Source organism: Lissotriton vulgaris, chromosome 12, assembly GCF_964263255.1.
Source record: "Lissotriton vulgaris chromosome 12, aLisVul1.2, whole genome shotgun sequence".
NCBI lineage: Eukaryota > Metazoa > Chordata > Amphibia > Caudata > Salamandridae > Lissotriton > Lissotriton vulgaris.
Window position 1 is genome coordinate 59,800,604 of NC_141700.1, and position 72,089 is coordinate 59,872,692.

The 72,089-nt window shown below is 46.7% G+C and overlaps 1 protein-coding gene and 2 non-coding genes across 3 annotated transcripts; all 3 read left to right on the forward strand.

The window, feature by feature from the left end:
• The first annotated feature begins 22,641 nt into the window (after window positions 1–22,641).
• On the forward strand, window positions 22,642–41,237 carry EEF2 (eukaryotic translation elongation factor 2). The gene is made up of 15 exons (XM_086947093.1): window positions 22,642–22,740; window positions 23,818–24,032; window positions 24,523–24,704; window positions 24,787–24,998; window positions 26,438–26,616; window positions 27,284–27,389; window positions 27,614–27,727; window positions 27,805–27,943; window positions 28,036–28,231; window positions 28,729–28,987; window positions 29,129–29,236; window positions 29,320–29,673; window positions 30,188–30,370; window positions 30,458–30,590; window positions 40,512–41,237. Exons 1-15 carry the CDS (start codon window positions 22,738–22,740, stop codon window positions 40,703–40,705), a joined length of 2,577 nt encoding a protein of 858 aa, XP_086803219.1. The 5' UTR covers window positions 22,642–22,737; the 3' UTR covers window positions 40,706–41,237.
• Window positions 27,462–27,528, forward strand: LOC147673282 (small nucleolar RNA SNORD37). The gene has a single exon (XR_015303001.1). It is a non-coding gene; the product is annotated as a small nucleolar RNA SNORD37 (small nucleolar RNA).
• LOC147673283 (small nucleolar RNA SNORA79) lies at window positions 28,325–28,466 on the forward strand. Its single transcript, XR_015303003.1, has one exon. It is a non-coding gene; the product is annotated as a small nucleolar RNA SNORA79 (small nucleolar RNA).
• Window positions 41,238–72,089: the final 30,852 nt, after the last annotated feature.

A 72,089-nucleotide genomic window follows, 5' to 3' on the forward strand; every position in this document is an offset into this window, starting at 1 on the left:
ACAAGGTTCAGGTGTCCTCTAATAGGAAGTTCAGAAAATACTACGTCAGCATTTGAATAATAGTACTGTAAAGTGCTCCTATAAAACAAGCTAGCCAAAATACTGCAGGAAATTCCATAGGTTAAAGGTAGGTGGTGGTATGTCACGCCTTCAGCCACTGAGGTAGGTAGCTTCATGCAGACATAACAGTCTTCTATTTCCATAGCTTCTACGTAATGCACCAACAAGTTAGCAAAAACATTCAAATGTGTCCTGTTTCTCATTTTGTGAAAGTGTAGTCCATCCTCATCTGATGCTTCTAAATTAGGTCGTGTGTGTGTCAAGCCTACTTGTTTGTCGCGTCTTTCTAAATTTCGTGGTGTTTCTACAGTCTGTACAACCCCTACGTCTACTGCTTCTGGTTCAGTAGGGGACAAATTTGGATTTTTGCTTATCATAAAAGGTAGAAAAACTGTTAGTGCTATCCACATTATTATTAGCATAGCTATACTACACAAGCATATTTTACAGCAGGTTTTAAGACACCCACATCTGGACCTTCCAGAGACACTCGGATCAGACATTTTTAGCTTACAGGTGGCTTTTGCTACCCCTCTTCGTTTCTTGGCACCAAAGGCTCACTTCGGGATTCTCTCAAGGAGGGTCTTCGTCAGAACTCCGATCAGCGATGGACTCTTCGTCACTGTTGCCACTGTGGTGTGGTTCGTCTATTTCCTCCAACACAAAGTAAGTCCACTCAGGGCTCCGATACAGTCGGTTCTGTTTCTTTAGTCTGTCGCTTTTTCTCAGCGATTTTCCTTGGGCTGCCTTTCTTTCACTTTCAGCCCTTTTTCGGTCTTTCAGTTTCTCTTCGACTGTCTTTAGTCTGAGTCTTAGTCTTTTGACGTATCGGGGTGCACTTCTGCCTCCGTGCCTCCCAGTGGTAGAGGAAACTTGGCCTTCTTCGTGTACTCTCTTTACTTTTGGTTGTGGCACTTCTTTTTCCCTACCTGTCTGACTTGTTCCAGGTCTTTCATCTATGTCTTCTGCCTGGTCCCTAGTCTGACCTTGCTCAGATTCAAATCGTACTTGCTTTTTATGTGTCTTTGGCTTTACTTCGGTTGTCTGAGCACGTTGATCTATTTCTATCTGTTCCTGTTCATGCTCTTCAACCTCTTCGTCTTCTTCTGCATGAACGTCAGCTCTAATTACTATCTGACCCTCTCCAGTCTCTGGAGTTTCAGGAGGAGTTTCGGTGTCTTTATCTGACTCTACTTGGCCTACTTCCTGATCAGGTGTGATGTGATTCTCGTTGACCTGATCTTCTTCGTCTATTTCTAGCTCACCTGGACTATCCCACTCACTGTCTAAGTAGGAATATTTCCTGGTTCGTATTGGATCATGAACCTGGTCGTCGGCAGGGAACCACTCAACGTCTCGACTTGTGCTCGGCAGTTCGATGTCAGCTAGCTCCGGACTCTCCTCCTCGGGAGCTTCCTCAGCTGTGCTGCCTTCAGCTTCAGTCGCGTTTTCTCCAGTTACCCGCTTTGTGTGGCTGGCGTGGATCCACTTCGGTACACCCGCACACTTTACAGCAGTTGTAGTGACGAGGATCACTTGTCGCGGCTTTCCCCACCTTGGTTTCAGGCAACTGCTCCGGGTGTGTTTCTTTAACGCCACCCAATCTCCTGGTTGCAGTTTGTGTGCTGGAGTCTTTGGCCACTCGTCTTCTGTCTCTCCAATCTGCTGAGAGAGAGAACGCACTTGGTCACCCAGCTGCTTGCAGTATTCTAGTACCATATCATCAGAAATGCTTAGCAGTTTGTGTCCGGGTACCCATGCCTGTCGCATCACTCTTCCCATCAACACTTCATGGGGGCTCAGGCCAGTTTTTCTGTTCGGGATACTTCTCAAACTCATCAGCACAAGGGGTAAAGCCTCTATCCAGTTCATTTTTGTGGAATCACACATTTTGGCCAATCTGGATTTCAGGGTGCCATTTATTTGTTCCACTACCCCAGAAGCCTCTGGACGGTAGGCACAATGCAGTCTTTGCTTCATTTGGAATGCTTTACAGAGCTCTTCTAGGACATCATTGGCAAAATGCCCACCTTGGTCCGTTTCGATTGTCTCTGGGATTCCATACCTAGGTATCAACTCCCTGAGCAACAATCTTGCAGTAGTTATGGCATCATTTTTCTTAGCGGGATAAGCTTCCACCCACCGGGAAAATAGGCAAACTATGACTAAAATGTATCTATACCCTTTGCACCTAGGCATGGTTACAAAGTCTGCCTGCATTCTGACAAAGGGACCTACTGCCTTTCCAACCGTACTTTGTTCTACTACAGTCTTTTTTCCTGCATTGAACTGCTGACACACTAGGCACCTCTGGCAAAGCCTTTCCGCCTGGTTCCTGAACTTTGAATTACAGAACACCTTGTCAAACACTCGACACATCGCGTCTCTTCCCATATGTGTTGGTTCATGTATCATTCTGATCATGGGGTCGATCAAGCTATCAGGCAGTACAGGCACCCCAGTCGAATTTACCACCACACCATCATATCTCAACTTGCATCCATTTGCGGCCCACCTTCCTTTTTCTTGTCTGTCTGTTGCCTGTTGCAAATCTTTTAATTCTTCCCACGTTGACACATTCTCAAACAACATAAGTTGGCAGCTGGTTCCACCCCACAACGCAATTTGGAGTGACATGTGGTATCGGGCACAGAACTGGGCAATTTGGTCAGCGTACCTATTACCGGCAGTCACATCATCATTTCCAGATCTGTGAGCCGCGCATTTGACCACAGCCAATTCTTTGGGCAATTGGATAGCTTCCAGTAAGTTATGCACCACCTTTCCGTTTCTGATAAGTGTGCCTGAGGAAGTCATGAATTCTCTTTGCAGCCATAATTGGCCGAAGTCATGAACAACCCCGAAACAATACTGGCTGTCTGTGTAAACAGTTATTCTCTTGTTCTTACCCCTCTTACATGCTCTAGTTAACGCGATGAGCTCTGCCACTTGTGCAGATTTCACCTCGCTCAGGTAAGATGCTTCTATGGTTTCTGTCAACGTAACCACAGCATAGGCAGCACTCAGGCTCCCACTCTCATGTCTCAAACACGAGCCATCCACGAACATTGTCTTATCCCCATCAAGTAACGCTATTTCACGGATGTCTGGACGGGGCTTTGTACTGAACTGAGTTAAATCGATGCAATTATGTTCCCCTTCCTCTTCTAGTTCTACATCCAGAGGGACAGGTAACAGTGTCGCTGGGTTTAAGACATTGCACCGGGAAATGGTTATGTTTTCGGCACCAATCAAAATTCTTTCATACTTAGTCAGCCGACTAGGTGTGAGGTACTGGGTCTTAGTTCTAGTCAGCAGGATTACAACAGAATGAGGAACATATACAGTGACGTGATGTCACATGACAATGTTCTCACTCTGTTCCAGACTGACGCAAGTAGCAGCAACTGCTTTCAGACACCCCGGTAATCCAGCAGCCACCGGATCTAGGGTGGCTGAAAAATAGGCCACCGGTCTCCTAATCAATCCGTGCTCCTGGGTCAGGACTGAAAGAGCACAATTCTCTCTTGTGTCACAGAAAAGCTCAAAAGACTTTGAGTAGTCAGGCATACCCAATGCAGGAGCAGTACATAGACAGTTTCTCAATGTTACCCAAGCATTCATGCTTTCACTGTCCCAGCTGACGGGGTCTTCTACTCCTTTCTTGGTCATTTTTATCAGGGGTCTTGCTAGCGCGGCAAATCCTACAATCCATTGTCTGCAGTAGCCCTCAACCCCTAAGAACATTCTTACTTCTTTCTGAGTTCGGGGCAGTTCCATGGCTTTAATTATTTTGATTCTTTCGGTAGTGACTTTCCTGATTCCTTTTTCTATCTGGTGCCCCAGATACTTCACTGAGTTTTTGCAAAATTGTAACTTGTCAGGTGATACTTTATGCCCTCCCTTTCCTAGGTGATTCAGCAAGGCAATGGTGTCGGTGACACAGTCTGTCTGGGTTTTAGATGCCACCAATAGGTCATCTATGTACTGCACCAGAACAGATTCTCTTGGCAGCACCAGAGTTTCAAGGCACTTCTTTAGGATCTGGTTGAAAATCGATGGACTTTCGGTGTACCCCTGGGGGACACGATTCCAGACATAGATATGGCTGTCAAATTCAAAACTGAAAAGGAACTTGCTTTCTGGATGCAACGGGATGGAAAAGAATGCATGGCACAGATCGATGACAGTGAACCATTCTGCATTCCAGGGAATCTGATATAGTATCACTGCAGGGTTGGGCACAATAGGACAGCAAGGCACGACAATCTGGTTTACCTTGCGCAAATCTTGCACTACCCGGTACTTTCCACTAGGCTTTTTGATCCCAATGATAGGCAAATTACAGGGGCTGCTCATTACTTCTTCTATTATTTCTGCTTCGAGTAGCCTGGTAATTTCAGTCGCTACTCCTGCTTTCACTTCTGCACTCATTTTGTACTGTCTGGTTTTGGGGTATACAGCATTCGTTTTTATCGTTATTTTAACTGGGTCTACATTCGCCATCAAGCCTACATCTTTTCCTGTGAAATCCCACACTTCTGGAACTACTCTTAACTGGAGTTCTTCAGGTAAATCCTCAACTGTTAACGGTTTGATATCTGCATCTTGTCTGACCAACATCAATTTGTACAGGCCATCTTCATCGGGGGTCTGAATTTCGACGCCTTTTGGTGTGCAATAGATGGTACAATGCATCTTGCACAACAAATCACGTCCTAGCAGGTTCACAGGACTAGAATCACAGACCACAAATCTGTGCATTTCCTTGAAATTACCTATGGAGATTTCCATTGGTTCAGTTACTGGGGTACTTATTATTTGATTTGAGACGCCCACTACTTGGATCGCTTCTCCCGAGAGGGGTAGGTTAGGAACATTCACTGTTCTTACAGTAGATCTGGTAGCACCAGTGTCCAGTAGAAAGGTGACGTCTTTTCCCTCAACCTTTCCTTCAATGTATGGTCCAGTCTGGTCTACCGGTAAGGAGGACCAAGCACGCACTCCTCATCCTCCCCTCTCAGGCCCCGTCAATCTTGATTTTCGTAGAGGAAGGTGTCATTTAACAAGTACTGTGGAATGACTGCATCTCTTTCATTCTCGACTTCCCATACTTCCGCCCTCTCATTCTGCTGACCCTGATTCTTAAAATTTTGTCTAGGAGCGCGAGGTACTGGAGGTAGTTTTACCTGTTGCTGGTTCTTCCTCGTCCCCTCTTTCTGCACCTGTGGGTTTAAACCATTTACAGGGGCATTACCGGCCTGCAGGTGTGGACACTCGTCTCTCCAATGCCCTATCTGGCCGCACCCGTGGCAAGGGAATTTTTTCATAGCCTCTTCTCTACTCATTTTAGTTCGGGGCTTTCCTCCTCCCCCACCAGTGGTATGCTGGGAGTTCTTATTAGAATTCAAGTTACTTAACTGCTGTTCTTGTTGTTCAGCCAACTTCACCTGTGCCCACATTACTTTCTCCTTGAGAGCCTTCCTTTTGTTTTCGATTTCATCTTCGCAGTATTTTGCGTATTTCAGGACATCATCTATTGGTTTTCCCTGCCAACTGATTTTATTGTCTCTAATCCATTGGGAGATTTCGGGCCTTAATCCTAGCACAAATCTGTAACTGAAATGTGTCATGTCTTTCATGTCCACATTATCGATACCGCTGTACGTTTTAAACACTTGCAGTAACCTTTCATAATAGGAGTGAACAGTTTCATCACGTTCTTGGGTGGTTCTATCTATTCGGGTCCAATCTGTTTCTTTTGCGGGAACCTTTTTCTTGAGATATTGTATGACTTGCTCATACTTCCTCATTACTTCAGGTGCAGGCGCTCCTGTTTTCTCATCTCTGGGAAATTCCTCACTGGGCCAATCAATTTCAATTTTACAGTCGGTCCACAGATCTACAGGGACCACAATGTCGAAAAACCCATCCAGGTCTTTCAGCAGACATTTCTGAACTTTTATGAAGCGTTCTACCTGCCTGTACCAATCAACAGGCTTCTCCCGTAATTTCGGGAAGTCATTTGTAAATGACACAATATCCTGTCGGGACCAAGGGACATGGACATATTTCCCTCCCGGGACCTCTCTCATGGGACACAATTTTTCTGTGGGAGTTACTTCTTTCAGCATATATTCTGACGCTTGAGATTTCGCTCTACTGTCTTCCTTTTTCTTTGCCCACCGGGTTCTCCATTTTCCCACATCCCCCCATTTCTGCAAAAGCTTTAATAATTCTTTTATCTGGATCTGTTTTCCCATCACATTCAGACTTTCTAAGTCTTTGTCTGCAAAATCTACTCTGTAGGGTTTCTGAAGAATTTTGGAGCGACTGACATCTATTCCCATTTCTGTGGCAGTGTCCATTAACCTTTCGTGGAGCATTCTAGCGTTCCGGGTAAGATTTTTACTGATGAACAGCAATTCTTCTTCACTGTAGGAGCTCAGGCGTTCCACCCCCACATTTCCAGCCATCATCTCTTCTATTTCTATTCTTAATTTATATATTTCTAACGCTTTGGGTTGGGGAGTGGTATCTTTTTCCAGCTCTTTGGTCCATCTGTCTAATTCTTCTGGGGACACTACTGTGGCACTCCTAACCCCAGATGCACCTTCAATCAACACCTCTTTTGGCCTACTCTGACTTCTTACCCCCGACATGCTAGTCCTAGGTTCCCTAATAGGCAAATCCATCAGAACCACTGACTCACACTCGCTCTCTTGATCCTCATCTATGTATACTTCCTTTCTCGAGGGTGGGATACTAGGAGTGGGCGCTATTGGGGAGATAACAGGAGGACGGGGACTAGCCAGGTTATCTCTATACAGTGGAATAGCTGGACCAATAGTTACTGGAATAGTCAGGGAATCAGGATGGGGATGTATCTGGGCAATGGTTCGAACCAAATCTTCTCGCTGTCTAGCCAGGGCTTCCTTTTCTTTTTCTCGTAGAGCCTTTTCTGCAGAATTGTCGTGCAATACCTGAGGTACCAAGGGAGGATAAATACTTGGAGCAGTCGGAGTGACCAATCGGGGTGGTCCTTCCCCAAACGGCTGATAATTTGGGACCGTAGATTTAGGTCTGCAAAACCCATCCCCATCACTGACTTTACTGTCTGTACCTGTTCCATCTGTATCACTATCCCTCCTACATCTGGGATATTTTGAAAAAGGGTTTGGAGAATGCACAGGTTCTGACTCTGCAACATAGGGAGGGGGATTTTTCATTAACAGATCTTCCAGGTGCTCATCTTCTGAGTCCCCTACAGGCATTAGGTGATGGGTCTTTTCTTTACATTTTCCTTTCTTTTCTTCTAATACTCCCATCATAGGAAACAATCCTTCTGTCATCATGGTTTGCCTCCACTGTTTCATTTTCTGCTCTTTGGTTGGCGTTGGAAGCCTGGGATACCATTTACTTACTCCCTTATCCATCCTGGGTCTATCCCTTTCTAGGGCCTCAATCTCCCATTCTTCCAGGGCTTCGTACTGGGTCAATCTAGGTCTGGGATGTAATTCATTCATGCGGGTCCTTAAGTTAAACAGAACCCGACCATTAAATGTACCTTCAACAGGGAATGCTAAAACTCTGTCCTCAGCAGTATACTTGGCCCAATTTTCCAACCATACACAGGTATGATACCCTTTGTCAAACATCATGAAAGAGGCAGGGGTATTTGGCGGGGGAATGAGCACACCTTCCCTCGTTCTAATGGGCTTGTCGGTTTTGAAAAAATTCTTTATTTTGTCAGTGAATGACAGTTTCCTTTTTATTCCATACATCATGTGCGGTCTACCTCGCAATATCTGATCCTTATGAAATCCTAGGTACTTTGGATTTGGTATAAAATCTGGATACCACATATAATTTTCCAGACTCTCTTCTAACTCGGCTTGATTAATTTTGTTTACCTGTGTACTTCCAATGCTAGCGCGACTTTTATTTCGCACTACCCAATCAGGTCAGAGAATACAAAAAAACCTTTAACCAATGGGTGCGCGGCCTTTTCGCAAGACAGAGTCTCACGCTTCGGCACTCACCCCTCCTTTACAAATTCAGCTTCACTACACACCCGCTGTATCGACCAATACCAGCGCGGCACGGAGTGACGTCAGAGCAGCCTTCCGACCGACTCCCTCCTTCACAAGGTAACGGAAACTTTTAACTTTTCCTAAAGTGCGAATGTAAAACTTAGTTACTAACACACAACGTCTGCCACTATGTCTGAGTGTTCTAAAGAGATAGAAAAACTTCCTTTCACTGCAAGTAAACCACTTCTGTCTACTTCTCATTCACTCTGGATAGACTTCTTTGCCTAACCTCACACGCGAGTAATATAGAACCCGTTATTCTTCCGACTCATCCACTTTCGTCAGGGATATGTACTGAGCCGGGATTTCACCAGTGAACTATTTTACTTACCAGTCAAGCCTCGGAGACCCTACTACTCCTTCCGTATGCGACCCTTACTAGGTGATATCGCAATGAAAGTTTTATACCGGACTCGTAGCTATCATTTATTCAGATGCAACAAAAGGTCCTAATTAGTGCTTCCAGTTATTCCTAACCCTGCACTAATGACTCAAACCCTAGTGACTTCAACAGCTAACCGGATTCTGCTCACCGTTAGCCAAATACTTCCCCGGGGATTCGGACTACACTGAACACTTACAAACAATTTTGGGTTAATTCAACATGTAATATCTATAGCAGCAATGCAAAATCATATACATTTACATATAAATCCTTAAAACATTTCAAAATATTTGAACCAATACAGTAGAAAATCAGCAGCACATTTTGTTTTCACGGTTTGTTTATCAATTATCCTGTCTACCTAATCTAACTAGTCCAAACCATCCTCTGCTTGCCAGAAAATTACTGATAGAGCGCGCAGTTCACCCAGGTCACCGAGTTCACCAATTACTTACACGCACTGGGCCCTGGCGTGCATAAGATTTAATACACCATTGACATTACAGGTGCACTGGGTGATGGCTTTTGCTGCACGCTTCTATGAGCAATTAAGGTTTGGGTTTCACCTCTGCTTACCACGTACCTGACTTACCCCAGGCACAACTATCTACGACAGATCTGGAGCTAATAGGGAAAATAGTAGACAGGGAACCTAGGAAAATTATATTCTTTATATTTCAGTACACACTTATCCACAATTTCTGTAAAATGACCACAGACACCTGATGAAGTTTAAAACTTTATATAAGAGTTCAAAGAGAAGATGCCAAGACAATAAGCGATATGCAGAATAATATATCAAACATCAAAATCAACACCAATAAGTAACTTTGTATTAGAATTATAATCATTAGAATATATGGGAAGACTAAAGGTAGGAATTTTAGAACAAAACTAGTCACTGCAATTTATACTAGGACATGGGTTTAAGATTGGGACCTAGAACATGTACTTATCCTAAATGCTTTAAACTATTCTTACTAAATTCACCGCAATCAGCTAAAGGAAAAGGAAAAAATGGAACATACTAATAAAATAAGACAGTTTGGCAATTTTCTAAAGGTGGGGAGAGAAGTGGAACAATCCTAATAAACAATCACATACAATTCGCTTTTAGAGATGATAGAGCAGTATCATTGGCAAGAATGCTTTCATAGAAGAATAGAGAGAGAGAGAGAGAGAGAGAGAGAGTGAGATGCAAACCCACGGACTGATAATTACCTAATTCAGATTGAAGACTAACCCTGGCCACGGGTCAGCTGGGAAGACGGGGATAGGGACCCTCAGAAAAGGAATGCCAGAATGCGAGTAGGTACAGCCCACGGACAGATCAGGACAGGATACCCCTCAGGTTTGGATCAAAGGACTGGGCCTCCCAGGATACGACCAACACCCACAACTTCGGACAGCAACGCCTGCGTTACCCCCTCCTGCAAGTGATCCGCCAGTAACCCCGATTGAGTTTTCGAATTCCCCAGCAAAGTGCTTCGCCAGCACTTAGGATTTTTCCACCCCTTAGGAGTTTGTGGAAAGTATGGACAGAGTCAAAAGTCAAAGTCAAAGTCAAAAGTTTTTATTTTGTTTCGGTACTCTTTCGAGGACCACAAAATCATTAAAAGGAAAATACATATTACATTTACATACAATTTAATACATTTTCTGTATGGACAGAGTGCTCCGCAGCACTTTCAGATTGAGCACCTATTGAGATCGTAGGGTCAGTGACAGGTCTGCTACTCGGACAAGTCGGACAATTTTCCTAAGCTAAACTAGGGTAATTATACTATTTTGGGGTCCCTCAGCCCACCCACTAATGTTGCAAGTGACAGTTTCCCACACTATGATTGGTCAGGAGAGGTGGTGCGGTCATTACCACCTCCTAGAATTCAACTTTTTCTTCTCAAATATTAAAATTTTCTACCCGCCCCTTGAGTTCACGTTCCCATGCATAGAATACATCAGTACAACAAGAGTTCACATTAGGTAGCAACAGAGTTGCATCGTCCAAGGTAAGATTCTGCTTTCCCAGAGAACTTCTCAGGCGCATTGTGCTTCAGGAGCCAGCTGGCTTGTTTCAGCTTCTGCGCAGTTAGGATTTTCCCCAGTCACATGACAGGGTTCAGAGGAGCCTCAGCATGGCGTTGCTCATGTATGCCCCAGCCCACAAAGACGCGGTACATGAAAAGTAAGCGAGAACAAATTAATATCACACATAAAATAATCATACTGTATACCATGATGAAATTCTAAACATCCCTTATTTTATAATGACTATAGCGTTACTGTTTTAGTGCGAAAAGACAGATAGGCTGAAGCAGCAGTAGCAAGCGGAGAGCGTGGTGAGAGTCAAGCGGCCATGTTTGCAACAGTGCGCATGAGCACGAAATCCCTCCAGAATGCGAGTGCGTCACATCACATGGGTATGACCGACGCATGCGCAGACTGAATTTCAGCGAAGCAGCCGATTCTTTAGTGCAAGCTTCGTTAATATGGAAAAGACATACGAGCAAGCATCCTGGGGACACCCGCGTGTATGGGAAAACGTATAATAAATGACAAACAACTATTTTAATAGGATTATACATTAGTCGAGGTTCTTGCACGGGGCAAGGCGCTTTACGTGCGAATCCTTGCTCCATCAGTTTCGCCTTCTTCCTCACTTATATTCCCCCGCCCCCTCCAAGTTATGACTAGACCTGCCGACTTTGGAATTGGGACACCAGTTCCGAGTCTCGGGGTCGGGCCACCATCCTGTGATTCTGAGCAAATCACCTGTACCCCATGGATTTTAGTTTTATTTTTTTCCGTTCAAAAGTGTTAACATATTCCTTTGGATTTCCACTCCATTTTACAAAGATTTGGACTTCCTCAAGTTGACCTGCTGAGTCTCTGGTCTCTGACCGCTGGTCTGTCTTTGCTGCCACCCTGTGTGGCTCCCACTTGGTATGGGTGAGATGTCGGAAAGCCTTCGGATGTTTTTTCGAGTTCTATCAATTCTCACCCACTGAGATAGGTACTAATGCAGAGAGGCCAACCTAGAGCATACATGCCAATAGACCCGATTCAGGCAGGAGACTACCAATTTTTCAAACCAAAAAGGGCTTTATTTTAGCTGCCTCCCGCCTGAAATTGCATTTTCTTCAATAGAAGTCAAGGGGAATTTTAATTCTCCCGATTTTTTTATTATAAATCTCCCACGTCCCTGTCCTAAAATGTTGGATTTATGGCCTAGCGGTCCCAGTAGTTCCGCCAGATCAGTTCAATGTTTCGTTCGCAGGGGAAGCAGATCAGAACAAAATGCTTTCCCTTCCGGGCTATCCCGTGCCACTTTTTAGGTTTCGGCTGCAAAAAGCTGCTTGCGCAGCTTTTGCAGGAGAAATCTATTGAGTTACAGTATGTGGCTCTGGAATCCGCCCTCTGTTTCATTGGCTAGCTCCATAAATGGAGGCTAGCCATTGGAACAGAGAGGAGTCCGTCATGGCCGGACCAGAGAGGCGTCTGTCATGGCCGGACCAGATTCGGGGGCGTTCCCGAGAATTTTTGGCTTTTGGCTACGTCATGCTACGTCAGCCAAAAGCCGGGAACGCCCCCGAATCTGGTCCGGCCGGGCCGTGCTTGCTGCTGTCCTGCCTTCCTCCGTGTCCCTCCTCCCGCCGCCCCCCCTCCCCTCGCTGTCCTGTGCACGTTTCCCGCCGTCCGTGTCCTCTCCCGCCCCCCTCGTCCTCTCCCGCCCCCCTCCCGCCGTCCGTGTCCTCTTCCGCCGTTCGTGTCCTCTCCCGCCCCCCTCCCGCCGTCCGTGTCCTCTCCCGCCCCCCCGTGCTGAATCAGAAAAGCCCATTGGTCACTGCCCGGTTGTCCTATTGGCTAATCCGACTCTGCCCCATAGAATTCTACAGCGTGGTATGACCTTTGATGACACTGAAATCTTAGACAAACCCCAAAGGAACGATATTGCTGCAAACGTTTCTAAAATTGCTCTGTCCGGTTCGTGTCATGCCGTATGCGTTAAACATCCAAAAGATTTGATATTTTTAAAATACCACTTACCCAAATCAATCGATTATACAAACGCAACATTCAGAAGTAAATACATGCTTGCGACGCTGTTGCTACACACTGGAGTGTGCAGACAGATTAAGCTATTGCCATTGTATATGACAATGCCATTTATTTATCTGTTTCCAAAACCAACACATAAATACAAATGTTGTCATTTACAATGCCAATAGCTCTAACTTTTCCAAAGGCGAAACCATTGCATTGTAAATGCTTGTTATTGCATTTTTCCTATTTTTTAGGACCTCATTGTATATTTTCCTGAAGGCTCTTATTTGTAAAGGATCTCGGGGTGTCCTATGAATAGCGTGTTTCAAATCAATCAGTGCCCTTGTACATGCTTTGTCAAACCAACTTTTATTGCCCTTTGCCCGATTCTTTGCCTCCACCCACAAGATTGTTCTAATTGTGGAAGCTATAATGTTAAAATGCTCTATAATCTGTTCGCTATTAGAGTGCTCGCCCAGAGAAATCGCGAAGCTATCCGAACAGACATTCAACAATTTTCCTAGGAACATTTCTGGGACCACCTTACCCCATTTTAGAGAATACCCATTCTGTCTCCCAAGGACCACATCAGAAACTGTACATAAGGGGAGCACATCATCATGCTGCTCAAGAAATGGGTTTTCAACCTCCATTATTTGAGGCAGATGGTCACTTAATGGTAACTCCATAGTCTTTAGCCTCTTAATCTTATGGCTGTAGCTATTTGAGGAAATAATAAAATCAATTGTAGTAAATGCTCCTCTGCCAATAAATGTGGGGGCAAAAGGGGTTGGTTTTTGGGCAATTTCATTAGCATATCCCAAATCGTACATAAACAATATTTCATTTAATGTATCCCCGATCATAGAGTGATCGAAATGTGTTAGATTGATGTCCTGCTCTAACATTAGGCCACAGATGCCTTGTTTGCCCTTTTTGCAGAGTGGACAATTAAAATCCCCCCCACCCCCCATAAAATTATTACTTCCCTGTCATTGTTATCTATTTCATGTTGTATATCCTCCCTCAGCATTTTTAAGGTGCTAAGGATTTCGTTTTTCGGGATATTATTATAAAAATTTATGAGAACAAAATTAATTCCCTTCTTGTTTAACATAATTACTTGATAATAACTGGATTTTGACGTAAAGCGTACCTGCTCGTACTTGAGCCGATTAGAGAGGAACGTAATTAGGCCTCCCTTTGCTCTCCCATATTGTCCCCCCACAGCTGGAGTGAAAAAACTTCTATACCCACTTATAAACACTGGATCAGTGGACCAGGTTTCTTGCAAGGCCAGGATATCGGAACCATTTATAACACTTTCCCAGGATGGATTTCTGATTGTCTGCCTCAGTCCTGCCACGTTCCAGAATAAAAGTGTGCAGGATTTCCTATTCTCATTTACTACAGGATCACCCAAAGAGGCATTACCCAGATCCTTTCCGCCTGTCGAGGAACATACTACTCTACATTTTCCCCCCTCTTTTAAATCAAGGCTACTAGATGTCTTACAGCATTCCTCTTCATTATGACCATGAGTCACAGTGGGCACAGTTACAGTTTGAATAATGTTCTCATTACCCTCCCATGACCGCTGATCTTTTCTATTCTCCTTGATTTTATCGCTGTTCTCCCCTGGTCCTGATGTTTTGATAAGAGAAGTATCCTTTTTTTGTCAATATACAAAATCAAGGCCCGAAAATGCATCAAACCAGTTGTGGACAGGTATATTATAAGCACGTAGAGCTATACCTCTGTTATCCCACAAATAATTATTTCTGAAATTAAGGCCTGGAATTGGTGGATGATTCTGCCTAGGATAGAAATTAGGTAATCTCTGTGGTTTGGGAGAAAAAAGTCTGAGTATGTCCAAATTGGTCAAAGCTGAACCTGTTTGTAGACTGCCTTTCTACTTCACGGTTTTTAGGATATTGGGCTGATACATATGGGTAGAAGTAGCTAAGATAATGTGTAGAGATAGAGTCACTACTTCTTGGATCATACCAGTCCCCGATGTGCCTAACAGCTCTATGATCTTTAAAGTTTATGATGATTACATCCCCTTTCATATCTTTAGGTCGTGAGCCCACCCATGTCGAACGCCTAACATTTAAAATTTCCCCATCAATGTGGGCAGGCAAAGGTCTATTGTTACGTAACCAATAGGTAACTTTATTTCTTAAGGCTCGATGGTCTTTCCTAGTGCCTAAAGGGAGCTCAGGGACACCTGCCATGACGATCACATAAGGGGCAGCTTCTGGCGGTAGATCTACTATTCTGCGTGATTGCCAGTCTGTATTATGCAAATTCCTTTCCCCATTATCCTTAATAACCTTACTTTGCGGGAGTTCTACCTTTTCCTTTGAGATCAAGTTATTCCCCCTTTGATCACCCACTTTAGTTGGGAGTTGAGCTATAATTACAGGCTTCTTCTTCGGCAAAGAGGATGTCTGCACCTTTTTGGGGGGTCACAGGATGATTTTTTCCCACCAAGGTTAGATTTTGTAGAAAGGGTAGAATGTAATGGGACTTGTTTTGTTTCTGACATAGTTTTTCCAGGTTTTACTATAGGATTTGTATTAATCAACTCCTTCGTCAAGTCCGATAATAGAAGTGTGTTTCGTTCTACTTTTTTGTCAATCAAGTCTAGGTGCATATTAATCAACCTAGTCCTTTCTAAAAGAGGGTGCATACATGATTTTATCAGAATTTCAATTTTTTCCAGCAAGCCATCCTCACCGGTATGGCGATTAGTTGTCATTAAGGGGGTCGTAGTTGGAGTCAACGAATCGACCACATTCAACAATGTTGAAGTCGAGCCCTTCTTTTGTATTTTGGCTTGCCGAGTCTTTAAAGGACCACCCCCTCTTTTTAGTTTGAGCGTCAGCGAAGGACCTATTGTCAGCGCTTTCGGGGGAATCTGAGACAGCGTTCGGGCATGCGCCTCTGCTGTCTCAGATTCCTCCTCGAGGGCGCACACGGCGCCGTGCACATCCCCTGCCTCCCATTCACAGCCTCTCTCAATCACACACAGCCACAGTCACGCATGCGCACAAACATTCCCACGCGCACACACTCCCCCCCCCCTCCCCCCCCCAGGCATACACACACACAGGCAGGCACGCACACACACACACACACACGCACCCCCCTCCCCCACCACTCACAGGGCTCACGCGCACACACACGTGCGCACACACAGACACACATATCCCCCCTCCACTCACCGTGCTCTTTTGTCGCGTTGCCTCGCTACGCTCCTTTTCTCCGGTGCATCTCCACACGCGGGGCACTTCTCTGGATCTTCACGCTACCGCGGGGCTCTCCCTCCATGATGGGAGCCCCGCATCAACGAGCAACACCGGCCTCTTCCGGCCGCGTCACAGGCCCCGCCCATGTCACGGGCAAGGATGCCTGACTTCCTGGTTTTAAAATGCAGACTGTTTTTATAAAAAAGAAAGCCAGAACAGACTTGTTTTTCTCCTGCGTTCTCTGTACATATTTAACAGAGACGCCAGATGGGGCCAATCTCTAACCGGATTGCGAAACACCCAGGCGCTTCTGCATCACAGGTAAATGCTTCCGTCTGTCCCAATCCCCCCTCATTTCCTCGTTGTTCCTCGGTTCCCCGTCCCCGGATCCGGCCACCTTTCTCTCTGCACAAATTCATGTCCTGGGTCACAGAAGCACCACTCCCTTCTGGGGCAGTTAAGTAACTCAATTATTCCTCTCACGTTCTTTAATTTTATTTTTAAATTTCACTTTTATTTCTCCCGGTGACCCATCTCGATGTACTGCCAATGATGACACATAATTATTCAAGGGGTCACTGCCTGCATTTATCCCAGACTTTCGCTATGCGCCCACGTCTCTTTTCCTTCCTTGTATGTTAACTAGCCCGCGTTACAGCCTCCAGTGATCATACGTTGCACAAACGGGGGTTCTGTTTCTCTCTGCACCGCACCATGCCCGCAGCTTTTCAGCAAATCTCTAAACACATGCATAGGGTCCACAGCGAGTCCCTCTACTTTCCACACTCAACCGTGCCCACCTTTAAAGCACGATCTTCTAGTCGTTGCTTGATGCCTCACGGCCCAATGCAAGTTACTGGCTCTATGCATGTCTCCCACATCCGGCCTCGTTTATCTTCCGCATGTTCTCATTTATCATTGACAACAGGAATAGCACGCAAGGGCATCTCTAGTTTAACTTGTTAATCCGTGCTTCGCCACTCCCCTACTCCCCCCCCCCCCCCCACACACACACACAATGCCGAGAGCTTGCTTTTAATTATATCATTTCGCCAATGCTTTTTTTTTTAGATGCAGGGGGAGGGGGTTTTGCCAGCGCTACACTTCACTGTGAGATCGTTACTTGGCGCTTGGCGCTTGGCACCTCCTGGCAGCTTCTTGGCACACTTAGAAACCACCAAGCACAAGCTTGGTGCCCCGGCAGCTGTCAGTCGTGTCCACCTGGCACCCGGACCCGTCTCCCATCAGAGGCACATGTGCCCCCTGGCATCGCCCGACGCCTCTGTCCTGAGAGTTGCCCGGCCTTGATCAGCCCCCACCTGCCCGCTCGTGCTTCCCAGCCTACACACCCCCGCTCATTTCCACATCACTCAGGGACACCACCACATCACTCAGGGACACCACCACATCACTCTGGGACACCACCACATCACTCGGGGACACCACCACATCACTCGGGGACACCACCACATCACTCAGGAACACCACCACATCACTCAGGGACACCACCACATCACTCGTGTTAGAGGGTATGGGGGGGCGAATTAAAATTACCTATCAATGTCAGCAATGGGTCCACGGCGGAGAAACGTATTTTGTAGAATGTGGGGAACCTGCAAGAAAATCAAAATATTTTGAGGCTCTACACTGGTGCACAGACATAATATCGACTCCAAAATATCGTTTGGACAGAATATCGAGTTTTAAATATCGTTTGGACAAAATATCGACTAGACAGAATATCGACAGCCAAAATATCGTTTTTAAGGTAAGTGAAGTAATATCGACTGTAAATAATATAGACAGTGAAAATATCCAAGTATATAATCTAGATAGTAAAAAATATAGTTTTTAAATTAATATTTAATTATTTATAGTGTTTTTATGTAATAATATGTGTGAAAAGTGTCATTTTATTTTATAATTATTTTTAATTAATGATTTTTTTAATTATTGTGTCATTTTATTATGTAGCGGGTTGTGGGTTTATAGGGGAATAGGGTGGGAAGTAATTTAATTATAATTAATTAAATATGTAAATTCATTAATTGGTAGTAATAATTAATTAATTGGTAATTAAATAATATATGTTAATTATTTAAAATTTAATTGGTAATTAATTTAATTTAATTGATTAATTTCTAATTATGTCAATTAAAATAATGTCTTTTCTGTAGCGGGTTGTGGGTTTATAGGGGAATAGGGTGGGAAGTAATTTAATTATAATTAATTAAATATGTAAATGTATTAATTGGTAGTAATAATTAATTAATTGGTAATTAAATAATATATGGTATTTAAGTAAAATGTAATTGGTAATTAATTTAATTTAATAGATTAATTGTTAATTATGTTAAATTAAAGGGGTATTTTTAGGGTTCAGGGTCAGTTTTTAGTTTTTGGGTAAAGGGGTATTTTTAGGGTTCAGGGTCAGTTTTCAGTTTTTGGGTAAAGGGGTATTTTTAGGGTTCAGGGTCAGTTTTCAGTTTTTGGGTAAAGGGGTATTTTTAGGGTTCAGGGTCAGTTTTCAGTTTTTGGGTAAAGGGGTATTTTTAGGGTTCAGGGTCAGTTTTCAGTTTTTGGGTAAAGGGGTATTTTTAGGGTTCAGGGTCAGTTTTTAGTTTTTGGGTAAAGGGGTATTTTTAGGGTTCAGGGTCAGTTTTCAGTTCATGGGTAAAGGGGTATTTTTAGGGTTCAGGGTCAGTTTTCAGTTCATGGGTAAAGGGGTATTTTTAGGGTTCAGGGTCAGTTTTCAGTTTTTGGGTAAAGGGGTATTTTTAGGGTTCAGGGTCAGTTTTTAGTTTTTGGGTAAAGGGGTATTTTTAGGGTTCAGGGTCAGTTTTGGGTTTTTGGGTAAAGGGGTATTTTTAGGGTTCAGGGTCAACAAATAAGATTTAAAAAAATTATTTTTATTATTTTCATTTATTTAATTATTATAATTTAATTTAAGTCGTTTTAAGTATATTTTAGTAATTAAAATTTAATATTAATTTAATTTAACACTGTTTTTAATAAAGTCGATATTTTTTACATCTATATTTTTGTTAACGATATTTTTAACTCGATATTTTTGTACTTACCTGTTTGTAGATACAAACTCGATATTTTGACTGTCGATATTTTGTCCACGATATTTTGGCAAGTCGATATTTTGTCAGTCGATATTATTTCAGTGATCCCTCTACACTATCAGTGACCCCTGTGTCTAACGCTCGATTGTACAACAGTGTGATTAATGCCTTACCGGTGTCTCTGCAAGTCGGCTTTTTAATGGAGAGAGTAGTGCGGGAAATTCAACAGCCAGCCTTTATTCATGCTGTAACAATGAAAATTGAAGTGGTTTTAGTTAAAAAGACCCAACTTGGAACCCCTTGGGTGTAACCGTAGGCTACGGTGTGGCTTACCGCGGATTAGTGCGCAGTCTCTTGGTATGCACGGTAAGTGTGTCCGAGGGCACTGGATGTACGGACAAGCGAAGACTTGGTCGATTACCAGACGTCAAACAAAATGGGTGATCGACGTGCTCCTGATTGAATCACTACAAATCCATAATAGCAATTTGACAAGGATTTAGCAATGTGACAACACAATGTGGATTTAGCAAACGCGCTGGCAACAGAGATCAAGGGGCTGATTTAGTTACAATATTGTGGTGTACCTGATCAGCGTTTTCCAGTGCACTGATCCGACGGGCATGCGCAATTGTGATGGAGTTGTGGGCTTTAAAGAAGTGCAGCAATACGCAAACTCCTGAATTTACTGCTACAAACCAAAATAAGAGTCATGTTAGAAAAAAGGAATTCCAGACGTTCGAAAAGAGACATTCGTCCCGGGAATCGGCGGCAGAGCGAGCATCTTACCAGGAGGAGAATCGGTCTCTCAAGCCGCCTTAGTAGAGCACTGGTCTCCCTAGCAGGTGCAATGGGTGGGTGCTAGTAGCCTATGGAGTCCCAGGTTGAAACCCGCCCATGGGCGGGAGTAGTTTAAAAAGGTTCTTAAAGACACAGCGTTTTATGCCAATTCCTCAGTAGCAATATCTGACCGATCTCCATGCCTCTCAGCATGCACCTGGGCTACAATCGTCATAACTTTCCTTACACCAATATCGGGATTATTAGGCACAACTGTATCCTCCACTAAGAGGCACATCTCTTCCTGTAACATTTTGGGGCTCCCCCGGCCTAGCGAGGCCCTTCTATCATGATTGATCTGATTTACCTTTTTGATTAGGTAATTATCCATGGTACCTGGCCCAGAAGCAGTTTTGTCACTTTTAACTCGAGACATCTAATTGCCTTATTACTACACTCAATCTATATACTAGTATAGCGATACAGTCCCAAAACATGCAATGCACTTTGCACGCACACCAAATGAAGAGAGGGATCTCACTTCATTACATATGGTCCTTCCTGGCAGATTCAAAGTCTGTGGCCCAGTCCAGTCTCTTCAGGCCTCTTCAGGCCTAAGAGGGCCAGCCCTTTGCCCGGGCTTAGCCCGGCGTGTCCCGCGCGCGTTACCGCGACGCGGGAGTGCGCGCAATTTAAAGCGCCTCCGGTGGCAGGAGATGACATTGGCGGCTCCTGCTGCAATGCCCCCAGGGAACTGTAGTCCTCCTCACAGCGGCCGCAGGGATGGTATGCGGCGGCGGGAGGACTACCAGCAAGGATGGCGGTGGCTGTGGCGTCTCCAATAGCGGGACCAAGAAATGCAGGAGAACGCCCCAAAAGCAAGGTGAGCAGGGTAGCATCTATGCTGAGTCCTATCATGCGTTAGTGGCCTTATTGCCAGTGGCAGACCTACATTTGCCCCCACCAATAACCCGCTTTCCAACAATGTTGTTTTTAAGGATTTATGAATTCGAAATAAACGTTTCTGTAATACAAAAGTGTGTTGTAAAATCTACAACTGGTGTTACGTATTTACCAGGCTAAATGTACGTATTTACTAGGCTAAATGTGTCAGCACCGCCATCTATGGGGCAGGGGTGTGGGGATACGTACAGGCGGAATCTATCCAAAAAGTGGAAAATAGCTTTTTAAGATTTCTTCTTGCAGTCCCACACAGTACGTCCACGTTTAGTTGCCACTTAGAACTAGGCCTGTCCTACATCTCTGATATTATAAAGATCCAGTCAATTCTCTTATGGCACCGTCTCTGGACGTCAGATAAGTTAGCGTTTACTCAATCTGTTTTAACAGACTGTCTTATTCTTGAAAACGTTACAAGGATTGGTTGGCTGCAATATGTCAGGAAGTTTTTATATGATCTTGGCCTGGAGAAATATTATCATAACCCCCTTGATCTGGCACTGATCTCAAGGAATTTGCTAACAAATCAATGCCTGATGCACCTAGCAGATCTTCACTTGGTGGCGGAAGTTAATAAAATCTCGGCTCAGCATTCATTGTTGATCCAAACTTCCCTGGTGATCCAGCCATATTTAACTTGGAAATTAACTAGCTGTGACAGATTTCTGTTGACCCGGTTTAGACTCAATATGTTCCACTGATTTGTTACTTTTCCAACCGTTAACGACTGGTCAAAGTTGTTATTCCAATGTCCCTGTGATGGAATATCCTCTCAATCTCTTCTACACCTGAACCTTTTCTATGAATTTTACACTGAACCTAGAAAGCGATGGCTAGTGCCAATTCTAAAAAGCATGGGCCTTCGCCAATATCGACCCGCTTTCATGGTCCTCCAACTCTTGGAATCTGATTTTCTAGCTTTAAATATAGCTAGGTTCTAGAAATTCTGTATTTGTCACAGAACCAATTTATAACTTAAGATTGATGCACTTTAAATCTTTGTTGTATGTTTTTTAACTAGAAATTTCTGAACACTAGTTTTGTCCTGTAATTAACTTATTGTGTTTTTAAATAACTCATGCTTCTTTTTATGGAAAATTTACTGTTTTAGATGAATATACTTTTATGATTTTCTTCTAAATGAAACCAAAAAAGTAAACAAACTGAAACTACTATTAAATATGTTGTTTTTAAGGATTTATGAATCCGAAATAAACGTTTCTGTAATACAAAGGTGTGTTGTAAAATCTACTGCTGGTGTTACTTGGACAACATTGCCAGGTGAGTTTGGCTAACATATTGGAATCAACTAGTACACTTATGCAAGCTTATTGTTGATTCAAGTGTACAGTAGGAAGACAGGCACACCAAGAGCAAACACTGGACTATCCCACAGAAGACTGACATCATTAATGTTTGACAGGACCTCGAGACTGCGGAAACCAGCCCAATCTACCTGAACATAGTCTGTAGTGACGTCAGAACTGGAATGGTTGTATTGCATCATATTGTACCTATAAAAAAAATACCAATAGTTAAAATTATCCAAAATGTCTATAGAGACAGGTGAAATGTTTACACGTTTGGTGCTACTCTATCATTGACCCCACGACCCCCCTGAAGGTTTACCCTCAGTGTTAATTTGTTAAACAGCAGCTGTAGGTGAAGGCAAAGTGCAGAGCTCCTAATGCCCCGCGGTGGAGCAGGAAGGGACACTGATGCAGCCCTGGAGCTCTGCCACCACAGCCTGTGATGTAACCGTGGGATGGGACTTTGCACAGAGCTGGAACCAATAACCAAGTACACCACGTATGCCTCAGCACAGACGCTGCTGCCTCTTTAAGAAAATGTCTCGCAGTACCATAGATAAAGCAGTCGTGGGTGCAGCGCGCCTCCCGAAAACAAACACTGCGCCTGCGCCGGAGAGCGTGAGGAGTGTCACGTGACTCAACCGGCGTCGTACTATATATTCAGAGCGTGTTGACGTCAGCGTTCTCTTCCGCCTGTCTGTCCCGCGAGTGAGGCAGGCAGTCCAACCCGCCTTCCTTCTCCGTTCCCGGTCTGAGGAGAATCCACCGCCATCCGCCAAGATGGTGAGTGCGGGCGAGCTGCCGCCGTTACCCGGGGCACTTCCGGGCTTTCCGGGACCTGTCGCGGCCGATATTATCGCGGGCTGTTGGTGGGGGTTCTTGTGACTGAGCGTGAGGCCGGCGAGGAGAGGAAGACAAAAGGATGGTGCCCGTTAGAATCGAATCCCTCACCGAGAGCTGTCCTCCGCCGTGACGTTGAACCGTCCTGGGGGCTCACTGGCGCGGCACAGTGGTCTAGGATAGGCCGGGGATGCAGTGCGGCCTCCGGTGGAAGCGGTTGGTAGCCCCCGGGATGTCTGAAGAGAGATTCTAGGTTCCGACACCGGTAGTTCCGTTTTAGGCCTATTTCCTCCTGGAGGCGGGGGCCGGTGTTACTCGGGTGTCTGTTACGACACCCGGCCTGATATTTTGCCGGTGGGGGCCGGCGGAAGCTCGCAGGCTCTCCGCCGAGGGTGGTGCGTCATCGGGCAGTGACCTGCTGCAGGGGCGGGAACTGCTGCGGAGGGCGGGATCCCCACCGGTTCGGCTCTCGTGTTCGTCATCGGCGGCTGCACCCGATCCGTGTCGGGGAGGAAGGGCTGGAGGACGCCGCTGGTGGCGCTCCGACCCTCCCGCCAGCAGCATGGAGGCTCCACTGCCGTGTCAGCAGCGCTGCCCTCGGAGCCCTGTTTTTTCCATACTTTCTATGGAACATCTTGTGTTTTAATCTTACATAGCGAAGCTAATACCCAATTTTGATTGTAGCGTAATAGTCTGCTAAACTGAACAGGTCATTGATGTAGGGGGCACTGGTGATTGGGTGTCCATATATTATTAGTTTGTTTTTTGTCTTCATAATCATGTACGAAGTTGGATTAAGGAGCTGGGCAGGTGATACATTGTGGTTAATCCATAACTATACCGAAGTTTTATGTAGTCCGTCTCTTAATTCTAACGGCCCGGGTATGTTTTAATGAAAGCTGCAGTTTCAAAACAATTTTGATTAAGTCAACGGCTAGAAATGTGTAATGTAGTGGTGTAAGTCCTTTGAAACATTAAGTGTAGAGCATTTTATGACCCCCTTCTTTTCATATTTTTTAGGTGAACTTCACCGTAGACCAGATCCGGGCCATCATGGACAAGAAGGCTAACATCCGAAACATGTCAGTGATTGCACACGTGGACCATGGGAAATCAACGCTCACTGACTCCCTTGTCAGCAAAGCTGGAATCATCGCTTCTGCAAGGGCTGGAGAGACTCGCTTCACCGACACCCGAAAGGACGAGCAAGAGAGATGCATCACTATTAAGTCAACGTAAGTGAAGGAAACTGACCAGTGGTGCATAATTTTCGTTAACTAGGATTTTAATTTCCTGCTCTATAAAACAGGAGTTCCCTAACCTGCGGTTCGACCGGTTATTCAGTTAAGAAATTTAACTAAAAAAAAACCTTTAAGTGTAGTACTGTATGTGGTTCAAATAATAATTTGCCTATTTCTCCTGAAGTGGTTTCTTTTGTAGTGGGTGCGAACAGTAATAAACAATTACCAGGGGGTAGGAAAGGTTACACATCCCACGGGATAGGAAAGGTTGGGAGCCCTTGGTTTTTAAACTACTCCATCTAGTAATCTGACTTTTAATATTTAGGCTTTTCCTGTCGCTTATGCTTTACTAATTATATTTCATTATACATTTATTTTCAGTTAGTGGTTTGAGTTTTGAACATTGTACTATTAATGTAAAGTTGCTATGCCTCTTTTGGTACTAAAATGAATACATTTTTTCATAATCCATCTTTTATTGCAGAGCCATTTCTCTGTTTTATGCCCTGTCAGAAAATGACTTGGCTTTCATCAAGCAGTCTAAAGATGGTACTGGGTTTCTCATCAACCTGATCGACTCCCCAGGACACGTTGACTTCTCCTCTGAAGTCACAGCTGCCCTTCGTGTCACAGACGGAGCTCTGGTCGTCGTGGACTGTGTCTCTGGTAAGGGTTGGAGTTGAATACCAGCATGTCTAAGTCTGCGTCTTGCTTTTTGATGCTTAGTGTGTCTGTTGTGCCTCTCCAGGGGTGTGTGTACAGACTGAAACTGTCCTGCGTCAGGCCATCGCCGAGAGGATTAGACCAGTATTGATGATGAATAAAATGGACCGTGCTCTGCTCGAGCTGCAGCTGGAAGCTGAGGAGCTGTACCAGACATTCCAGCGCATTGTGGAGAACGTCAACGTTATCATTTCCACTTATGGCGAAGGGGAGGCTGGCCCTATGGGCAACATCATGGTACGGCTTCCTTTCCTGTGCACGTCATGGCCCCTCTCCCCTGTTAACCATATGGTTTCAGTTATTATCGTTGGCAAATCTGCGGAATGGTGTTACTATATTTCCCATTGTGCGGTCTTCGTCCTCTGTTGGTGTTTGCATGTTAAGTTTAAACGTTTGATGCAGTGTCTTTATATGTCAGTGGTGTCGGCTCTTGACTGCATGAAGTGGTGTAGAACTGAACTTGATGCATGACCACTCAATGACTGAGAAATTGTACTACATTAATCTGGCTGCTTTAGGGACTACCTACAATAAATTAACACCTTCACCCTATAAACAAGGGAAATACCATTGCACTATTGAAGTTAACTGCACAATTAATGTTGTGGTAGCTACAACCTAGATTCTCCCAACATGAGGACATCACCAAATAGCTTACTTCTAAGGCGCAGGACAATACAAGATTGAGGTAACCAGGTATGAATTCAGGCGCTCAGCATAGGTACAGGCAGAGTAATTTTACAGATTAGAGGTGCTGCCAAGCAAGAGGGATAGGTTACCAGACTATCTCACAAGACCCAGAGAACACTCTGGGTACTACAGATTTTCAAAGATTCTCACTGAGCACTCAACAGTAAAGTAGGTAATTCAAAGTATATAACAAATATCAAGTCAAAGTAGTATGGATCTGGTCATCTGATTGTCCTTATCGAGATAATAACCATTCTATAAAACTATTATCTATTCATAATCCCATATAAACTTGCAATGAATTATTAACTTAACGTAGATCAATGTTTCCATTGATATTGGGAGACATAAATGTCAATCATGTTCTTGTACTCTGAAGGTGATGCAGAGGCTTGTAAATTATCTTCATTTAGTGAATATTTTTTAATTCTTAGGTTGCAGCCTTAAAGAAGTCAATGATGCATGATAACAATGCTTGACGAAACGAGTGTTGGCTGCTGAGAATATTAATTGATATAGAGAATAACCAATAAACCTCACTTGGATATATTACCAGGATTTAACATTGAGCCCCGGTGTGTTTTTACCTCGGTATACTAATCGAGTCGTTATCTTGCTAAGGACAATCTGTGACCAGAGCCTTACTACTTGGAATTGATGTTATATACTTTGAATTATCTACTTTACTTACTGTTGAGTGCTCAGTGAGAATCTATGAATTTCCAAGGCACAGGGATTGATAGTTTGAAATTACCCCTTTCTATTGAATGAAAAGCGAAACAAAGGTACCTACAAAACTAGTCATGTATTCAGCTGTCACTGCATACCGGTCCAGTAAGTTGGATGGCCTAGTTGTATTAAACACGTAAACATTTTCTTGGCGGTTATCCTTTAATTTGCCTGGGTTTTGTTGTCCCAGTTTGATTGCTCTTCCAATGATTCTCCTGGTGCGCATACTTATTTGATTCCCACCCCCTCTCTCTCAGATTGATCCAGTTCTTGGTACTGTCGGCTTCGGTTCTGGCCTGCACGGTTGGGCTTTCACCTTGAAACAGTTTGCAGAGATGTATGTCACAAAGTTTGCTGCTAAGGGTGATGCCCAGCTTGGTGCTCCCGAGCGTGCCAAGAAGGTCGAAGATATGATGAAGAAACTTTGGGGAGACAGGTGAGTTAATGGCTTCAGAAATCTTCGTCAGTCGGTGACTGTAAAGGCTTGACAGGAGTACTGTTTTGTATGACGTGTTCCCCACACTTGTTTGGGGTTCAGCTTTGAACCAATCTTTATCCTTTGCTGCCACTACTCGAGGAACCCGCAGCGCTGCATCTTCAGGGCTCTATCGAGCTCTCACTTGTTTAACACCTTGGCTGCTAGGCGTTTCCCCCCCCTGTGCTGGAAAATGCTTGAGTACATTATTCATGACGAGCTCAGCTCGTCATCAGCACAGCTCAACTGTGCCATGACGAGCTGAGCTCGTCATGACCATCGAAAGGGTTAATTTTAGTGTTCGTGTCAGGTCTTTGGCAGCCCACTTCTGACGGTGTACACGGGTCAAGTTAGAGTTCAACAGGGAACCCGCTCTTGTAAGGTCTCCTGTGAAGCCATTGGCCGCCTGCTCCCTTTCTTGTATCGCTGGATCCACAGACGGGGTTGAGCTGTGGCTGTGCTCTCTTCTGGTTCTTCATTGCTTGCCTGGGTTTTACTTTGGGTCCCCCGGGTACTGCTATGACGGGGTGAAGACCACTTGTGTTGTAACTTAAGTTCCCTTAACAAGCTGTGAGTGACGTGCATTTGAAGGCAAACTACTCCCTAACGTGCAATTCATTACCTGCAGATATTTTGATCCCGCAAACGGCAAGTTCAGCAAGACTGCAACCAACGCAGATGGAAAGAAACTGCCAAGGACCTTCTGCCAGCTGGTGCTGGACCCCATCTTTAAGGTGAGAATCCGGATCTAATCCATCGCCGTTCATTCCTGGCCCTGTTAGTGGGTAAAGCTCTGGTTAACTGGTGGACATGATGACTTACATTTCTTCACTTTGACCTGATAATTTTTGAAGAAAATCCTAATGTCTGACTACCTTTGTATGCAGTTGGCGTCCTGCGGGCAGGTCTAGTAACAATGGCTCTGTACTACGCTGACATTTTTCTCTCCCTCCTCAAGGTGTTTGATGCCATCATGAACTTCAAGAAAGAAGAGACCGCGAAACTGATCGAGAAACTGGAGATCAAGCTGGACAGTGAGGATAAGGACAAGGACGGCAAGCAGCTGCTGAAGGTACTTGACATGCATGTGTCCTGGGGCTGTATGCAGCGGTGTGTGGTGTCGCGGCTCATCCTGTGCTCTGTTTACAGGCGGTCATGAGGCGCTGGCTGCCAGCCGGAGAAGCTCTGCTCCAGATGATCACCATCCACCTGCCCTCCCCGGTCACTGCCCAGAAGTACCGCTGCGAGCTCCTGTACGAGGGGCCCCCCGACGACGAGGCTGCCATGGGTGAGTGCCAGCTGCTCGCCACCCGAGCATCCGTTTAATGTACCGCTCTGGTGGTGCTCGGCTAATAACCTGCTGGTTCTCGCCTCTTTAAGGTATCAAGACCTGTGACCCCAAAGGCCCCCTGATGATGTACATCTCTAAGATGGTGCCCACCACGGACAAGGGTCGCTTCTATGCTTTCGGACGAGTCTTCTCTGGTGTAGTGTCCACTGGCCTGAAGGTCCGAATCATGGGGCCCAACTACACCCCCGGCAAGAAGGAAGACTTGTACCTGAAGCCCATCCAGAGGTGAGTAGCCGGAAGTGCAGTGGTGCTGAAGCTGCTTCCCGTCAGCCTGTACTGAAAGCCGCTCGTGATAGCACGGGGCGGCTCCCTTGTACCCGACGGCCGTTCCTCACGCTGCCCGAGGCGTGGGCTCCGTGATTTTAGGCCGTCGTAGAGTAATGTGGCCTGTCTTCACCCCGGGCGTGCTCGGGCAGGTGGCTGCCCGCCATCGTCTCGGGTTTTGCGGGGCCGCACAGTCTGCTACCTTTCCCCGTTTCTTGCCTACCTCATTCTGTTTGGCCAATGTTCGTTGGCACCCCGAGCCCCCGTTTGGTAGTACTTCCATCGACCCTCCATTCCCCATGGCTATTTTGGGGCCCGAGTTTCTCGGGATAAGCTGTGCTGGACTGCTGGTGTGTATCCTTGTCTATAGGGCCCGCCCGCGCATGCCACATTGTTTAACGCTTGTCCTCCGCATTGGCATGGTCGCCGCCTGCTAACCTGTCTTCTCGTCCCCTCAGGACCATCCTTATGATGGGGCGCTACGTGGAGCCCATCGAGGACGTGCCTTGCGGTAACATCGTGGGTCTGGTGGGCGTGGACCAGTACCTGGTGAAGACTGGCACCATCACCACCTTCGAGCACGCCCACAACCTGAGGGTGATGAAGTTCAGTGTCAGCCCTGTCGTGCGCGTTGCTGTGGAGGCCAAGAACCCCGCCGACCTGCCCAAGCTGGTGGAAGGGCTGAAGCGCCTGGCCAAGTCTGACCCTATGGTGCAGGTGAGTTGAGGGACCGAGCGCGTGGCCAACATGCCCTGGGGGCCAGATTCCCAATGAATGGAAGTGGATGGGCCTATGGGGTCACTATGGAGCTTGTTTCCAGTCGCTGCGCGTGCGCTGACCCCCTCCCTTGTCTTGCAGTGCATCATCGAGGAGTCCGGGGAGCACATCATTGCCGGCGCCGGGGAGCTGCATCTGGAGATCTGCTTGAAGGATCTGGAGGAGGACCACGCCTGCATCCCCATCAAGGTGAGCCCCCACTCTTTCTTCCATCTCGCCTGGTATCCTCGGTGTCTTGAGGCGCTCCACCAACCCATGGGCTTGTCTTGCAGAAATCTGACCCCGTTGTGTCTTACCGCGAGACGGTGGCCGAAGAGTCCAGCGTGCTCTGCCTCTCCAAGTCTCCCAACAAGCACAACCGCCTGTACATGAAGGCGCGCCCCTTCCCAGACGGCCTGGCCGAGGACATCGACAAGGGGGACGTGGCTGCCCGCCAGGAGCTGAAGACCCGTGCCCGCTACTTGGCAGAGAAGTACGAGTGGGACGTCACCGAGGCCCGTAAGATCTGGTGCTTCGGTCCCGACGGCACCGGGCCCAACATCCTGGCCGACGTCACCAAAGGAGTGCAGTACCTGAACGAAATCAAGGACAGCGTGGTGGCCGGATTCCAGTGGGCCACCAAAGAGGTAATGGCAGTGGAAGCTGGGGCTGACTTGCTGGGACAGGCCAATGACTTATTAAGTGACTTTGTCCATCCCATTTTTGATTCCTTCTGCTCACTTCAGAGAACTGCTGTATCTTTTGCATAGACTCCAAAGTGCATGTTTCCCATCTGCCGCCTCATGCTTCTATCCCTGCCTTCATTGCTTTCTCGGGCACTTATTTTCCTTGCATCCCTTTCACTGGTCTCAAAGGTGTGCCCTATTTGCTTTGCTAGTTTTTCCTATTTCTAATGCACCATCTCACTTCTAGATTGTTTGCTCTTGAAAATAGAACTTGGGTTCTGTAGTAGGGGATCTGTGTATAGTCATAATCTAGTGAATAGTCGGGGTCCACGCACATGGGCGGGACTATTCACTATATTATGACTATAACAGATAACCCTACTACAGAATTGGAGTTACAGAAAATAAACTACTCACTTTATTTGCTCATGACATCAGAAGGAAGTGATCTCACTGTTATCCCTTCTGCTTGCAGGGTGCTCTGTGTGAGGAGAACATGCGCGCTGTCCGCTTCGATGTCCACGATGTGACCCTGCACACTGATGCGATCCACAGAGGTGGCGGCCAGATCATTCCCACAGCCAGGAGGTGCCTCTACGCCTGTGTCCTTACTGCGCAGCCCAGACTCATGGAGCCCATTTATCTGGTGGAAATTCAGGTAACATTTCTATCTTGGTTTAGTTGTTTGCCGCAGATTCCTTCCATGTGTTCATCATTGACTAAACAATGTGCTTCTCTCCTGCAGTGTCCCGAGCAAGTGGTTGGCGGAATCTACGGTGTCTTGAACAGGAAGCGTGGCCATGTGTTTGAGGAATCCCAGGTGATGGGCACCCCAATCTTCGTGGTCAAGGCGTACCTACCTGTAAACGAGTCTTTTGGTGAGTGCTTGGGGCTTAGTAGAGTGTGAACTGCTTCGGTATGGAGTCTAGTTGCTTGAAAACGTCCTTTAGGTATATTTGGGGTCACTGAAAACGTGCGGTTGTCACAATTATAACTTTGCCAGAATCTGCTGCAAATTCAGCACTTTTTAATTGTTTCTAGCAGACTGCTTGTATTAAACACCAACATGTGGTGCAGTGGAAGACCCTCTGCGTATGTTGACTGGTCAGCCTCTTTTAGTTATTGCTATATTTGGGTGTTAAACTAAGCATGGGCTGCACCTCACCAATTACCAGACGGTGCTGAAGTGTAAAAACAAAACAATCCAGTAATACTATCCCAACCTGCAACATAACTCTACTGTTTGAGGTATGTGAGCTGTACTCCTGCCATCTAGTGTTGGGTCTGGATGTTTTCGTTTTTTCTTCAGTCTTTCCAGTCGAGGTAGGCGACTCCTCCTTTCAGAGAAAGTGTGCATGGTTATTGACTCGTTCCAGTTAGACACCGTTTCTCTGGTTCCCCCTCAATGTGCAGTCCACTTATCATTGCCATGAGTGTTTTCAAACTTCTTTCCATTCTCTGCATCTTATTTAATACAAAGTCTTGCGATTGAGTAGCTTGTGGGAGACCTCACAGTAGATTAAAAACTACATTCAAATTCTGCCCTTGGTGCCATAAGTCCCTGCACAAAGTGTTCAACTTGTGCATGCTGATCTCTGGAGCACAACAAACAGGACTGCCACACGTGTTAAACTTTGCAATCGAAGTAAACTCACTGCAACCATCTGGCTTGATGTGACCTGCAGAGCCAACGATCTTGTCTCTTCAGAGATGATTCTAAACAAGAGACTGGCATTGCCATAGGAGCAGAGGAAGAACAGGAGCCCATCTCACTCTCCGAATCTGTGGCTATCCTGCACCGATCCCCTCTTGCCCCAAATCCCAACTCTGTTCAAGGAAAAGGCTCCAGTCACCTCTGCTTTCAGGCCACGGTCAGCACAGAGAACATGTTTCCAACGTCCTGCCTTTAGGCTTGGCACCAAAACACACAAGCTTTCCGGCTTGGAATCGAGTCCACGTTCAGATGCAGAGCTGAAACCTTTGGGCCGAAACCCTGCTCTGCTCCACCTCCTTCGATGCTGTAGACTACTTAGGAACTGAAAGCCTTGGCATCCAAGACACAGCACTGAAACACAGATGCTCCGATGCGATCAAAGGAGTACGTATCCAGGTCCTCTTCAAACGGACCATCAGTCCAAAAACTGGGCATATGACCAAATTGCCACTTGAACAAAAACCTGAGCCTGAAGCTTAACACATTCCTTTAAAAAAGGAAACATGTGGGTACTAACCCTTCATCGAGACAGACCCATTGTCCATTTCACCTACTAGTTCACCACTACCATATACACCTGATAAGAATGATGGGGCTGGGGACAATGATCCAACTCCTCCAGACCCCTGGAGAGATTACAACAGATTCTTCCACAGGTAACTATCCTGATCTTTACCCTACTAAACCTTCACCACCAGATGACAACGTAGGCTATATAGAACTATTCAGCAGAGCTGCGCATTATCATGGGGTTCAATTACACAAGAAATCCCTAGAGGAAGATTTCCTTTTTGAAACACTTAGTAGGTCCCAAAGATCCACTCACTTCCTGTGCTCAATGGTATGCTAGGACATGTGGATGACCTATTTAATGATCCTGTTTGAGCACATTCTCACCCCCAGGGTAGACAAAAGATAAATCTGCACCATCAGATCCAATTTATACCAGGTACCCTTAGATTCTTTAATTTCTAATGCTCGTAAACGGGCCTATTCTCAAATGTCAAGAGATACTCCACCTCCAGACAGAGTCCAAATTGAGACACCTCTGGGAAAGAGCCTCCCAGGCTGCAACATTCTACCACATTTTTAACACCCTGGCACTTTTAGACAGGTACGATAGGCACATTGGGAGACAGGTACGATAGGCACATTGGGAGTAAATGGAACAATTGCTCAAGTTCTGCCTGAGTACAAGTCCAAAGCTCAAGACCAGGTGTAAGAGGTAAAGCTAATCTGTAACAATTCCATCAGGTGTTGGATGCAACTGGCACTGCAGCTAGAGCAATCCACACACCAGCGTTCTTTAAGAAGACCCGCATGGTTAATAATTTCAGGGTTTGAACCAGAAGTTCAAGCTTCTATCAAACACCTCAAGCCCTGTAGTAGACACAACCTTCCAAAAAATGAAAAGCCCCGGTCTCTTGGCTGTGGTTCCTTTCGGTGCTCTTATTGTGGAGGAGCCAAGAATACCTCCTTGGACACTGCCTCTACATCATTCAAAGTCCACAATCTGCTCTCTGCTTCCAAGGGTTTCTTCAGCGTAGGTTAGAGGCAACCATGGCAAAGGTCTCTCGCATGCCTTCTCCACCCATACCAAATGGTGACATGCCTACATTCTCCCTGACTAACATCTGTCCAGTTGTCGTTCTCAATTCTACCCATCTGGCAATCAATAACGACCGACTAATTGGTGCTAGGAATTATCCATTCTGGTTATTGCCTTGAGTTTACAAACCATCCTCCAAACATTCCTCCACTTTCGCGCAATGTCACCAGACCACCTAAACCTTCTCAAACAAGAGGTTAAGTCTTTCCTCTTGAAGGGAGCTATAGAGCCCGTACCACTTCAATACCAGGGGTCGGGCATATACTCCCTTTACTTTCTCACACCAAAACAGGATGATACTCTGACCTATCTTGGACTTTGTAATTGAATTGTTACATACGATTAGAACTTTCACATGGTGCCCCTTCAAGAGGTCCATGCCTACAACAGGGACTTTCTGTCTACTCTAGACTTAAACACATACTCCCACATTCCAATAAATCCTGCTCATTGTAATTTGCTCAGATTTGTGGTGGGGGGCACCATTACTAGTTCAAATTACTCCCATTTGGAGTCTCTGCTCCCAAAGTCTCCGGCATTTGTCGCTGCTCACCTACGAAGACAACGCATTCATCCCCATCTAGGACGAATGGCTCATGAAGCCAGTACAGATCTAAAAGTTTTCAACCCTGCAGTTACTGCACTAACTGAGGTTTACAGTCAATGTGTTAATCTTATCTTCAACTATCCAACACCCAAAACTATCTAGGAGCCACTTTAGATGCTGAAAGAGCTTTAGCCTTCCCCAATAAAGCCAGAATTCGCAGTATTAAGACTTTCTCCAGTTTCAGCCCACTCACTACCAGTTTGAGTATATGCAGCTGCTGGGAATGATGGCTTCTTGAGTCATGATTATTCCACATGCGTCCCCTTCAGGAATGCCTAGCAAGTCAGTAGAACCAATCACAGTGTCTTTTAACCCATCTAGTGTTGGTAAACTGCTGTACTCTTCATACTGCAGTGGTGAAACCCACACAATTTAGCAAAAGGATAGCCGTTCATTGACTCAGTTCCACAGACCATGCTAACAGCACTCGTTGCTAACTGGTTGGGTGGGGGTCCATCTCCAAGATCACATCTCAAGAGCTGGTAGAAGTCTCTAGCACTCGAAGCATTTCCGACTCAACCTGGTTGGCAAAGTTCTCCTAGTTCGTACTGACAACGTGACTGGTATGTATTGTATAAAAAAACGGGTGACACAAACTGCCACACCTGGCTCAAGACATTTGGAAGTGGGCCATTCACTACAAAATCTATCTCCAATCAGATTGCCTATCTTCTCAGCTGACTTCAAATCTACGAGTTGGTACTCCACCTAGTTATCCTCCCATACTTTCAAAGTTGGGGGCTCCCTCAAATAGATCTTTGCCACTCAAATGCAAAATGCCCAAGCTTTGCCTCCAGGTATCCACACCCGCTCTCCAAAGGCAATGCACTATGGATGAACTGGTCAGGGATATTTTCCTAATCTTTTCCACCTCTCCCACTCATTCACTTAGTGGTTCTGAAGCTCAGGCAAACATCCCTCTCAACCTTGGTTTGCAACCCTGTTGGAGCTGTCACTAGTTCACATCAAAAGCGGATTTCTCCATGGCTGTCAAGGTGCAGACACCCAGATCCCAAACCACTCACCCTAGCGATTTGATCAGTTGGATTATCTGAATCTTCCACCAAACTGTATTAAAATCATTAGAGGCCAGAAGGCCTACTACAAGAGTTTGTTGTTCATTTATCATTGTAAGATCAATCCTCTTAATGCTTCCATACAAAATAGAATTTGTTTACACTTGCAGCGGTGTTAGCTTACACTTCTATCTGCCTACATCTCGCTGCATATCTACAAAATAGGCCAGTGTTCAGATATTTTGTTAAGGGGCTTAAAAGTTATATTACCTCAACTTCCACCTGCCCCAGTGTAGTTTTATCATAGTCCTCACACGTTTAATGGGTCCACCTTTTGAACCTATGTATGAACTGCAATTTCTCTTGTGGAAAATCTATTTCCTCATTGCAATTATTCCACTCTGGAGGGTGGGTGAGCTACAGGTACTAACAATAGAAGAACCTTTTTTCCAGCTTCATACTAACCCTAAGTTTCACATCAATCGATCTGAGTTACCTGTATTCTTTCCTCAAATGAATTCAGTGGCAGAATTAGCTCTAAGCACCGTAGATGTTAGAGCCCTTTTATATTACATAAAAAGAACAAACTCATTTCCTAAAACTAAACAAATTTTTATTGCTTTTGCTGCACCGTACAAAGGCATTCCTATACCAGTCTGGCATTGCCAGATGGATTGTTACATGTAATCAAACCTGTTATGCAAAAGCAAAACTTTCCAATACCCTGAGAGCTCATTCCACTCGCAAAAATAGGGTCTACTATGGCTTTCTTAGGAAACCCTTCAAAAAGTGTTCCCACTCAACAAAGGGATGGGACACCAAATGACAAAGTCAAAAACAACTTCCCTTTGGGATATTTTTATAGATACTGTTGGAAAACGAGGCAGCATCTGTGAGGCCTGCACAAATAACATGACTACATTTATCCTTCACTGGGAACCAAACACCCTAGGGCAGCGCCTGACTCTCAGGGTAGCGTTGCAGAGCAGTCTGAGGCTTACTCAAGGGAGGTGGTGTGGGCTAGTATTCGCCATTTGCAGGCACGCAAAAATAACTCTATAATTGTCCAAGTCTGTACTTTGCTTTATAAAAGTAAGAGTACATTTATAAAGCACACCACTCAATACTATACACCAATTTACAAATATACATAAGCTGTTGGAATTACTTTGTGACATTGCATAACATCTCCAACCCTCCCGCGGGGGGGTGGGGTCTAGTACCACCACTCCCATGTATGCGCATCTTGCCCCCAATGCTATTAGTTTAATCTATCCTGGAGTGAGGGCCCTGCGCACTGGCACCATCTCAGTGGCGTCTCCCTCCCATTACCTCAAAGCATTAAACAGGGATACACCTGCCTTGGTGACACATGGCCCTGACCAAGCATTTCCTACTGACCCTAAAGTATACCCCTCTACATCTTAAGGGCTAACAGTCTGTGGTCTTCACCAAAGCGCAGCAGCAAGACTACATGTTTACGCACACTTTAGAATGACAGTACTCAGCACATTTGGCTATCATTAAAAATCCATTGTAATTGCAGCCCCTAAAGGCATCACAGATTATCACAGGATTAAGTTGTAAATACCGTCAGACACCCTAGCAGGAGTGTCTAGCCACTTAAATCCACTTTGCTTGTGACATCACCTTACACCAGTACTTCATATTGAACATCAGTCCCTCTAAAAGAAATGACCATTAATAAATGCATTTCAGTGTAATTACGCCATTTCACCTCCAGGGGATGCCCTTGGACATCTCCAACTCAGCCCTTCAATCTTTGATGCACTTCTCAATGAACCCCCAGCTGTAGAACAAAGTTCCAGGCTAGGAGGTGATGCAATCTTCGCTGAGAGTTGAGGGGTTATTATTCTTAAACCATCAAACTTAGGGTGGGACTTAGCTTTGTGCTGGGGGTGAGACTGTGCTGCTCCAGCAGCTCCCCAGCACCGTTTCACACAAGGGTGACCTCTCTGGGGGCCACAAACGCTTATAACAATCCATTCCTCGTGCCTTGCAAGGCATCATCAGGCGCTTATAGCTCCTGCCGCTTTCTGGGGCCTCGGTGGGGGGGACCCCTGGGTATGCAATGCAGGCAGCCCATGCTTTGGCCGGGGGCCTGGTCTCACCCAGACCCCTGGCTCCTCCTTCCTTGCCCGGGACCATAGTCTCACCCGGGACCCCTGCAGGCTCTCCACGTTGGAGAGCAGGCCCGGGACCGGATTCACCCCGGGGGCCTTTTCTGGACCGGCGGCAGAACCTTGTGCACTTCGCTATCAGGGGCCTCAAGTCAAAGGGCGCTCACCTTCTGGGGGCGTGTCTCAGCCCCTGGAGGTCCGATCTACCCCATTTTTGTGTCTTCTTGCTCCTGGCGCTGCCCCAGCCACTGGGAGCATTCCCCCTTCTCCCTCCGGGTTTCCAAGAGGTGCATTCTGCAGGGAGTGGTCTGCACTGGCTCCATGTGCCAGCCTTTTGCTTGGCTCTTCTCCCTGTGTATAGGCCTCTTCTGCGCACCGGTCGTGGGCTCCCTGGTGCTGTTAGGGGCCTGGTGGGCAGTCAGGGGTGTCCTCCTTCCAACTGCCCATTGCACCAGGCTCCAGCACCTTTCGCCACCACATCACTGCCCCTGCTCCCTCTTTGTCCAGCCTCTGGGTTTGTTCAAAATGGGAGTCGTCCAGTGTCTCTGGCCACATGGCCTCTGAAACCCAACTCTTTCCTTCTTGGTGCAGCCTGGTGCCTGGCACCCAGTGACAACTGCTAATGGATGAGCCTGTAGCCCCACCCATCTTTGTGGAGAGGAGGCCCTAGCTTGTGGAAGAGGTTATCAATCCATCCAGCTGAGGTCAACCCTCAGCCTGGGTCTGGTCGTAGCTGGCTCAGAGAAATGACAGTTCTATATGACCCAAAAGCGGCACATATGACTTTTAGACACTGCAGAATACTTATTTTCACCTACTCTACAATGGACTTTAGTGCATGTCTGGAATCTGTGGGACTTGTTGAAGTCATTTTAGCCATGGGCCCCACATCCCCATAGGGGAATAATGAAGTGAAAACGCAGTAAAACACTGACTCTCCCTGGCATGTTCCTTCCCAGGGTATAAAGCCTATTCCAGTCACCACCCAATTCTGCATAAGTCCTGCCACACCATTCACTTTGTAGCTGCTCCTGGATTGCGCACACTAGGAATCTCTCCTGCGCAGCTCCTACACATGTGCACTCATTTACACCAGTGTCTGCATGTAACCAGCATAGTGTCCCATACTCCAGCTGCTGCACAGTGGCCTAGTCAAGCCAGGCGGAGACTAGTAAAATCTCCATGCAGTCTCCATATGAGTTCACTGTGGATGAGTCCCAGATTATGAGGCTCGCCCACAGTAAAAGCTCAACAATTAGGTGCTCAAAAAGCATAAAATCCAGGCGGCCCCTAGTGTCAAAACCACCTAACACATACCATACTGCATACTCCCACATTCAAACTGTCATTGATCACAGAAATTGGTTAAAGCCATTTCATACATAATTTTTTTAATCTGCAATCTTTCTTATGATGACCTACAATTTATAGCAGTTCACTGAATATTGTACATAAATTCTAATAACCGTAACAAAATCTACATTAACACATTTTAATTGTTACAACCACTATTGGTATCAATCTCACCAATTCCTAGATTTAAAATAGTGTCAGGACTTCGCTGGACCAGAAAGCGATGCCTTTCGAAGGTATCAAAAGGGCCTAATCTCCATCAGGCGGAACAAATGTCTCACAGCATTCTTCTCTAATTTCAAAAGCTAGGATTATTGGTTGTTAAAGTGAGGTCCATGTTTCTCCACTCAACGTATCTTTTGGCTCCACAATGCTTTGAGAAGCAAGACGTGTGTGACACTGATATATCCTGTATCTTTCTTCAATGTAAAACAGAGGGGGGGACAGTATCTCATAATGAAACGTCTTCCAGTGTTTCAAATTCTTCAATATTATACTCCTGTCATCTCTAATATCTGGACTGACGAGTTGCCCTGATTTGTTAAACCCGAAGTTTCAAGATGGTTTGCATCGGATTCAATATAGCCAATGTGCAAAGCTTCCTACCTAGGAGCATAACTGGAAACCGATCGAGGACTGAGTACGCAAGGAGGCTGATTAGTGAAACTCTGCAGCAAGCCAAAGTAGCTTAATACAAATTTCCCATTACATAAATTCAGTTTTTAAAATAGTGGCATTGTAAACTTGTGCCATCTAGTGGTGAGCTTGGACATTTGTATTCAGAAGTCACAAGATATAGTGACTCCTTTAGTAGTACATGTTCAGACTTGTACTGATCAGGCAGCACGTAGTGGCACTTGCTACCAGGCCGGACTCACCACGGCATCTAGACACCCTCTCCCGGACTTAATAGTAGGGTCTTAAACTGACTCTGGCTTCTAAGGTCTTTTACAGACCTTTGCATTCATACTATTTGACTTGACCCATAGGATAGTAGCTTTGGCCCTCTCAGACTGATCACAACTCCATATATTCTGCTATGGGTAGACTTGTTCCGCAGCTGTGCGTCCTTCAAAAGCCTGTCTGGTTTGCCAGTACTTCAAAAACCAGCCAGCATCTCCCTTGAAGTGAAGGGCCACTTGCCTGCATCCTGTAGGCTCCAACAAACGTCCAGTTCAAAGTAGCTGCTGACCACCTGGATCACTGACTAGCTGCACCTGGAGGAGGCTGGCATACTCCAGAGGCCAGGTCTGTCTTTAATTTGAGCTACCAGGCCCCTATTAGCCTACCTGCACCAATAACCAGGGTACTGACCCCTTGCTGCAACCAACACTTTAGAGTAGTTGAAGGACGCCTGGTTTGTGGAGGCTGTCTAGTTTCCCCATTGCTGGTCCAGAACAAGAACTGACTACCTATGACTCGCACAGGCTGGTTGACAAAACCTTGTGCATCCAAGCTTCCTGACCCAGGTCCTCTAATACTGCTACCCCCCTCCTTGCTCAAAGGACCCTCACAAACTCAGCCTCCTGTGGAAGCTCTTGGACTTGTCTTCCAAGCCCCCCTGCAGTGATTCTAGGCTAACCCCCCCCCCCTTGCCTACAGTTTAGTGCACAAAACTACCAAACCCATCCAGCACCTCTACCGCTGAAAATACCAGGGCACGTCAAAACAAAACTGATGGGAAAGCATTGGTGTTGGTTTGTGGATCTATTGACTGCAACAGAAGGATTGGTGTGGATCTGTATCATTTATTGATTGTATGCAATATTTTTAACACTTTCTAAGTCTGCTTGACAACACTACCACAAATGGTGCACCTTGTGATTTTAAAGTATTCTCCTGTCCACCTATAAGGGATGTCCGGACTACACCTCTTTTTGGTGTACCATATAAAAAGGCAGCTTCCTACATTATGGTTTTAGGGAGACTTGAGACTGCATTGCCCCAAGTACATTTAATGCTCTGCTCAGTGTAGGCACAAATAAGCCTGCACGGAGTGAAATGTACCCTGGCAGTTAAAAGCCACCGGTTTGCTTTTCGGTTCAGGATGCAGCCATGCTTGCATTTCAGAGGCAGTGAGTGACCAGTCTTTTTATATCTTGAATGTCCCTGCAGCACTTTTTGTACTAAAACTCAATGCATTTATTCAGCCTGTTCCTACACCATTATACAAAGGAATAACCGTTAGCAAATGAGTTCTCCTTGCCAGTTGAAGTATGTCATTAGTGGGCCATGTGCGTGATCTCCATTCCATGGTCAGTCGCTGCTCTTTTTGAATGGGTATACTAGTTGCGCTTTAATTGAATGTAGTAAAAATGCATAGGCCACTAAACTAAAGGTGTCTCTTGTTTTCTTTCAGGTTTTACAGCAGACTTGAGGTCTAACACAGGTGGTCAAGCTTTCCCCCAGTGTGTGTTCGACCACTGGCAAATTCTGCCTGGTGACCCCTTTGATGCCGCTGCCCGCCCAGCCCAGGTTGTGGCTGAGACACGAAAACGTAAGGGACTTAAGGAGGGAATCCCAGCACTGGACAACTTCCTGGACAAATTGTAGAACAGAAGCGGTCCTCCCAGCACCAACCAAACCAACTGTCATTGGACTCTTGAAGATTTAGCCATGGTAACGTGGGAGAAGCTGGCGCATTGTTAGACTGCAGTGACATCTCTTTGCCTTGCACTTGAAGCAGAGCAACTTGATCTCCAGAGTACATTCGTATTCAGCCTTATAGGTTTATCTGTGTTGCACATTATTTTTGGGGGCTCCACGCGGTGCCGGTAACTAAAACATTTCCACTTAACCACACGACTAAGTCGCCTGGTTCATATTTATTTGCGACTCAAAGGAACACAGGTGCACTTGAGGAGGGATGAGGCCTATGAGGTAGCATCTTAAAGGTCAACTGACCGAGAATTACTATGCCAATTGGCTATAAAGGCTTGCGGGTACAGGGACTCCTGGTTTCTTTGGGGCGGGAGAGCTTGTTGGTAGCAGAAAGTTGGAAGGCAGGATCTTGTGCAGTGTGGTTGTCCGCATGAACATCAAATGTGTTAGTGCCATTTAACCAATAAATCTGATCTGAATTCTCGCTTCTTTGCTTATTTTTTCATTACGAAGTTGTAACGAGAACACCTGCTCGGCGATTTGCATGTTGTATTAAACATTTATCTTTTTCAGAGGTTAGCCTTTCCATTAGGACCACCTTTGTGCGCAAATATCATATTTGCATATGAGTTTCTGTGAAGTTAAGGTTTAAAAAAATGAAACCTATAAATAGTTGTTTGTTGCTTCTTGGGAGTCGCGCTATAGCATCACTAAGTCAATGCTGACCATGCTTGTAATTTGGATACTTGGTGGAATTAATAGTTGCTACTGTACCTCTGCTTTTAAAGCTCATTTAAGATTTTTTTTCCTGTTTGTCTCTATATTGGCATGAATCTTCTTTAGGGGTCCTTTGTAACTGGAGCACCGAAGGTGTTTTGAATGGTACGGTTATGTCATTTGTATGTTTTTTGGGCTCTTGTCAGCTGGAGGGACTAATCCGATGCCAGGGTCTCTTACAAATGGTCTTTACAGTGGAGTTTTTTTAATGCATCAGTGGGACCATTACATTGCTGTGGGCAGTAGTGTCCAGTTGGTTGATTCTGGCTGTGGGTCATTGGGCTGTCTGGTACATTCACTGTAGCCTTGATAGAGATTGCAAGTTCAGATTAGGAATGGGAAGTTCTAAACTTCCAATCCGCTCTATGTGGGAATTTTTGGTGTTGTGGTCTTCTGGCCTTTAAGACCCACAACTCACTGGACAGACTCAAGCATTTCTTCAGTCCTCCAATTTGGTGTCATTTACCATTGTTTACTTGAAATACTGCCACCTGTGATTTAGACAAAAGATGAAAGCATAGATTGCGCTTCTTTCTACTTGGCATAAAAGTGGATGAAGCCAAAGAACACAAGCATCACAAATTTGCTGTTGGGATAGATGTGACCTTGCACTGTTATGGTCAACCGGAATGATCTCCTACCCTCCAAGAGTAGGAAGACACCAAGGAGCCCAGGACTATGATAAAGGAAAGAAGCAGTCTAGTGAGGAAGACTAGAATATATTGTGGACTCTGAAGACCAACTGCACCATTCAGATGTGGAGTGTTGCCTCTTGGCTAGGAGGGGGCAGTATGGAAGCTTCTCTGCTGAGATGTCATGAGGTGCTTATTTAAACACTGACCTTAGTAGCAGAACTGTCTCCAAAAACCGACTTCAATGCAGGGTCATTAAGGGGGATGGGGAAACATATCATGGGCTTTATTTGGTTGGGTTGGTTGCATCTGTTGCAATGCCTTAACCCTACCAACACTACAGATGCACTGAAGTAAGGACAAGGATATCGGACACCCATAGAATGATCTTTGCATCATCAGTTGGCTCTAAAGATGAGGGTTCAAACACCTGTCAAAGCATAGTGTTTTAGGCATAGCTGTATGTAGATTGTATACTTGAGCATAGATCGCCATCTGGTGTTGGGTTCAAATGTTTGCAGTTTGTTTTTGTCGAAGTCTTTTAGCCACGAGATGGGCGACTCCTCCCTATGGTGACGGTGCATGTTGTAAGGGCTCATTTCCATATTGGAGTCTGCATGCAAGTAGAGGGGAAATGTCAATCTTTGAACCTCGTGTGAATTCAACATTTGCTAATTCTGAACTTGAAAATCCATTCTAGTATTTTGAACACCCCGTAGACTGGTTAGCTCGGTCTTCAAGAGTTGAAAGGAATTCCACAAAATATAAATTAAAGGGGCATTTCTCCAGACAGCCAGGTCAGCTTTACTTTAATTGAATACCCTCCACCAGCTTTGTCTTGATATGAACGAGTTTTTGTTTCACTGGCTTTGCTGAACAGGTGGCCAGCCACATAATTAGAAATTCCCTAGTTGCTTAGTGGTAATTGCTGTCTCTTAAAGACCATTTTGACGAAGGATAATAAAATAACCGGCAACATTAACTAGGTGCATGACCAAAGATACACCCGCGCTACAGACAAAGGTTGACACTAGCAACATCTATCCTGGTCCCCCCAGAACATCAAGAATATGGTGTGGGGGCATGGGCAAAATAGGTGCTGTGAGAACTCCAAGTAATGCATATTATATTTAAACACATTGTCCTAATCCCCTAGTGTAATCCCAGTGTTAAAAATGAGCCTATGTCCAGGCAATCACTAGCTACATTAACAAAACCCACGAGACCGTTTTAACGATATTTTATTGTCATTCAATCCTGTGAAGTGCTGGAAACCCTCCTGTTGTCTGCAAGTGATGGTGTTGAGACCAATGTTAGAACCGACTGATCCTGACTAGAACTTTGCTTAACAGCCCCAGCTGAATCCTAATCTCATGAGATGGCAAAATGGATTCCGCAACTAAGTATGGCAGAGGTTAAGCATTTATACGGATTGTTAAGTCCAAAGGTTGGTTAACAAATAGCTCTGCAAAAGGAAGCATTTCTAGCTACTAAATTGATGGACTATGGCCATTCAGGGTAAATGAGAGCTGCTTGGAGTTGACAGGAGGGAAATATGAAATCGGCAAAAAAAATGTCATGTATGTTCAGTATCAAAAGATGGGGCCACAAGTCTCTGGAAGAAGGGTGGGTTTGGCTTTGGTTAAACATTGGGTTAAAGCTGGTTACTTTTTTGGTTGTGGTAGATAAACTGTTGGATGAGATGGAAATCGGAGAACTGCAGACCAGGAAGACTGGGGTGGGAGTGCAGGCTTGACTATGGAGTTAATAGTAAACCTTTCTTGGTCAGAAGTGGATGAGCAGGTTAAGAATGGTGTAAGAATGGTGAAGCAGTCTGCTCTGCAACCTCACCCATGCTGTAAGCTACTGGTTGGATACTGTAGTTTCAATTGCCTTGGACTTGCAAAATCAAGCTGCTGTATGGTTGAGTCAAAATAAGTCATCCTACCCCTCATCTGTTTATGCCTTTTTCTTCTATAAAAAAGTGGTCGGTAATTCCGACTGGTTTCATAACCTCCATAAGTGAGGGATACTGCGTGGAGTTTAGTCTAGACATGTCCACCAGAGCTGAAACTGGAAAGGGTTCTCTCCTGTAAGAGCAATACCTGTAATATAACTCTAAGAACTGTAGAGTATTTACTTGTCGGCAATGCTGAGGTGCCTCTTGGATTTCAGACTACTGAATAAATGTATATTGACAGTACTTTTTAAGATGACCACAAATAGATTTTTACTTTAACAGACCTTTGCTACAGATTAGCATTCCTCTTTGGACTGTGATATCTTTGGTCCTTGTCAAAAGGTAAGCACGTGCTATTGAAATACTATAATACTTAAAGGATTTGTGTGAAGGCAGAACTTTTCAGCCCTGACAAACCCAGCCCATCTATTGCACAACCTTGGGTTCACAGTCCAGGAGAAGTAGCTGCATTTGCTGGAAGTCTGAATTAAAAATGTCTTCCGAAACTGAGTGTTTGAGGCATGAGAGCTGCAGATTGCACACTGTGCATAGATCGTCACCTAGTGTTGGGCCCGGATGTTTGCAGTTTGTTTTTGTCCTGAAAAGTTCTTTGGAAGTCTTGAGATGGGTGACTCCTCTGGACCATACTGCGCATGGACATTTGCTCCATCCTTTATTTTCCCGCTATCGAGCTCTGAGTCTCCAGCGTTTCAGTTTGGAATCTATTTTCATTTGGTGAGCAAACCTCTCCCAGTTCGACTATTCCGATCGCCGTCCCCATCGCAACTCTTCAACTTCAAAGCCTTCGATTCCAGTCGTCGACTAAGTCCTTCGGGCCTACCTAGGCCTTACTTTCTGGCTCATGGAAAGGGTGCCATTCTAGAGGTGTCCTCTATGTAGATTGAAGTTTCCTCACACCGATCTACATGAGGTGCGCAACCTCTGCCTCTCACCGGAGCACGAGGCCAAAGACTGTTCCACTTGTGCCTTCTTCCACTCCAAGAAGACAATCCGTGGCCAACTAGCTTTAAGAACTATGGCTTGCTCGTCTGCATCGATCCCGGACGACCGCTTTCAAGCGGGCGGCAACGTGGCAGAACAGGAGTGTGCCGAAATCTGCTACGGCTCCTCCAAAGCTAAAGACTCAAACGTCTGACATCACTCCAGCTCAACGGGATGGCTTGGCAAAGATGACTATTAAGCCTTCAGGTGGCTCGGGCTTTAGTCAGCCTCTTCCCGGTGTCGATCCTACTCTGAAAAAGAAGCCTCTTCCTTATGACCAGGGTCACAGTTTGAAGCTAAAAGACTAGACCAGCTACCGAATCGGTGCTGAAAACCTCCAGTACAGAGACCTTCCTCACTGAAGGACTTATCATCTACAGAAGAGCCTTCCCTACCAGATCCTATTCAAGACTCTTGTAAAGGATCCTAAGACTGGACAACTGTGTCTAACCTCTAAGAAAAGACAATTTGAGGCGCATGCACCTCTTCCTGCTCCAAAGAGACATTGCAACCTCTCCATTAAGGGTCCCTTCTCCACTTCCCCACTCTTCCTCCTCTACCACATCATTCTCCTACACCATCCCCTCATCCAGATGTAGACACTCTGATAACACAGGTGGGTGTGCTTATGAGCCTGTATGAAACAATTGCCCCCCTCAGTCACCTAATCCATGGGATGATTATAACACCCCTGATGTGCATTACGTCCCCCAAGATTTATATCCCTCCAGGCCTCCGCCCCTTCCCCAACCCCCCTCCCCCAAGGACACTATAGGTTTTAACCTACTAGTCCAGAGGGCTGCCCAGTATCATGGGGTAGATTTACACACTGACACCGTGCCGTGAAGGAAGATTTGTCATTGGGGACATTTGATAATACACAAAAGGTACTGCCATTCTGCCAATGCTTAAGGAGGTCATTAAGCATGCGACTGGTCTTTAAAGATCCTGCCAAAGCGCGAGTACTCATTCCCTGCATTGAGTACAAAGCTGCCCCTACTGATCCAGCTTACATTAGAGGCCCAGCACCTTCAGATTCCTTGGTACTTTCTAACTCACGTAAACGTGCCAATTCACAAACAGGTGAGCCTCGCCACCAGACAATCCATCTAAGCTCATTGATGCTTCTGGTAAACTAACAGCGTCATTGACGGTTAACATCTGGCACAGTGTTGGCAAGATATGACTGGGCACAATATGAACTGGAGTCCATAATGCAGCATCGACCAGGCAAATATAAAAATAGGGCCAATAAACTCCTACAATAAGGTAAAAAAAATACTAATACTTCTATTTGTTGTGCTCTAGATGCTGCAGAAACTGCCTCAAGGGCAATCAATGCCAGCACACTTTTTGCGTAGATATGCCTGGCTATGTATTTCAGGTTTTAAACCAGAGGTACAAATTCCATCCTCAATCAGCCATTTGAGTCACATTTATTTGGCCCTAATATCGATGTCTTAAGAGAAAATGAAGACAGACATGGCAAAATCTATGGGAGCCTTGCAGCTGCAAGTTCCCAGACGTTCTTTTCATTGCTCCTCATACAGAGGCAACACGAGGCTACTCTTCCGAAAGCCCCTCCACTTCTTACAAGACCCCTAGTCAATCCATATTCACTAAGGGCTACCAGAGGGTGTTACAGGGGTAACAACAAAGGCAGAGGCAAAATCAACAACTCTTGCTCTGCCTCCACCCAATGACTTTCCACCCACCCCCCAAACATTCCACTCCTGTGGGGGGAAGACTGCAACAATTCCTGCCTGGATCCACATCACATCAGACAGGTGGGTGCGACACATCGGGTTACTGTCTAGAACTTGCATCTACCCCCCCAAAACTGCTCCCAATGTCACAAGAACATCTATCACTGGTAAAGCAAGAAGTATTATCTTTGCTAGAAAAAAGTGCAATAGAACCAGTTCCTCTGCCCCAACCAAACAAGGGGGTTTACTCCCTATACTCATCCCAAAGGACGGCTCTCTAAGACTTATTCTGGACCTCAAGCTGCTAAACATACATCCAGTCAGACCATTTTCACATGGTCGCCCTCAAATAAGGAATTCAGAATACCATAGCAGACCTGTAAAGTAGTCAGACGCAACAGATCCACGAGTGGGAACTTCATCCGTAAGTTCTTCAACCATTCTTTCAGCTGTGGAGACAACCTCCGATAGACCTCTTTGCCACCTACGAAAACGCCCAATCTTTGCCGCCAGATATCCACACCCACTGTCCAAAGGCAATGCGATATGGTCAAATGTGTGTACACTTTTCCACCTCTACCACTCTTGCCACTAGTAGTACGCAAACTACAGCAGCATGCTCTGACCCTCATCCTAGTTGCTCCAACGTGGGCCAGACAGCTGTGGTACATCGCACTGCTACAACTGTTTGTAGTGCCGCACCAAAAACTTTATCTGTCTCCATGCCTTTTAACACAGAACTGTGGAGATATCAGGCACCCGGACCCAGCTCAGCTCAACCTTGCGATCTGGCTCTTCAAATCCCAGAATTTGAATATCTTAACTGTTGCAAAGTCATCCTGTGCCCTGGGCACCCCCAACTGCTGACTGGAACTGGTGGTGACTGACCCTGTTTAACCAGGCACAGTGCCAAGCCAAAAGGAACACATTAGAACAGTTAAGACACCCAACATACACTAGGGTACTCTATAGTATGGTGGGGTACCCCTGTAGTTGGCATGACCTGCCACCTAAGCCCCTAGTATGTAATCGGGCAGGGGATTGAAACTACCTAGAAGTCTCCAGTATCCTGGGGCATGGCAGTTTAGAGGCCAGCAGATTCTCTGCACCAGCATGTGTGCAGTGCTGAAGCCTGAGGTCAGTTTAAAAGCTGCACTGGTGGCCAGGACAGCTGTTAAACCTTAAATTGTGGCCAAACTCAACTTTGTGGGTAGGGGCCCTTAAAAATTAAAAACCTACCATGTTTTTGCATATTGTGTTGTCTTGATTATTTACTGATTGTGTTTTTAGGTTTAAGGCATAACATAAAAGGAAAAAAGGGGAGGGGGACAGGGAGGGTAGCGGGATTGCGAAATACAAGAGAATACAGGCATAAATATTCGAAGCGTGGTGCTAGACAATGGCAGGAGCATATAAAGGTGCTTTGAAGAGTCCTGGCGTGGTCGTCATTGTCAAAGCTGAAAAGCAAAAGAAAAGGCAAACAATAAATTGAGCCTCCCTCCCTCCCTGAACCCCCTCCAACTCCCCCAACTTCCCCCCTCCCCAACTGCCCCCCCGTCCGGTGCTTGGATTATTCACACGCTCCACCCCCTTCCCCCGCCCCATCCTACGAGAGCTCCCCACACATTGTCTGTTTAAGCAGTCAGGTCTATGGGAGGCATTAGTCTCGGGAGTCTAAGGTATCCCGGGCATGTGAGTTCTCGAAATTCTGTGGTTAATAGAGCATGGAGGTTGCCACAACTCATCAAACTGTTCCACGTCCCCCGCAACCATAAGCAATAGTTTTCCATGCCCAGGACATGCCAGAGTCTGTGGAGCCAACCTGTGATGGAGGGGACTGTGGTGGTGCGCCAGTGTATTAGTATATTCTGGACCCAGCGCTTTCGCTATTTGCCGACCCCTACGGGACTTCAACGGGTACATTAGCTGATTCGGGAGGCCCAGCAAAACTTACGCCGGGAAGCGCGGCAGTTCTATGCCAAAGTGGGTGTCCACCTCGTCAATAACCTCTTTCCAGTAAGCCGTCAACAAAGGGCAGTCCCAAAGCACGTGTGAGTCCCTGTCTGCCCACAGTCCCTCCAACACTCCTTCCCAATATTCCTATTCATTTCATGCAACCTCTCTGGGGTATAATACCAATATGTAGACACCTTTGTAGGTGTTTCGGTGAGCCCCGTGTGGTTTGCTGAGTGTCTTGCGCGGTATGCAATCTGATCCCATTCCTTACAGCTAAGTGTCCTCCCCAGCTCCCTATTCCAGCGCTCCCTGCCAGGGTTATAAAAGTGAAATGGGGGAGGTTGCAACATCTTAAATAGGTCCGAAATCAGATTAGAGTCCGAGGTGCGAGTTACCAACCACCTCTCATACGGTTTCAGTCGGCGGTCCGCCATATCGCGCACTTGCGGCTGAAGCGCCCAATGTCGAACCTGCATTTACCTCATCCTCTCCGTCTCGGCCAGTTGGTATTCCTGTCTGAGGTGTTGAAAGGGGACCACACCTTCCGAGTCATACATCTGGAAGAGCACGCGGCAACCCGCCGCTCTCCAGTGCATGAATGCACCTGGTTCCAAACCTGGGGTCAAATCGGGGTTCTCTGCCATCGGCATAAACGGAGAGGGGAACGAGGTGAGATTGTGGACTTCATTAACCGCGTCCCACACTCGCATGGGGACCCGTGTAACAAAGGATGCATACAGATTGGGGGGCGGTAGACCCGTCGTAAGAACGGTATCTTCTGTAAGGGACGCCCCACCACCTGGTCCTGAAAGAGCCAATGCTTGTTCGATTCCCATCTGCTCCATTCCACCAAGTAGCGCAACTGCGCCACCTGAAAATATTTCCGGAGATCCGGGATGTCAAGGCCTCAAGCCTCCGGAGCTAGCGTAGAGAGAACCCTCTTCAGTCTCTGCTTACGGCCCTGCCAGACGAAGCGTGCAATATCTGCTTGCGTCTGTCTGATCCATCCCGTGGGCGGCTGAAGCAGCAAGGCCCGAAAGAGACAAGATCTGGGGCAAGACCGTCATCTTGACCGCAGCTATTCTGCCAAGACAGCATCCCTTTAGCCCAGCGTCCCAATTCCTCCTTGATTTTCCTGCCCAAGGCTGCGTAATTGGCAGTTACCATCGCCGGTAGCGTCTGTGCTAAAAGAATCCCCAGGTAAGGTACCAGGGTCGATGACCACTGCATAGGAAAGAGCCGCTGCAGGTCTCTTCTCGTATCTGTTGCCAGGGACCCATCCAGGGCCGCTGACTTGCCCATGTTCATCTTGAAGCCCGCCCCTCTCTAGAAATCATCCAGCTCCTTAATGCATGCAGGGAGGGCCCTCAACAGGTCATCCAGGGTCAATAGGACATCGTCCGCGTAGAGACTAATTGGTGGACATATTGTCCCATCTTAACCCCTATCGCATCCTAATTCTGGCGGATCCTTTGGGCGAACGGCTCCATATAAAGGGCAAAGTGGGGAGAGCGGGCACCCTTGCCTGGTGCCCCTTTCTATCTCAAAGATGCGGGAGCTACAGCCATTAACTCTAACCATCGCCGATGGGGACTTATAGCAGTTAAAAATCATCGAGCAGAAATTCTCTCCGATACCCGTCTTCCCCAGCACCTGTTCAAGATAGGGCCAATGCACGCGATCGAATGCTTTCTCCGCATCCACCGCTAGCAACATTCTTTCTCCAGGGATTCGTGAGGCTTTCTCCAAGACATGCACCACCCTCTTAGTGTTATCGACTGTCTGTCTGCCTGGGACAAAACCAGCCTGGTCCGCCTCTACCAGTCCTGGCAGATGTAGAGCCAGTCTGGACGCCAGTATCCCCGTGTATAGCTTGAGGTCAACGTTCAGGAGGGAGATTGGCCTGTACGAGCCGCATTGGGTCCGGCCCTTCCCTGGTTTGGGAATGACCGATACCGTAGCTCTCAGTAGGTCTGGTAGAATAGCCCCCGGTGCAGAGAAAGAGTTGAATAGGCAGGCAAGGATAGTTGCCACTACCGGGCAAAAGGTCTTATAGAAAAGGGACGTGTAACCTTCCGGGCCCGGGGCCATCCCATGCTTGAGCCTGAAGATGGCGGCGATCACTTCCTCGACGTGAATATCACGTTCCAGATGCTCCGCCTGTGCCAGGGCCGGGTGGTCCACTGACTCAAACTCCTGTTGCGGCGAGGGGGGCTCCCCTGCGCAGAGATCCTCATAGAACTTACGGAACACCTCCGCAACAGCTGCGTCTTCCGTGACCACCACCCCGTCAGAGTCCAACAATTCCTTGACCGAGTTCCGCTGGTGTGCCACTCGAAGCTTATTGGCCAGGAGTTTGCCGCATCTGTCCCCCCCGGTGTAATATGCATGTTTCAGGCGCAGCGCCGCATACTCTGCCCTATCCATATCTAACGCCGACAGGAGTTTCCTAGCTGCCTTCAGCTGTTTCCATTTCCTAGGGGCTCCCGTACGGCGGTGTACATGTTCCAGTTCTCGAACCTTGGAAGTCAACTCCTCTCTCTTGCGCTGTCTCTCACTATTCTCAGCCGAGGAGAGAGAGATAAACTCCCCCCTCAGGACCACTTTCAGCGCCGCCCACTGTGTCGCCAACGATGTGTCTGGATTGCTGTTATGCGTTTGAAACTCCCGGATCGACTCCTTAATGTGTTTCACTACAGATTTCTTGTGTAACAGGGCGTCTCTGAGACGCCAAACACCCCGGGAGGGGGAGACTGGCGGCAACGTGAATGTGCCCGAAACCGGCGCGTGGTCTGACAGTGACAGGACTCCTATGTCTGCCGATGTGGCCGAGGCACACAATGGTCCGCTGACCAGCAAGTGGTCTAGCCTTGCATACATCTTGTGCGCGTGCGAGTAATAGGAATAGTCCCTGTCTACGGGGTGCAGCGTACGCCAAAGGTCATGTAGGTCTAGATCTGCGAGCTGGGCCTTTCTTGCTTGTGAGAACTCCCCGGTTTGCAGGTTTCTCTGCGCTGACCTATCTAGGGTAGAATCAAAAACCATGTTCCGGCCCCCCCCCCGCAGAATGATGTCGATCCGGGGAGGCCGTCATGTCCACCAGTGCCGAGTCTAGAAAACGTTCCTGGTGTTCATTCGGGCTGTACAAGGAGCCAATGGAGAATGTCATTCCCCCCAGCTTGAAGCGGTACGCTAACAGCCTCCCTTTCTGTTCTGCGAATTTGGACAGTACCTTTCCCCTGAAGGAACTGTATATCAATATGGCTACTCACGCCTTTTTAGGTCTCGCTATTCGATGTGCATGCGTATCGAGCTTGCGAGACTATGGGGGCTTAACCACTCTTTAACTAACTTGCAAGGAATCGTGGCGATTCCTTGCAGTGCCCGTGAAATTCAAGCTCAATGCGCATGCGCATTGAGCTTGAATGCGCGTGCACATGCCCCCAGCCGTATTTTCCCTCAGGCGCACTCCTCCCACACCCCCGCTCCGCCCCCTCCCCTGCCCGCCGTGTCGCATTTCTCCTCCCCCCTCCCTTCTCTGTTCGACTACTATTCATATAAAAATATAGGCAATGAAACACATTGGGAAGCTTAAAAAAACAAGAACCGACTCAATTAGTAGTGTTATGTTTCTCTCTCCTTTGGGATGCCCGTGCAATGTAAGTGTTATCGTTTTCTATCTCTATCCTGGCTGTGTTTTAATAACAGATATCTTAGGCGCTATTCTCACGAAAGCGACAAGAAATGTCATCTCGCGAGGCTTCGGCCATCTTTGTGTCAGGCCGCCAGTGTTGCTATAGTTCCATTTACCCCGCCTACAAAAAGCCCAGCATGAGGCCTTCCTCCTTACCCTTCATTACCTATGCCGCCCATAGCATAAATATCCATTGGTTGACCACCTCTCACTCATCAAAGCCATCCCTGCCATACCGCCGTCTTTGTGAGGAGCATCTGCAATCCTTGTCAGTCTTCTATCTTCACTGCTGCCTCCTCCTCTGTTGGTCTGCGTCATCAGTGAGCCGGGCGCAGATGCCTCCACCTCCCACTCCGAGATCCGGGCGCATATGTGACGGGCGTCACCTGCAGGGTGAGTGTTGAGGCTTTATTTGTAAACCTGACCCGTTCCTCCGATGTCCCTTTGTTGCCCTTTTCTTTTAGTTGCAGTGCAAACGATTACGACAAAAGTAACCAAAAGGAATGCGAGGCAGCCCACACTGGCAGGCTGCAAACATCGCGCTACAGTACACAAGACAGCAGAGGTGAAAAACCTTGTCAACTGTGATGTGCACTGCTACCCTTCCATTGTTTCCAAGTATGAAGCAATGACTTTTGTGTCTGTTCAACTTTGAGGTTCATTAAAAAGATTGATGACATCTACTACGAGTTGGATTGTTTCAATCTTGCCTCTAAAATTAGGAATTCCAGAGCTCTCAATCATGTCCATTTATAAACATACCGGAAATAACTAAGACTCTTAAGGGGGATGCAAAATATGTGAAATATAAACAGGAGCTAAATCGCTCAAGTGGATTACCATCCTTTTTTTTTTTTACATCCATTGTTCAGAAATCAGTCAGTGTTTATGCCACTTATGTTAAGAACATTAATATTTGCCCCATAGAGAAGCTTTTCAGCAGCCGTTTTTAATTGATACCGGGTCTGAGACCTAATGTGGCCTGGCTCGCTCAGTTCCCATTGACAGGCATGCTTATGAATTTTTTTTCTGTTTCCCCTAATATACTTAGGAGACTAACATGTCCTGCTGAGTCCCCACATCATGTATGGGTATGCAGATGAAACTTTCAGTAAGCCCTGTTATAGTTGCAAGTGTACTTATACGTTTTACGTTATTACATTCTGCACTTGTGAATTGTAGAGCATGCCATGCATGTATGGATGTGGTGTTTGTATAGAATACCACTTGCCATAGGTCGGCAGAGTGTTTTTCAGGGTCAAAGGCAAAGATACATTCAACAAATGGTTGAAGAAGTAGCTGTGTTCTGGGAGCAGAAGTGGACTTGTAGCTGCATCATGATGTTGTTTACATTTTTTTTTATAAAGAGATGTGTCTTCAGCTCTTTCTTAAATTAGAGTAGAGTTCTGACGTTTCTGGTGCATACAGGGATGTTGTTCCAGATCCCAGGTGCGTAGATGGAGGAAGCTTGTTGCCTTTTTCCCCCACAATCATGATATAGGGCATGATTAAGTACAATTTAATCTGGTCTCCGTTTATTTGGTGCCAATTCATACACACTGAGTTATGTTCACTTTGAAGGATGATGCCTACCTGTGCTGAAAGCTTTTTTTCCCTTGCTTTCATAACCAAGTACTGTGACTGTCCAGCCACCCATTAGGTTATTTATCTTTGAGTTTCACTTTTACTGTCACCAATGTTTGCATTGCATACATTTTGGGCAGCTCTTGGTCATTGAGGTACTGGTACTGTAGGGAAGTTTGACTCCATTAGGTGGTTTAGTGTACTTTTATTGAATATTGCAGTGGTTGCAGGCCAAAGATGTATTTTTGTGTCAAACTTTTGTCACAATTACACTTGAGTTAGGCAGTTGCATTCAGCAGTACACCGTCTTCATTTCTGTGGTAGTTGCTTGGCTAAAGTTTTTATTATAATTAACTTGTGTTTTTAAGTGGATAGCTTAGCTAAATAACAAATCTGAAACTGCAAACTATGCATGATAAAAGTAACCCAAAGCATATGCTACTTGATTTCTAGTATGCATTTTTTAAATTTGGATAGCTGCTTTAAATAATGGTAGTTTTGTTGGGGCAACTGTGCAGTCATACATTCCTAAAATAGCAAGCATAGACAACACCACAACACCACTAGGTCTGGATTTACTACATGTAAACACAAGCTTGTGCAAGTGCAAACTTAGACATGCTTCTGTTTGACTTAACGCCATACCTGTTGAATTTACATATGCTTTTTTTATAAAGTTCATGTGGTGTATATGGCTCGTCCAAGCTCTTTACGATAAAAACAAGTCGGAAATGTATAAGTTGTTTGAAGTGCAATAGTTGCAAAGTCTACTAATAATAGTATTTATACATGCAGCAATCCTGTTACATTGTTACTAAACTTCTTTACATCCTAATTTGATGTGATGTTCTGGAGCAGGTTTGTGAAGGTCTGTCCCTCATGGGCGGATCTGTGTAGATTTTCACTATATCAACATAAAGTATCCATACATTGAATCTATATATTGCTGTGCTTCTCTCCCCTGCTGCACTCTCCTGCTCTCTAGAGATGTGGCCTAACGACCAGAGCTGCCATCTATGTCACGTAAATACAAAACATGTTGCATTCCAAATGCTATAGGTGTCACATTCGCAAAAGTTATGTAAATGACAAAGCTATCAATTTAGCTATTTTAAAAACCAACAAATAAATAAAATATTTGTCATTTACAAGACCAATAGCTCCAACTTTTCTAATGCGAGACCTATTGCATTTCCAATGCTTGTTATTAGTAGTGGAAGAAAAGAACTGCGTGGGAAACTTGCGAGAGCGCAACCTATGACAGTCTTGTGCTAACAAGTGGGTTTCTTGCAAAAGACAAATGTCCGCCTGTGTTCCCTCCAACAGAGACAAAACTGCCCTTCTTTTAACTGGATTATTTAACCCCTTAACATTAAGGGTCACCACCTTAAGCGTTAACATGTGTATAAGGGCCAGTGTTCGCTAAGTAGCGGGAACCCGCTCGGACAGGGCAGGTCACAGGGCGGCAGCGCAGAGGTGCTCTAGTGAAAAAATGCAAAAATGTGTAAGGCACTGGACGGTATCCCCCCTCCCCCCAAACTTCCCCCGAACCAACCCCCCGGCAACAGGCCAACAATCCCACCTCCCCTCCCCAACTTGTGCAACCAAGTGTCCCAGCCATGTCCCAGAGTGGACAAGTCCGTGGAAAGTACTGTAAGTGGACGTCCAGCCACTCGTTCTTCCCGCCTCCCCCCCCAACCTCCCCTCAGCCCCAAACCTGCTGTCTTCAGATGCTATGTCCTTCTCCCCGCGCAGCATTCTTACGCCGTCAGGGCCACGCCGTTCGTGGCATCAGAGTCTCTGGCCGCCTCCCTCAATGCGTTGGCCATTTCGGCCCTGATGGTGGGTGAATCCGGCCACCCAGCACTAGTCACCGATCGCCGTTCTCTGCCGTCCACCTCTATCTGAGCGCCTCCGGCTCGGTGTCGTTCCATCTTCTTCCATCGCTGTGAGTCCCAGGACCCCACATATCTCCTGCAGGGAGCGCAGTTGGTGTAACGTGCTATTCCAGCGAAAGATGAGGTGGAAGGGATGCCCCCACGAGTACGGTGTCATGTTCCCTCAGGAAGTCCGTCTTGATCTTGAAGGCCCTGCGTTTTTGCAGCGTAATAGCAGACAAGTCCTGAAACAGAGCAACAGAGCGTCCTCGGAAGTTTAGTGGTTGTTTTTTGCGCTCCTCTGCCATTATGCGCTCCTTCACGGGGAAGTCGGGTAGGTAGGCCAAAATGTCCGGTGTAGGTGCCGTCGATTGTCGTTGACGGCCAACCCTGTGGGCCCTATCGATCCGGATTAGGAAATCCGTTGGTTCACTGAGGATGTCCCTAAACATGTCTCTCAGCTAGCCGGCAATATCAGCCCCATCTTCGGCGGATGGAACCCCCCGGACTTGTATGTTCCGTCTCGACCTGTTCTCCAGATCCTCGTTATGCGCTTGGAGGTCCACGTGTTCCCTGAGGCGGAGTACCTCCTGCTGTAGGTGGACAATCTCCTCGTCCCTCCGGTGGGCCGCCGTCTCCACTGTGTCCATGCGCTCACCCAGGCCTTCCACTTCTCTGCGCACCTCACGTACCTCGCTAGCCACCTCCTGTTTCAACGTCTGGAAGTCCTCTTTGAGCGAGCTAAAAAGGGCCTCCATGAAAGATCTCGTGACTGGGGGCTCCCCCCCCCCCCAGTCGGGTCTCCAGAGCCTCTGGAGGAACTCGGTGACGGCTGTGCTTTATCCCGTTGCTGCTGGGCTCTGCTGAGCATGTCTGGGAGTGTACGATCCCCCTTCTTCGCGCCCCGGCCACTCGCCATCTGCCCTCTGTGTGTCGTGGGCCACCGCACGATGGAAGGAGGGGGTTCAAGATTCCCGGCAGCAGATCCCGGTGTCGCTGGGTCCCCGCATATGAGGCCGGTGCTGCTAGGGTGAGGCTCTTGCACCTCAGGCCTTTGTTCGACCTGCTCCCTCGAGGTCCAAATGGCGGCCGGGCGTCGCTGTGTAGACCCTCCCACTTTCAATATCCAAACTACCGCACCGTCTCAGGGCTTCAGCAGTGAATCCGCAGGGAGACCCCACTCGTGCCAGCCGTGCCGCCCCTTCGATTCGTACTCCGTTCCGAGCGTCCGCCAGGGCCGGGGGGTGCGTAGCAGCCTAGGCCGCAACTTCAGAGTTTCCTTCGTCTCCTCGGGCACAAAATGGCGGCCGGGCGCCACCAGGAAGGCCCTCCTCCTCCAACGGCCACCGTTCAAGCTTCCACACCGTCTCCGGGATCCGGTAATCGATCCCCTTCGAGAGTTCCCGAGTCTTGGTAGGGCCAACAGCGCCGCTCTCTCGACTCTCACCCCTTCTTGAGTTCTAGTCGGGTCGGGGGACGCGTGGCAATCCAGGCCGCAGCCGCGGTCTCTAGTGTCGCCGCTCCTAGTCAGCGACCATCTCTCCTCGCAACATCCCCCGCCGGCATCTCCTCCAGCACATCGGATTCAAAGCCACTGAGCAGCTACAGCGTGGCAAGCGGACTCGTCGCTGACCAGTCGAGGCCTCCGTGCCGGGGCTAGCAGTAGGGCTCCGTCCTCGGGCTCCGCCTCCAGCTGCTCGCGCCTGCCTCGATTCAGCGGCACTTCGCGGTCAGTCCGCCGTCCCCCAAACAGCCTCTTATATCAGCGCCTGGGACCTAATTCTGGCACCACTGCATGCACCAAAGCTTCCGCCACTCGTCCCGCGGCCGCTGTGCTCCACCGGGGGGAGAGAAGCGGTCGAATAAGGGCTCGGGCCTAGTCGGGCCGGAGGAGCTGCGGGAAAAAGCGTCTGCTCACTCCGCCATCTTGGCAACGCCCCTGAAATGGTGTTTTTAAATGCTTTACATACCTGTCTTTGAAGTTAAGCCTGTCTGCTCGCAGCCATGTTACCAAGGGTTGAGCAAAGGAATAATTTTCTAAGACCTAAGCTGAGTCCTATCATGTGTTAGTGGCCTTATTGCCAGTGGCAGACCTACATTTGACCCTACCAATAACCCACTTTCCAACATTAACCTTCCTCCAGGCTGCATAAATGTCATAAAAGAAGCTAGATGTCCAACCACTAGAGCATGCTATGCAGCTAAGTGGAAACGTTTTGTAATATATTGTCACAACAATATTAATCCTTTAGACTTGTCTATTCAACACTTCATAGGATACTTACTGCACCTCCAAAGATTTAATTTAGCATATACGTCTATTAGACTACATCTTGCAGCCATAGCAGCATATCTTCAAAACAGACCGCATCCATCTCTCCTCAGAGTGCCTGCTATTAAAGCGTTTATGGAAGGCCTCGCAGAATAATTCCTCCCAGAGTACCACGTTCACCAGTGTGGAATTTGAACATTGTTCTCACACGGCTAATGGGACCTCCCTTCGAACTTTTACATAAATGTGAAATACAATTTTTAACATGGAAGGTTGCGTTCCTTGTAGCTATTACTTCTCTAGAGAGTTGGTGAACTAAAAGCACTAACCGTTCAAGCACCTTTCTTGCAAATGCATCAGAATATGGTCATTCTCTGTACTAATCCACAATTCCTACCTATGGTCATTTCTCCCTTTCACCTCAATTAATCTGTGGAACTGCCACTTTTCTTCTCGCAGCCACAAACGGTATCAGACAAAGCTCCCCATACCCTAGATGTCAAAAGAGCATTGCTATACTACATTGAGAGAACACAACCTTTTCGTAAAACCAAACAACTTTTTGTGTCTTTCTCACTACCACACAAGGGTAATCTCATCAAAATCTGGGCTAGCTAGGTGGATTGTCAAATGCATACAAATTTGCTACTTCTAATCAAAAAGGGGGGGAGGGAGGATCACTTGTCCTGTATAACCTGGGTACAGTTCTAACTGGAATGACCCTTGGTAAAAGACCCTCATACACGTGTAGCAATGGTGGTATGGGCGGTATATGTTGGTTCTCCGCCTTCGTTTACACGTCTGTGCAGAATCATGGGGTCAGTCGGTATGCACCCTCCACCTGGAGGAGAACACCCTAGGTTAAAAACAGTAGTGATAAGTGATAGTGGGTGACGTGTGAGTGAATTTCTAAAAACAATCCAATCATGCCAGGAAAAATACAATTTTATTGTCCAGGATTGAATTGTGGGTTGAGGATATGGCAGAATACGTTTTTAGAAATAATTAGGATTCATACATATTCCATCCTCTGGTGTTTAAACAATGGTCACTACTGTTTTTAACCTAGGGTGTTCTCCCATACCACCATTGCTACACGTGTATGAGGGTCTTTTACCAAGGGTCATTCCAGTTAGAACTGTACCCAGGTTATACAGGACAAGTGATCCTCCCTCCCCCCCTTTTTGATTAGAAGTACTTGAAGCCAAGGAACTTGGTGGGATCACAGGCATTCCTTCTCCCCATTTTTGATTGCTACAAATTTGCTACCACAAAGCTAAATGAAAGTTATCTGTTCCTCCTAAAGCCCATTCGACAAGAAACATAGGGGCTTCAATGGCATTTTTAGGTAACTTTCCCGTAGATGACATCTACAGAGCAGCTACATGGTCTACGCTGCACACATTCACTAAACACTATTGTGTAGATGTGCAAACCAAGCAACAAGCTAATGTGGGCCAGGCTGTTCTCAAAACATTTCAAACTACTGCAACAGATAGGGGTGGTTGCCGCTAATGGTGGGTACTGCTATACAATCTATGCAGTGTGCAATCTGTAGCTCGTATGCCTCGAACAGAAAATGCTACTTATCAGTATGCATCTGTTCTTGGCATGTAGAGCTGCAGAGTTGAACACGCCCTGCCTCCCCGGCTACCCTTGTCTGTTCCAGTATTATCTTAATTAGATAGTATACACGGACATCCTTCATTTTCTTGCAAAGCTCCATCTCCCTAATGGTGAAAAACAACCTGAGGATGGAGCTGATGTCCATGTGCAGTATGGTCCAGAGGAGTGGCCCATCTTGTGACTTCCAAAGAACTTTTCAGGACAAAAACAAACTGCAAACATCCGGGCCCAACAATAGGTGGTGATCTATGCACGCTGTGCAACTCTACAAGCCAAGAACAGATGCATACTGGTAAGTAGCATTTTCCATTTACCTGATGTCACACATGGCAAGTAGTGCTATTCAAACATATGTCTACAAACTTGTTGCACAGGACCCACATCTGGACATGGCTGTCACTGAGAGGGAAATAAAGGTGGTGGCTGTAATGCTTGAAACCTGTCACTTGAGATGATGGCTTTCCATATTTAGAATATCTGGGAATTACCAGTGATAAATTCAAGCATTCTTCCTTGTAGTTTTGTTGCTGCACTTTGGTGTGAGGTGAAATGTGAGTCTCAAACGCGATATTTATCCTACATGTGAGAATCTTGCTGTCAGGATTTATCACATGATCAATACCATCCAGTGATGAGTTTTCCTGAAATAATGGGAAACTAGATGCATTTGGTGTTTTAATGATGCCAAATCTACACTCTGGGAGTTTTACCTACGATTGTCAGCAGATTTGACCTGCTGAATGTAATGGTGTGGATTTCCTTTGTGCTAATCGTAATTCTGATTTGTGGTAACAGTTTTGAGTGCAGAAAGTGCAGGGTTTTTACTATAGACAAGATGGGCATGGCAGCAGAGAAAAACAGATACTTTTAAAGACCTGGGCATGTCTAGCAGTGACCTGGAGCGTGCCCAAAAGGAAGAATGACCTCTCAGAAGGCCAAACCTGCAAATGACGCAAGAAAGCCTCATCCAATAGGGACACCGATGGCAGCAAGCCCTCAATACCAGCTTCAACCTCAAGTGAATTAAAGGCATGTGAGTGAGGTGGCAACAGACCACTTAACACCATCTGTGTAGACTGGAGCCATAGTGGCATCAAAGAGTCACTTGGCATTGACACCAAAAGCATCAGACACCTTGGCAGCAGAACTCAATGTCCATGTTCCTCTGCATTGATGCTGAAACATGAGTCTGAACTCGATTAACAATCTCTCTAGGTAGAGCCGAAAAGAAATCATCTCGAGGATGAGCTCGAAGTCCTAATTAAAACAGCTGAATTCTTTTATCCTGCAAGGAGTCCAATTCCCTGAGGAGGTAACACGGGTAGAGTAGCTAGAACAAAGCAAACACAAAGATGATGGACCGTGCTGCAACTTTTCAAACCCTTACCCCCAGCCATAGATCTGGGTTGAATCAACATCATTCTTTAGCTCACTCTGCCACCCCAGTTCAGACACAGCTATATGCAAATCAGTCTTGACTCTGTGCCTCATGGGAACAGTCCAGCCCGAACTACAAAGCCATGTCTTCCCTGGACCGGAAACTAGCATCCTGGGACTGGTTTTGTGCTAACCACCTGCTACCCCAGGAGGAGGAGGAGTTTGACATGGAGGAAGAACAAGGCCTCACACACAGGGGAAAACTGATGACTAGCAAGACATTTAGGCGGACTCCCCAGGTGAAGGCTTACAATCTTACCCATTAAAACAATCCCCACCAGACCATATAACGCAGTAGTAAAGCGGGCCACTGGCACCTATGGAGTGAAACTGGAATAAGACAATCAAAAGCATGTGTTGGAGGCATATGAGCTGTAGATCGTATGCTTTAGCATAGATCGGCATCTGGTGTTTGGTCCGGATGTTTGCATCCCTGTGTCTCCATCCCTCCCTCTCTCTCCCTGTCTGTCTACCTCCCTCTGTCTGTCTCGTTCTCTCTTCCCTCTGTCGCCCTCCTCCCTCCTCCCTCTGTTGCCCTCCTCCGTCGCCCTCCTCCCTCTGTCTGTCTGCCTCCGTCTCCCTCCCTCTCTCTCCCTCCCTCCGTCTCTCTCCCTCCCTCCGTCTCTCTCCCTCCCTCCGTCTGTCTCCCTCCCTCCGTCTGTCTCCCTCCCTCTGTCTGTCTCCCTCCCTCCCTCTGTCTCCCTCCCTCTGTCTCCCTCCCTCTCTGTCTCCCTCCATCTCTCTGTCTCCCTCCATCTCTCTATCTCTCTCTCTGTCTCCCTTGGTCTCCCTCTGTCTCACTCACTCTGTCAGTCTCTCTCTCTCTGTCTACCCCCTCTCTCTCCCTCTGACTCTCTCTCTCCCTCGTCTGTCTGTCTCCCTCCCTCGTCTGTCTGTCTCCCTCCCTCGTCTGTCTCCCTCCCTCGTCTGTCTGTCTCCCTCCCTCGTCTGTCTGTCTCCCTCCCTCGTCTGTCTGTCTGTCTCCCTCCCTAGTCTGTCTGTCTGTCTCCCTCCCTAGTCTGTCTGTCTCCCTCCCTAGTCTGTCTGTCTCCCTCCCTAGTCTGCCTCCCTCCCTCCCTAGTCTGTCTCCCTCCCTCCCTCGACTGTCTGTCTGTCTCCCTCGACTGTCTGTCTGTCTCCCTCGACTGTCTGTCTGTCTCCCTCCCTCGTCTGTCTGCCTCCCTCGTCTGTCTGTCTCCCTCCCTCGTCTGTCTGTCTCCCTCCCTCTTCTACCTCCCTCCCTCGTCTGTCCGTCTCCCTCCCTCGTCTGTCTGTCTCCCTCCCTCGTCTGTCTGTCTCCCTCCCTCGTCTGTCTGTCTCCCTCTTGACTGTCTGTCTCCCTCCCTCCGGTCTGTCTCCCTCCCTCTCTCTATGCCTCCCTCTGTCTCTCTTGCTCCCTCCCTCTGTCTCTCTTGCTCCCTCCCTCTGTCTCCCTCCCTCCGTCCGTCTGTCTGTCTCCCTCCCTCCCTCCCTCCGTCTGTCTCCCTCCCTCTCTCTATGCCTCCCTCTGTCTCCCTCCCTCCCACCCTCCGTCTGTCTCCCACCCTCCGTCTGTCTCCCACCCTCCGTCTGTCTCCCACCCTCCGTCTGTCTCCCACCCTCCGTCTCTCTCCCTCCCTCCCTCCCTCCGTCTGTCTCCCTCCCTCCCTCCATCTCCCTCCCTCCCTCCGTCTGTCTCCCTCCATCCCTCCGTCTGTCTCCCTCCCTCCATCTGTCCCCCTCCCTCCCTCCATCTGTCCCCCTCCCTCCCTCCGTCTGTCCCCCTCCCTCCGTCTGTCCCCCTCCCTCCCTCCCTCCCTCCCTCCGTCTGTCTCCCTCCCTCCCTCCCTCCCTCCCTCCGTCTGTCTCCCTCCCTGTCTCCCTCCCTCCCTCCGTCTGTCTCCCTCCCTCCGTCTGTCTCCCTCAGTCTGTCTCCCTCCCTCCCTCAGTCTGTCTCCCTCCCTCCCTCAGTCTGTCTCCCTCCCTCCCTCAGTCTGTCTCCCTCCCTCAGCCTGTCTCCCTCCCTCAGCCTGTCTCCCTCCCTCCCTCAGTCTCCCTCCCTCCCTCCCTCTGTCTGTTTCCCTCCCTCCCTCCCTCCGTCTTTCTCTCTCCGTCTGTCTTCCTCCCTCAGTCTGTCTCCCTCCCTCCGTCTGTCTGTCTCCCTCCGCCTGTCTGTCACCCTCCCTACCTCCCTCCCTCCCTCCGTCTGTCTGTCTCCCTCCCTCCCTCCCTCCATCCATCCCTCCCTCCCTCCGTCTGTCTCCCTCCCTCCCTCCCGTCTGTCTGTCTGTCTCCCTCCCTCCGTCTGTCTGTCTCCCTCCCTCCGTCTGTCTGTCTCCCTCCCTCCCTCCGTCTCCCTCCCTCCCTCCGTCTGTCTGTCTCCCTCCCTCCCTCCGTCTGTCTCCCTCCCTCCCTCCCTCCGTCTCCCTCCCTCCCTCCCTCCGTCTCCCTCCCTCCCTCCGTCTGTCTCCCTCCCTCCCTCCGTCTGTCTGTCTCCCTCCCTCCGTCTGTCTCCCTCCCTCCTTCTGTCTGAATCCCTCTGTCTGTCTCCCTCCCTCCCTCCCTCTGTCTGTCTCCCTCCCTCTGTCTGTCTCTCTCCCTCCCTCTGTCTGTCTCTCTCCCTCCCTCTGTCTGTCTCTCTCCCTCTGTCTGTCTGTCTCTCCCTCCCTCCCTCTGTTTCCCTCCCTCCCTCTGTTTCCCTCCCTCTGTCTGTCTGCCTCCCGCCCTCTGCCTCCCGCCCTCTGTCTCCCGCCCTCTGTCTCCCATGGTTTCCCTCTCCCTCTGTCTGTCTCCCATCTGTCTGTCTGTCTGTCTCCCTCTGTCTGTCTCCCTCTGTCTGTCTGTCTCCCTCTATCTGTCTGTCTCACTCTATCTGTCTGTCTCCCTCTATCTGTCTGTCTCCCTCTATCTGTCTGTCTCCCTCTCTCCCTCTATCTCTTTGTCACCCTCTGCCTTTCTTCCTCTGCCTGTTTTCCTTTTCCTCTGCCTGTCTCCCTCTGCCTGTCTCCCTCTGCCTGTCTCCCTCTGCCTGTCTTCCTCTGCCTGTCACCCCAGCTTCCTGGGCACACACACAGCCGCACCAGAGTACTTCGCAGGTCTTTAAAAGACCATTTACTTGTTAATGAGGCTTTGCTGTAAATCACCAGGCCCTCACAGAGCAGAGTGTTTCAGAGTCCGCGCTGCTGCGTCGGACTCCAAGACACTCTTTCATAGGAATACCTCTTAATTACCAGCAGTTATGTGCTAAGTGCCCTTAATACTCGTTTCATCCCACGACACACCCACAATTAGCAGGCAACACAGTACTGTGTCAGTTTGGAAAGCTCTGGCCTAAATCTTCAACGCCAAAAATCAACCCCATCCAAAGAACCTCGCCCAAAGAGCCACCTCTGGGTCCCAAACAAAATAGACTAAGCGTTGAACCTACAACTGGACACCTCCAGGTCATTCTTCCCAATAAACGGAAGCTGGATCTCAGAGGATCATTCTATACCTTTGAAGAATCAGGACATGGGTACTAGCCCTTCTCCCCCTTACATACCTCCCTCCCAACCCAAATTTGATAACTACACCATAAAATTCACCACCACCTCCACTATCACCTGACACAGGATGACTGAGGATGGGGACTAGGATGAAGACCATAACGGGCCACAGGATGAGGACATACCACAAGACACTGATCCCTGAGACCATTATGATAAAGAACCAGACCAGGAAAACAACCCTGACCTGTATCCCTCCAGGCCCTCCCCACCTGATAACATCAGCTACGTCCAGCTTATTAACATGGCTGTCCAATACCACAAAGTGGAGTTTCATACAGACCCTCTAGATGAGGATTTCTTGCTTGAGACAGTAACAGACTCCCAAAGGTCTACTCCTACTCTACCCAAGGGCTTATTAAAGCATGCAGATGAGGTATTCAAAGACCCAGTCAGAGCAAGAATACTCGCACCCAGATTAGACAAAATATATGCCCGCTCCTGCAGACCCAGCATACATTAAAGATCCGTTGCCCTTAGACTCTGGTAGTTTCCAATGCTCGCAAGAGATCTAACTCCAAACTACCAGTGAAGCCCCTCCTTCTGACAGGTACTCCAAACTCATTGATGCCTCTGGCAAGAGTGGTTTCTCAGCTGCTAACCTCTGGCGTATTGCCAACGCTCAGGCTCTATTAGCATGTTACAATAGGGCTCACTACGATAAGTTATAAAAACTCATGCAACACTTGCCAGATGAGCCCAAAGCCAACGACCTCCTTCAGGAAGGTAAGCTCATCACAAATACCGAGGTTCTTCTCTTCGGTGCTGATGTTAGTTTCTGGAGCCCTAAATGGTGGCCCCACGATATGGGAGCCCCACCCATTCCGGCAACGAAAGTAAAGAAGCTGGGAGTTCTTATCGACAGCCAATTATCTTTTAAACCTCAAGTTAATGCATTAACCTCTTCCATCCACTGGATTATGAAAACCATTAGGAAAGTTCTCCCCTTTTTATCCGACAGTAGCAGGAAAACGGTGGTGACAGTACTTGTGCTGTCCCGTTACTGCAACAGTCTCTTCTTGCAAGCCCAGCAAGGGCTGCTCAATAAACTACAGACGCTGCAAAATGCAGCTGTTCGATGAATTACTGACCTGCCCAAGTTTGCACCGGTGGCACAGGCACTGAGGAAATTGCACTGGCTCCCGGTACAGAAGCGGATAATGTTTAAATCATTGTGTATGGTGTACAAGGCAGTGAATGGACTGGGTCCATCCTTTCTCCAACAGCACTTTCAACTGTACACCCCAGGCAGACAGTTAGGGTCGGCCAGCAAAGGGCTAGTCAAGACCTGTCGGATTAGGAAAGCACGATGGGGAGGCCGTAGCTTCATCTCTGGAGCCTCCACCGTCTGGAATAAACTGCCCCTGGCCTTGAAACAAAGTACTAACCTGATGGCCTTCAGGAAAAACATAAAAACTTGGCTCTTTGGCCTTTGGAAATCGACGGACATCTTAGGGGAGACATCATATCATTTCAGCGCCAGGACACCGCGCGCTTTATAAATGGTATAAATAAATAAAATAAATAATAAATAACTACTTCCATTAAATGTGCACTAGATGCGGAAGACAGCATCTTGTGCTGTTAACACTAGCGTACTATTGCGCAGGAACACTTGGCTTCGAATCTCCAGATTCAAGCAGGAGGTACGGTATTCCATACTCAATCAACCTTTCGATAAACAACATCTTTTCGGGCTAGCTGTCGCCACCTCCCTATAAAAAAAAGAAGAAAAAAGATACGGAAACTGCAAAGTCCATGGGGGCTTTACAATTGCCTTCTACCAGAGGTTCCTTTCGCCGCTCCTTTTGTAGCGGTGGCTCAAAAACAATGTCCACAGATAATCTCTCCTCCTTTTACAAGGGCCAATCACCCTCTTCCAGAGGTTATTTCTGAGGGAAATGCAGGGGAAATAATAAGGGAAGAGGCAGAGGTAATTCCACCGCACTTCTCCTGTCAACAAACAGTGACTTCCCTCCACTACCCCCTGATCATTCCACTCCTGTAGGGGGACGTCTCTCACAATTCCTACCTGTCTGGAATTTAATCACCTTAGACAAGTAGTTAAGACAATTATCCAGTATTGTTGCTGCCAGGAATTTACCAGCACTCCCCCAAATATTCTTCCAAAACAACATGTAATGTCACCAGGACATCTCACACTCCTGAAACAAGAAGTTCTTTATCTGTTACAAAAACATGCAGTAGAACCAGTCCCATTCCATCATCGGGGGACAGGAGTGTACTCCCTGTACTTTTAAATTCTGAAAAAGGACGGCTCTGTCAGACCTATACTAGACCTCAGACCGCTAAATTTACATTCAGTCAGACCACTTACATATGGACACACTCCAACAGGTACTCCCATTGCTTCAACAAGGCGATTTCCTATCCACTCTGGATTTGAAGGACGCCTACTTCCATATTCCTATTCTCCCAACTCACAGAAAATATCTCAGATTTGTGGTGGACGGACACCATTATCAAATAAAAGTTCTTCTCTTCTGGGTAACTACAGCACCCAGAGTATTCACTAAGTGCCTCGCAGTAGTCTCAGCTCATTTAAGAAGACCACACATTCACATTGTCCCTTATCTGGACGACTGGCTAATAAAAGCCAAGTCACAACACCGCTGCATAATCCACACTCACAAAACAGTTCAGCTGCTTCGCAGCTTGGGGTTTACTCTAAACCTCGCAATGTCTCAGCTTCAGCCGTCCAACATGCAGTCGTATCTAAGAGCTACAATAGACACTTGCAAAGCTTTAGAATACCCCAATCTAGCCAGGATGCACAATATGCTAAATCTCATATTTCAATTTCAGTCCCAAAACTCATTACCAGCCCGAGTGTTCTTGCAGTTGCTCAGAATTATGGCTTCTTGCATTCTAATTTTCCCTTACGCAAAACTTCAAATGCATCCCCTACAGCTACCCCTGTTTTTCCTCCATCAGCCTCAGTGGCAGAATGCGCTCTTCACACATTAGATGTGAGAAAGAGCACTACTATATTACATTGAAAGAAGTAAATATTTTTGTAAAACTAAACACCTTTTTGTTGCTTTTTCGCCACCGCATAAAGGCAATCCCATCTCAAAAGCAGGTATTGCAAGGTGGATAGTTAAGTGCATCCAAATATGCTACATGAAAGCTAAACACACATTAACAATTCCCCCGAGGGCATGCAAACTAGGGTCATCCTTAGAGAACATACCCCTAGATGAAATCTGCAAGGCTGCAACATAGTCTACACCATGCACATTCACAAAGCACTATTGTGTAGAAGTGTTAGCAAAACAACACACTAGTGTGGGTCAGGCAGTTTTAAGAACACTATTTCAAACCACTGCAACAGTTACAGGTCAGCCACCGCTTGGGAGATAACTGCTGTGTAAAGCATATGATCTACAGCTCTTATGCCTCGGACAGAGAATGCTACTTACCCAGCATGCATCTGTTCTTGGCATGTAGAGTCGTATGCGCCCACCCGCCTCCACGGGTACCTTTATCTGTTGCTGTATCATCTTACTTCGATACAACATACATGGACATCTCTTACTAACTCCATCATCACCCTTCCGGCAAACAATCTGGGGATGGATTCTATGCCCATGCGCACTATCACCGAAAGGAGAAGTCACCTACCTCATGACTACAAAGACTTCTTTGAACAAAAACAAAGTGCAAACATCTGGACCAAACACCAGATGCAGATCTATGCTAAAGCATATGACTCTAGAGCTCTATATGACAAGAACAGATGCATACTGGGTAAGTAGCATTTTCCTTCCTCCTGGACACACTTATCAGAACAAAAGAGAAACCAGTTTCTGTAGGAAGCTGGCTTTTTATGTAGGGCACCATATTGAGGTACACTCGTAGAAATTCCAGGTGACCCATAATGGTTAACAGTGCATACATTTATAATCCCAACTGCTCTTTGTGGTAGTGTGAGCGATGGTGTTCAGATGATTCCTAAGATGTCGCCACTCTCAAAGCTAACACTACATTGAAATGGTAACATGCATGTAGTATGTGATGGTGGACCGCATCCAGACATCTAATCGTCTAGCGTCGGTCTGCTGTTATTTGCAAATGTAGTTACTTATGCCATGAGAAATGGAGGCTCTACTTCAATGCCCCTTCGCTTGTCCTCAACTTCTGATATTGTGGTTCATATGCAAGTGGGAATTTATTGTCACAGCTAAAGTGTTTTTTAAATTTCCTTCTTCTAAACAGAAGCAAGCCAAACAAAATGACGAGGAAGAGGAAGGTGAAGGTGTGAAACTGTAAGTACCAGAACCACCTCTCCTTTTCAGATAGTGAGTCTAGTAGCCAACATTTGTTTGTGTTTCTAATTTCAGCTTGGGATATTATCCTGTAAGGCAGAGGTCTTTCAACTTTTTTACCCCCCCCCCCCCCCAGCAAATTCGGGCCACCCTCCAAAACTTTATGGCAAGGATTGGGGGAGCAGGGCTTATGAGATGATTTCAGGAATACTTTTCTATAGCTTATGGACCACACTAAATGAAACTTATAAAACAGCAAATGCATCAAACAAAAACAGATATCCCAAACAATCTGTTCCCCTTAGGGTGGTGAGCCCCTCACACTCTTTGACCCCAATGCAACTACACCTGCTGCTCTAATGATAGCCTGCTACTCAGGACTGATGTTATCTCCCCTGCATCTTTTACCTCTTCCCCACCATGACTGATCATCCCCTCGGTCCTAATGCTTGAAAGGAAAATAAGCTCTGATGCCTCTTTTTTTTTAAAGGTAGACAGTCATAACTGTGATAAAGTGGGCCCCTCAAATTCCTGGGCCCCAGTCCTGCTGCATCTGCTTCCTAATGATAATCAGCAGTGGCCACTTAATCACTTGGCAGCAGTACCAGCTTCACCAATGAATGTTCCTTCAAAACAAGAAAAAACTTCTAGTGTCCCCTTCTTTGGGGTATCTCTCTGAAGAAGCTGTCTCTGGCCATTTGTAAACACACAAAAATGAGTCCCCATACAGTGCTCCCAATTCTTGCTCATTTCCTCTGTCTCCTAGACCATTACTGTGAGGCCCCAGGGGTCGAGAGGATTAGGGCTCTGGATCTGAATACAACCCTGCTGGCCTTCTACCTGCCACCCCATGGACTCCGCTTTCACAATGCCCCTGAATGGTTAATACTTGGTTAATACTGAGTTTGAGATGCCTCTGCCTGGAATCGTAGTGTGTGGTGGCAGGGCAGAAAGTTAAAAAAGAAATCAACCTTCTTACCAGCCATTAATTGATTGAGTCACTTAAAGCCAAAGCCACTGGAATTGTGAATTTCTGTAGCAGCCTCCTTTTCAAAATAATTATCAGTTTACTACATTTGCGACATAATATGCAGATTTAATGAGGTAATGCATTGTGCCGTATAATTTACTGTTTGAGCCAGAAACAAGTATTTTTTTAAAATCTGCAAATTGTGCAGCAGATGATTGATTATGTGGCAAATGCGGGAAATTCATTACTATGGGGAGTGAGTTGTCTGAATGCAGGGTGCATTCCCAGACACTTGAAGTAAATCCGCATGTTATTGACGGTGGAGTAGGGTTACAGATACAAGTTAAACTATTTCTATTATGGCATTAATCGGGGGTCGAGGGTGAAGGAAATAATGTGCTGATCCTGCAACAAACTTCCAGTTTTATGATTTGGATTGCCAGCTCATAATTTTGATGTTGCAGGCAGTACAAAAATAAACGGGTACCTAAAGCCGTATTTTCACCACTTAACAGTGCGTACATCGAACAGCAAATATAAATAGAAAGCACTGTTAATTGTTTTCTAGGGCTGCCTGAATGATCCACAACTGATAATTAAAGGGAACAAAGACAGAGAAGTCACATTACAAATGAATACATACTTTTTTTTAATTTATAACCCTTTTTTAGTGTCAGGAAAAAGTCTTTGCAGGCTCTTTACACATACATGGCTGGCATTTTTTCTATTGGCAACCCTACTTTATATTCCTTTTCATGAAACAGTAAATGTAACATACAAATGTAAGGAATAAGAGTCGGTGCCCAGGGCGTATTGGAACCAGGAAATAAACGAAGCCTCGGTAACCAGTTTACAAAGGTTTGCAAATGGACCTGTGAAAACTCGGGCATGCCGGAGATAAGACTCCATACTCTGCCCATCTAAGCCCACAGCAGCACACTCACTGACCTCTGGCGCCATGTAAATGAAGACAGCCTGGAACTGCAGCAAATGAACATCGCCGCACTTCCATGCCATCTTCATTTACATGTATTTGTAGAGAGATTTGTGTCACCCCTGGGAATTCCATCTCCCCCCGGGAGGGGAGGCCCACACAGTTTGAAGACCCTTGGTTTAAGCAATGCAAAACATAGCTCTCAATGTTTCATGATCCTACTTCTTGCATGTAGTCTAATGCTGGGTCAAGAGCCGTACCACAGTAATACATTCTCACTGGTATAAGTTAATTCTACATCTATTATCTAATGTATCTTCAATGTTGGCCTCACAGTCTATGGTTTGGGGCATTAAAATATTTTGGGAGAACTCCATGACTTCAGTTCACGCTCAGTAACTACTGTCTCCAGAGATAAGGCAACCCAGTAGACCTTTTGTCCAAATTCTAACCGTGTGACTAAATGCTAACATGGCTAACTCAGGATAAATTAGGAAAACACTTTTTGTCTTTAAAACATTGAGTCCGCTATGCACCGGTTAACACCTTAGCAGCGTCGAACGTTCAGCGCCCAGTGCTGAACGTTCGAATAACGGGTGCTGGCCCGTCGGCCAACGGTCGTGCGCTGCACTGTCAAGGTAGTGCTCGCGACGACCATTGACCGACAGCAGCACTTAAAGGGCTATAAGAATAAGTTGCGTGTTTTGAGACTAGCTTCCAACGTTAACTTGTCTTTTTTTTAAAAAAAATGTATACCTTCTGAAAGTCTCTGGAGAACTATTCCAGGGTATCAGGGTGTGAGAAAGCACACACATTTTTGGGTAGAAGTGCTACTTATGGGGCTAGTACAAATTCGTTATTCCACCGCACGATAGTCATGAGTGGTGACTGACTGCCGAACATTTTATTGTAGCGAGGATTTTTTAAATTTGCATAGGAAACAAAGCTATTAGTGCATTCCTTCTTGCTAAGGCAGAACCACCCCCTCTCCCCCTCTCCCCACTTGTTGCTGTTGCCTTATTCCCTCACCCTGTGCCGCTGCCAAAGCACCAGCACTTGGTAGAAGCTGGGCTATACCTTTGTTCATTGCCATGCC

Bases quoted from the DNA above. Each gene is read 5' to 3' on its own strand.
- EEF2 (XM_086947093.1), top strand. The intron at 27,944-28,035 runs GTGAGTGCCAGC...CGCCTCTTTAAG, and splicing joins CGACGACGAGGCTGCCATGG to GTATCAAGACCTGTGACCCC. The intron at 30,591-40,511 runs GTGAGTGCTTGG...GTTTTCTTTCAG, and splicing joins ACCTGTAAACGAGTCTTTTG to GTTTTACAGCAGACTTGAGG.